This window comes from Hyla sarda, chromosome 4 (assembly GCF_029499605.1).
Source record: "Hyla sarda isolate aHylSar1 chromosome 4, aHylSar1.hap1, whole genome shotgun sequence".
Taxonomy (NCBI): Eukaryota; Metazoa; Chordata; class Amphibia; order Anura; family Hylidae; genus Hyla; species Hyla sarda.
The window spans coordinates 8,180,827-8,252,915 of record NC_079192.1 but is presented as its reverse complement, the minus strand read 5'-3'; the positions used below and the strand labels follow the sequence as shown (position 1 = coordinate 8,252,915).

The 72,089-nt window shown below is 42.7% G+C and overlaps 3 protein-coding genes across 3 annotated transcripts; all 3 read right to left on the bottom strand.

Moving 5' to 3' along the window:
- Window positions 1–5,735: 5,735 nt before the first annotated feature.
- Window positions 5,736–11,157, bottom strand: LOC130367208 (olfactory receptor 11A1-like). The gene is made up of 2 exons (XM_056569611.1): window positions 11,068–11,157; window positions 5,736–6,653 (listed from the first exon to the last, which is right to left on the bottom strand). Exons 1-2 carry the CDS (start codon window positions 11,155–11,157, stop codon window positions 5,736–5,738), a joined length of 1,008 nt encoding a protein of 335 aa, XP_056425586.1.
- A 35,720-nt stretch (window positions 11,158–46,877) lies between these two features.
- LOC130367207 (olfactory receptor 11A1-like) lies at window positions 46,878–47,816 on the bottom strand. Its single transcript, XM_056569610.1, has one exon. The coding sequence runs from the start codon at window positions 47,814–47,816 to the stop codon at window positions 46,878–46,880; it is 939 nt and encodes a 312-aa protein (XP_056425585.1).
- Window positions 47,817–66,288: 18,472 nt separating this feature from the next.
- Window positions 66,289–67,227, bottom strand: LOC130367206 (olfactory receptor 11A1-like). Its single transcript, XM_056569609.1, has one exon. The coding sequence runs from the start codon at window positions 67,225–67,227 to the stop codon at window positions 66,289–66,291; it is 939 nt and encodes a 312-aa protein (XP_056425584.1).
- Window positions 67,228–72,089: the final 4,862 nt, after the last annotated feature.

Here is a 72,089-nt window from a genome sequence, read left to right as displayed (position 1 = left end):
ATATTTGGTATCGCCGCGTGCGTAAATGTCCGAACTATTAAAATAAAATGTTAATGATCCCGTACGGTGAACGGCGTGAACGAAAAAAAAAAAAAGTCCCAAATTCCTACTTTTTTTTAATACATTTTATTAAAAAAAAAATTATAAAAAATGTATTAAAAGTTTTTTATATGCAAATGTGGTATCAAAAAAAAAGTACAGATCATGGCGCAAAAAATGAGCCCCCATACCGCCACTTATACGGAAAAATAAAAAAGTTAGAGGTCATCAAAATAAAGGGATTATAAACGTACTAATTTGGTTTAAAAGTTTGTGATTTTTTTAAGCGCAACAATAATATAAAAGTATATAATAATGGGTATCATTTTAATCGTATTGACCCTCAGAATAAAGAACACATGTCATTTTTACCATAAATTGTACGGCGTGAAAACAAAACCTTCCAAAATTAGCAAAATTGCGTTTTTCGTTTTAATTTCCCCACAAAAATAGTGTTTTTTGGTTGCGCCATACATTTTATGATATAATGAGTGATGTCATTACAAAGGACAACTGGTTGCGCAAAAAACAAGCCCTCATTCTAGTCTGTGGATGAAAATATAAAAGAGTTATGATTTTTAGAAGGCGAGGAGGAAAAAATGAAAACGTAAAAATTAAATTGTCTGAGTCCTTAAGGCCAAAATGGGCTGAGTCCTTAAGGAGTTAAATACATTTTTTCCATCACTACTGCCTCCTTTTTTTTATTTTTTTGGTACCCAACAAATTTTGGGTACCAAAAAAAAACAAAAAAACACCAAAGGTGCCAAAATACAATTTCCACACAAATGAAAACACGCCAGAAAAAAACGCCAGACGCAGGAAATTGTACTGGCGTTTTTCAGGCGTTTTTTCTTTTCAAACCAAAAAATGCAGGACAAAAAAACAAGTAGAAACTTAGCCTTAGCTTGCACCTTCCCCAAAATATCTGAGATGACATTTATGTGATACAAGACATCTTGTAGGCTGGGTCTGGGTTATAGGGCCCCAAGGTTTGATTTGCTCTGTCTATTTAAAGATCAGCATCTTACGGATTACGGAAAAAAAATCTTTAGTGTAGGACTGAGATCAGCTGGAGTAATAGTTTCTGATAGACCATCTATGTGCACTTTTTTTTGGTTGTTCTTGTGGTCATTTGACAAATGGCATATTGATTTGATGTGTATGTTGAGCCACTATAGCAGCTTGGGTAATTTGTTGCATAGAGACAGTCTGAACTATTCATTCTCCCAGATAGATTTTTTTTTTTATTAAAGTGGTACTCCGCACCTAGACATCTTATCCCCTATCCAAAGGATAGGGATAAGATGTCTGATCACGGGGGTCCTGCCACTGGGGACCCCCATGATCTTCCTGCTGCACCCAGCATTTGTTTGGAGCATTTGGTGCAGCGCCGGAGGCTTGTGACATCACGGCCATGCCCCACTCGGGACTTCAAGGCCACGCCCCATCAATGCAAGTCTATGGGAGGGGGCATGACGGATGTCATGCCCCCTCCCATAGACTTGCATTGAGGGGCGTGGTCATGACATCACGAGCAGGGCATGACCGTGACTTCACAAGCCTCCACCCTGCATCGCCAATCATCCAGTATGAAGTTTGCTCCGTGCACCAGATGTCTGGGGTGCCACAGCCGATATCGCCCCCCCCCCCCCCACTGCAATCAGGCATCTTATCCCCTATCCTTTGGATCGAGGATAAGATGTCTAGGGGCGGAGTACCCCTTTAAGTAACATATGATGAGAAAATATTTATCTTGATTTATATGGGACCTCTGATCGGTGGATATACCTTTCCATGTCTTTCATAGTGGGAATGTCTACATGTTGTTTTACATCTCTACAGCCATTCCAGCGGATCCTCAGGTTTGTTGGCCTGGAAGACGATGTTGATGTGATGTTTATGATAAGCCATGAATTGACTGAAGAGGAGAAGGACCTCTGCTCACAGTACAGATGATCTCACATCTATGTCAGACAGAAATGTCTGTATGCCAATGCTTTTTGATGTCACTGGAGTACAAGTTAGAGTTTTTGAGATTTTCTTTGTCCTTTCCAGCTCCCAATAAAGGAATTTATGGTTAAATATGGCAGCAAATATAAGGCAGGGTCTATCTTTCAGTGGAGGGGTCCTTCAAGCTGGTTCCACTGAATTTCATAATTAGGACACATCTCAGTTTTTATTATACAGTCAGCCATGAGAGACAAAAAAAATAGATAACAAAAAATAGATAAAAAAATAAATTAATAACCTTGATGCTGTCACGTTCTGCGCTCCGGACAGACACTCTGGCCGTGAGTGTTTTCTTTCTCCCTCCTCCTCCTCTTCCGGTGGAGCCGGGATTTGCATTGCAGGGCCCACGTGCAAATCCCAGCACGTCACTTAACTCCGCTCTTCACTGTCCCTTCTGTGCTCCCTCAGCACCGGCGCCCGTGCCCCTGCCTCCACGCGCCGGTGCTGCCTGCCTATTGACCTCTTGCTACGCACCTGACCTCGTTTCACTGCTGCCTGCCCTGACCTCCTACTATCCTGACTACGTCCTGTCTAATCCCTCCTGTGCCTTGCTTCACCTCAGCCGCCTGTGAAGTTGAGTCGTGCCAGGGGTAGCAAACTGGGTGCTGCCTATCGCAGCAAGACCATCCCGCTTTGCGGCGGGCTCTGGTAAAAACCTGCGGCACCTTAGATTTTGCTCCCTGGTACAGCCCACGTAATCTGCGACACAGGTCCAGCGGATCTACTACCTCCATAAGTGCCCTGCCTACTTCTGTGAGTCTTGACAGATACCTGCACAGATGCTCTAGTGGGTGTAGTCCCTGTCTTGATGTTAGTGACAAATGGGTATACTAGGGCCATAGAAAGTTGTTGGGACATTTCATATTTATATATTATAGAGTTGTCAGGGATAGCACCCTTGATGATAAAGGAGCTCTAAGGGGGGACTTTAGTTACAATATCATACTGCTGGCTGATGGGGTTCTTCACAACCTCTCAGATCTGCTCTTTTTCTAAGCAATGGGGTATGTTCCTGCTTAATCAGGGGTGGCTGCAGTGGTGGCAGGCAAAGGAGAAGCAGGGTCCCAAAACTATGAGTTTGCAGGTGTCCCCTTGTTAAAGGGGTTATCCAAGAATAAAAAAACAGAGATCATTTATTTCAAAGACCACTCCCCGTCTGTCTCCAGGTTGGGGGTGGTTCTGTAGCTCAGTTCCAATGAAGTGAATGGAGCCAAGTTGTAATACCACACCCAAAGTGAAGACAGACAGGGAGCCATCTTTGAAAGAAAATAGGTTTGTTTTTTGATTCCTGGATAACCCCTTTAAGATTGTGGGCAGCAACAAAACATAACTGCTTACTGACCTCTCAGCTGTAATGGCCGCCAAATCCCATCATCCCATCAAAATAGACTATTTCCTCTGCATCCCTGAATCTGCAGCCAGCTGGTCTATAGTGTAGATATAAAAGGAAATCTGGTACATTCAGGAGCACTGATGTTATGCTTCTCAAATAAGAGTATGCTTCTGGATGAGCCTACAAAAGCTCCGGTCCGTGTCTTTGGTTAAGATCAGGGTCAGATTGCCCACCTGACACTCCTGGCAAATGTCATATGGTCCGGTGTTCCTAGTGGGACACTCTTCTCTGGCTCCTCCTAATATTCCGCTTCAGGACTACCAGAGAACAGATGTAGTACCAGGTGAGCCCCTGAGCTGAGGGGTTTATGTGAACATTTTGCCATCTTCACACTCTTTGAGCAAAGCCTTGGCAAAACCACAAAGGATTTGTATACAACTATTTTAATTCTGACATAGTTCTACATAAATATTCACAAAATTGCTGTGTTTTTGCAAATTGTGGCAGAAATTGCTGAAAGCATACACTAAACAGCTCAACTGCAGAACCTTTGGACTTAACAGTTTCATGTTAAAGGACTTGCAGTATACCAGAGAGGAGGAAGGGAGCTGTCTTTTAAAGCTGTTCTTTTAATCAACCGGTGCCAGAAAGTTAAACAGATTTGTAAATGACTTCTATTAAAAAAATCTCAATCCTTCCACTACTTATCAGCTGCTGTATGCTCCACAGGAAGTTATTTTCTTTTGAATTTCTTTGCTGTCTGAACACAGTGCTCTCTGCTGACACCTCTCTCCATGTCAGGAGCTGTCCAGAGCAGGACCAAATCCTCATAGCAAACCTATCCTGCTCTGAACAGCTCCTAAAATGGACAGAGGTGTCATCAGAGAGCACTGTGGTCAGACAGCAAAGAAATTCAAAAAGGAAAGAACTTCCTGCGGAGCATATAGCAGCTGATAAGTACTGGAAGGATTAAGAATTTTTAACAGAAGTCATTTACAAATCTGTTTAGCTTTCTGGCACCAGTTGATTAAACAAAAAATGTTTTACAGTGAAGTACCCCTTTAAGGAATAGAGAAGAATAGGAGTTCATTAGTGAGAATTAGGAGAAAAGTCTGTGGGTTAGGGAGCAATATGCGGACCAGTTTGTGAGGAGGGGGGTTTAAAGGGACCAGTCAATGAAAGAAGAGAAGTGGGAGTGGGCATGGGGACATGATTTTGAAGGGGGATGAAAAAGACCAGTCAGTTAGAAAGAGGATGTACTGTGACCAGTCTATTAACCCCTTAAGGATCAAGCCCATTTTGACCTCAACCCCTCAACGACAATGGACGTAAATGTTAGGCATATTTAACGCACCATGACGTAGATTTACGCGTCGCCATGATCAGCAGCCAGGGACCCGCCGGTAAAGGCGGACATCTGTGGTCGCGCGGATGTCTGCCATTAACCCCTTAGATGCCGTGATCAATACAGATCACCGCATCTGCGGTGCGGTACTTTGAATGGATGATCGGATCGCCCGCATCGCTGCCGCAGGGATCCGATCATCCAGCATGGCGGCCGAAGGTCCCCTCACCTGGCTCTGTGTATTTTATTTTAGTTCTTTTTACACTTTAAGGGGGGTAAAATGGAAAAAATGACATTTTACATTTTCATTGGGGGATGGGATTTTTTCAAAATTTTTAAAACTTTTTTTTAACTTTCATTTTTACACTTTAATAGTCCCCATAGGGGACTATCTATAGCAATACTTTGATTGCTAATACTCATCAGTGCTAAGCATAGGGCATAGCACTGATCAGTATTATCAGTTATCTTCTGCTCTGGTCTGCTCGATCTCAGACCAGAGCAGAAGACCCCGGGAGACGGCCAGTGCCAGGTGAGGGGACCTCCGGCCGTCATGCTGGATGATCGCATCCGTGCGGCAGTGCTGCGGGTGATCCAATCATCCATTTAAAATACTGCACTGCCGCAGATGCCGTGATCTGTATTGATCACGGCATCTGAGGGGTTAATGGGGGACAGCCGCACGATTGCGGATGTCCGCCATTACCCGTGGGTCCCTGGCTGCTGAAAGCAGTCGGGACCTGCCGTGCATGACACAAGCACCGGTCTGGTGCTCCCGGTCATGACGGAGCGTAAATGTACGTCATGGTGCGTTAAGTACCACGGCACCATGACGAACATTTACGTCCATTGTCGTTAAGGGGTTGAAGAGAGACAGGGAAAACCATGGAGAGCAGTCTGTGAGATGGGGAAAATCAGTTCTATCCTATAGTCAATTATCCAGTTCTTTTGTTTAATACCAAAAATAATTTTATTTGTTACAATGTTAGTAAAATAATGATTTAGCATTTAACAACACAGTAAGACTTTAAGGGCCATTCTGATCTCCCGATTCCTCAGAGTGTAGATGATGGGATTGAAGAACGGGGTCACCACAGTGTTAATGAGGGATAGCATCTTATTTAAGCTGAATGAATTTCCTCTCGCTGGAGATAAGTACAATATGATGAGTGTCCCATAAAATGCACAAACAACAGCCAGATGGGAGCTACAAGTGGAGAAGGCCTTTTCCTTACCAGCCTTCGAGGACATATGAAAAATGGAGTAAAATATCAGACTATAAGTGATGACAATAAAAAGCATCTGGAGAAGGCCAACAAATAAAGTTATAATAGAGATTTCAATGTTCACTAAAGTTTGGTCAGTACAAGAAAGTTCTAAAAGAGGAATCATGTCACAAAAGAAATGGTCGATGACATTTGGCCCACAGAAATCTAGTTGGAGGACAATGAGAGGCAGCAGAAACCCCATCATCCATGAGTATGTGAGAAGACCATTGAGAAGTTTAGCGTTCATGATGGACATGTACCTCAATGGTCTACAAATGGCCAAATATCGGTCATAAGACATCACAGTGAGGAGACAACATTCCAAATTAGTGGCGACTCCATAGAGATATAACTGGGCAATGCACTCAAGAAAGGGCACACTTATATTACCCAATAAAATGACCTGTAGGGTTTTGGGAGCAACCGATGAGCTGATGAAGATATCTGAGAGCGAGAGGTGACTGAGGAACACGTACATAGGAGATTTCATTTTTTGGCTGGAGTTTAATATTAGGGAGAAGATTGACAGATTTGCAGCCACAGTAGATGCGTAAAGTAAAGCAACGAGGATGAAAAATGGAACACGGAAATGGCCAAGATTTTGAAAACCAAGTAAGAAAAATTCCTCAATCCTGGTCTGGTTCTTCTTTAGAATTTCCTGTGAATGAAAAAGAAGATTAAAGGGGTACTCTGCTGCTCAGCGTTTGGAACAAACTGTTCCGAACGCTGGAGCCGGCGCCGGGAGCTCGTGGCGTCATAGCCCTGCCCCCTCATGATGTCACGCTTCGCCCCCTCAATGCAAGTCTATGGGAGGGGGCGTGTCAGCCGCCGCTTCGTGCGGTGGGCTTCCGGGGCCCCGTACAGGAGATTGCGGGGTGCCCAAGCAGTCGGACCCCCCCGTGATCTGAAACATTTCCCCAATCCTTAGGATACAGGATGAGTTTGTCAGGACTGGACTACTCCTTTAATAATATATCTCCAATGGAAGAAAATATAGTAATAGAGCAAGAAACAGTCAAGTAGGATTGTGATTTGTAGCCCATGTGCAAAAGCTCTGAAGAGCTTAGATATAGAGAGTACTGCTATCTGATCCTATCATCACCATAGTGGACTGCATACTACCCGACCATCATCATCTCACTCTGTATCTCAACCTCAGTGCAAGCTACATAGGTCATATCATAGATTGGGAGCTATGGCTGCTTTTATCTATAGTAAGTACATGAAACGGGAAAGGAGGAGGCATACCACAGTAGAAGGACACCTTGTAGCTATTGTGGGATGCTTTCACCATTGACTAATGCCACTTTAGTAATTATGTCTTCCCTACCTGGCTTCCATGCACTGAGATGGCTACAATCTCCTTAGATTCTATCAGTACAGCTGCTCTTTAAAGGGGCACTCCGGTGGAAAACATTTTTTTTTTAATTAAATTAAATTAACTGGTGCCACAAAATTAAACAGATTTTAAATGCTCCAGAAGAAATTTCATTTCTTTCTGGAGTTCTTTCCAGGCTGACCACAGTGCTCTCTGCTGACACCTCTGTCCATGTCAGGAACTGTCCAGAGCAGGATAGAGTTTCTATGGGGATTTGCTTGTACTCTGGACAGTTCCTGACATGGACTTATTAGCTGCTGAATGCTACAGAGGAAATTCCTTTATTTTTTAAACACTGATGACATCACGAACACAGTGCTCTCTGCTGACATATCTGTCCATTTTAGCAACCATGCATAGCAAATGTATGCTAAGGGCAGCATGGTGGCTTAGTGGTTAGAACTGCTGCCTTGCAGTGCTGGGGCCTTGGGTTCAAATCCCACTAATGACCACAATAAAGAAAGCATTATTATTATTATTATAATAACGTCAGCAGAGAGAACTGTGCTCGTGATGTCATTAGAGAGCATTCCAAAAAGAAAATAATTTCCTCTGTAGTATTCAGCAGCTAATAAGTACAGGAAGGATTACGATTTTTTTATAGAAGTAATTTACAAATATGTTTAACTTTCTGCCACCAGTTGATTTAAAAGAAAAAAGATTTTCACCGGAGTACCCCTTTAAGTGCAAAAACGGAAATACCCCTGGTCCTTAAGGGGTTAAAGCTTGCACACAAAACATAATAGGCTCTCATCCACCCCAAAATGAATCATGGGGGCTGAGGTTATAGGAGGGATGAATTTTAATAGAATTTCACGGGGCCTTCATATGTTCCAGCCCGGGGCAATTGCCCATTCTGCCCTCATTAGAATTCTTCTCCGGGTATAAGCTCAGAATATACCCAGGAATAACCAAGTGCTGGAGACAGGAATGGAAATAGGAAATAAATCAGAAGTTTTAAATACATTCATTCACACCTCAACTAGTCTACAATGTTTGTACTTACCATAGTTTGGTTTTCCATTGTAAAAAAAAAAAAAAAACATACAAAAAAAAACCAAAACAAAACACAATGAGAAATGATACAGACAAGTGAATATATGTAACAAAATGAAGAAAAAAATAATTACAAAAAAACAAAATGAGAAATTATACAGACAAGGGAAGATTAATACAGCAGATTATTCCATATTAATGGAGCAGAATATTCCGCCACTGAAGAGAACACATTCTTATTTCCTCCCTGGACAGATACATCAAGAACTTTCCCTCACGTTCTCAGATCTTTGGAAGATATAGATATAACCGTATATAAGAAAGACATAATACATTCTCATCAGGTTGTGTTTCCCCTTATATACTCTGCTTGAAAGGTGAAGAAATCCCTAATGGCGGCTAAATGAATCCCAGCAGACGAGTATTCTAAGGAAAACAAAGAAAGAAAGAAATGATATGGTAACTTAACCCCAAGGTTACTGGACAATATATTCATCATGTTTTATTGTTTTGATCAGTTCTAAGTGGTTTTAAAGAATTACTCCGGTGGAAAACTATTTTTTTTTTCAAATCAACTGGTGCCAGAAAGTTAAACAGATTTGTAAATTACTTCTATTTCAAAATCTTAATCCTTCCAGTACTTATCAGCTTCTATATGCGCCAGAGGAAATTGTGTAGTTCTTACCAGTCTGACCACAATGCTCTCTGCTGCCACCTCTGTCCATGTCAGGAACTTTCCAGAGTACAAGCAATTCCCCATAGCAAATATATACTGCTCTGGACAGTTCCTGACATGGAAAGTTCCTGATTGGAAGGATTAAGATTTTTATATAGAAGTAATTTACAAATTTGTTTAAAGAGGTACTCCGGTGAAAACCTTTTTTTATTTTAAATCAACTGGTGGCAGAAAGTTAAACATATTTGTAAATGACTTCTATTAAAAAATCTTAATCCTTCCTGTACTTATTAGCTGCTGAATACTACAGAGGAAATTCTTTTCTTTTTGTAATGCTCTGATGACATCACGAGCACAGTTCTCTCTGCTGACGTTATTATAATAATAATAATGCTTTATTTATTGTTGTCCTTAGTGGGATGTGAACCCAGGGCCCCAGCGCTGCAAGGCAGCAGTTCTAACCACTAAGCCACCATGCTGCCCTTAGCATACATCTGCTATGCATGGTTGCTAAAATGGACAGAGATGTCAGCAGAGAGCACTGTGCTTGTGATGTCATTAGTGTTCCAAAAAAAAAAGGAATTTCCTCTGTAATATTCAGCAGCTAATAAGTACAGGAAGGATTAAGATATTTTACAAATATGTTTAACTTTCTGCCACCAGTTGATTTAAAAGAAAATTTTTTTTCACCGGAGTACCCCTTTAAGTGCAAAAATGGAAATACCCTTGGTCCTTAAGGGGTTAAAGCTTACACACAAAACAGGCTCTCATCCACCCCAAAATTCAGCAGCTAATAAGTATTGGAAGGATTAAGATTTTTTAATAGAAGTAATTTACAAATATGTTTAACTTTCTGCCACCAGTTGATTTAAAAGAAAAAAGGTTTTCACCGGAGTACCCCTTTAACTTTCTGGCACCAGTTGATTGGAAAAACATTTCCACCAGAGTATCCCTTTAAATCTCCTATCTTAACATTTTTTTCTGACTACATTCCTGCCTTTGCTGTTGGATGCTACTTCTGTCCTTACTCTTGGCTATTCATGTGTTCCTAGGCTTTTCCACGGCCTATGTCCATGCCTTTATGTCAATTTAATATAATGTTCCCCTTAACAAAGCAAATACCTTGTATGTTTTTAACTGTTTAGGTGCTTTTATGTAATCCCTTAACCCCTTAAGGACTCAGCCCATTTGGGCCTTAAGGACGCAGACAATTTTATTTTTAAGTTTTCAATTTTTCCTCCTCGCCTTCAAAAAATCATAACTCTTTTTCATCCACAGACTAGTATGAGGGCTTGTTTTTTGCGCGACCAGTTGTCCGTTGTAATGCCATCACTCACTGTACAATAAAATGTATGGCGCAACCAAAAAAATACCATTTGTGTGGTGAAATTTAAAAGAAAACCGCAATTTTGCTAATTTTGGAAGGTTTCGTTTTCACGCCGTACAATTTACGGTAAAAATTACGTGTGTTCTTTATTCTTTGGGTCAATATGATTAAAATGATACCCATGATAACAAACTTTTCTATTACTGTTGCGCTTAAAAAAACATCACAAACTTTTTAACCAAATTAGTACGTTTAAATCCCCCTATTTTGAAGACCCATAACTTTTTCATTTTTCCGTATAAGCGGCGGTATGGGGGCTAATTTTTTGCACTGTGATCTGTACTTTTTATTGATACCATATTTGCTTATATAAAACTTTTAATACATTTTTTATATTTGCTTATTTTTCATATTTGCTTATATAAAACTTTTAATACATTTTTTATTAATTTTTTGGGGAATAAAAGGTTATAAAAAAGCAGCTATTTTTTTGCAAAAAGATTCAGTGCTCCTGTCAACTTTTTCTCAGGTTACCTATCCTCATGGGAGCGAGAACTCAATGTGGTGTTAACCACACGAAGAACGTGATTATATACTGAAACACTCGCAAGGGTTCTCTAGGTGTATCAGGCTTAGGGAGATGCATTTCAAGCTCTTGTCGAGATGGTATAGAACTCCAGAATTTCTACACATACATGGATTGTCTGACTCAAAGATGTGCTGGAGATGTAGCTCTCATGTCGGTACCCATGCACACATTTGGTGGACCTGTCCGTCTTTGTCATCGTATTGGCCTGTACTTCAATCTAAGTTAAACTCTATACTATCGGCCTCCCTTACTCTCACACCAGACATGGTACTCCTCCACAAGCCGACACACGATTTTCAGCCCCATAAACATAAATTGTTAGCGCATCTCTTGTCGGCTGCTAAATCACTCATTCCGGTGAAATGGCTTAGCACCAACCCACCAACCATCTCAGAATGGGAGACTAAGGTCCACCAGATGTGCCGCTTTGAGGAGCTGTCTAGTAGAGCCGATCGCACACATGAAAAATATTTGGATGTTTGGGGTCCGTGGTTGGATTACTGTAACCAGGGAAGCGCCCTGCCGACATCCCACTGAGCCTCGTGATAACCATTTAATCCCTTTTGAGTTCTGATACCTGGATTTTAGCTCCTAGGTTTGGCGGACCCCGGCGGGGTGCATCTTCTGATGTTCCCCCTGCTGCTGGGGGAGATATAGTGTTGCCACAGGGCAGATGATTATTTACTTCTGGCATACCGGTGTCCTCCCCTTCCCCCTCACTTACCCCCCTTACTGGCTCCAGAAAATTAAACAGATATGTAAATTGCTTCTATTAAAAAATCTTAATCCTTTCAGTACTTATGAGCTTCTTTTCTGTCTAAGTGCTCTCTGATGACACATGTCTCGGGAACCGCCCAGTTTACAAGAGGTTTGCTATGGGGATTTTCTTCTAAACTGGGCGGTTCCCAAGACACCTGTCATCAGAGAGCACTTAGACAGAAAAGAACAACCTTAACTTCAGAAGCTCATAAGTACTGAAAGGATTAAGATTTTTTAATAGAAGTAATTTACAAATCTGTTTAACTTTCTGGAGCCAGTTGATATATATAAAAACAGTTTTTTCCTGGAATACCCCTTTAAGGACGAAGCCCATTTTGGCCTTAAGGGCAAGGCAAAACCAAACAAAAACTTACTAGGGTGAAATAAAAATAAAAAGACAGGCATTTTGTAAGTGTTGGGGGCTTCAGTTTCTACACAGTGCACTTTTCCATAAAAATGACAGCTTATCTTTATTCTGTAGGTCCATTCGGTTACAAGGATACCCAATTTATGCAGGTTTTATTTTACTTTACTACTTTAAAGAAATCCTAACCACATGCACCAAAATTAATGACAGACATTTATTAAGCGATTTAGTAAAAATAGTTTTTACTAAAAATGTCGCACAAATGTCGCACCTGCGACTACGCGATGTTTTGTGCGACATTTTGACTGGAAAGCGAGAAAAGCAAGTTTTCCAAAACTTAACTATGTAGTAATAATTTTAAAATGGACTACGGGTAGTCAGGTATTTATTAACTGCGACAGTCGCAACTGCGCAAAAAACAAGGTTAAAAATTGACCAAATTTACTCCAGCTCAAACATGGAGCAGAAAAAGCTACTACCAAAGTAAAAAAGAAAAAATTGCTTACGTGAAAGAAAATTATCAACAGGCTTAAAGCAGTTGATAAGTTGATAGATAAGTCACACATAAGCAAAAAAAAGTAAAGAAAAAATTACTAAAAAAAGGAATACATAAGCAAACAATGATAAATGTCCCCCAATATGTTTCAAATTGTCATCTTCTGACCACTATATTTTTTTATTTTTCTGCATACTGGGCTATATGTGGTTCATTTTTTGCACCGTGGTCTGTAGTTTTTATCGGTACCATTTTTGATTTGATCAGACTATTTGATTGCTTTTTCTTCATTTTTTTATGGTATAGGAAGTGACCAAAAATGCACAATTATTTTTTACATGTATTTTTTACATGTACGCCATCGACCGTGCAGTTTAACAAAATTTTAAGAGTTCGGACATTAACACACGCGGTTGTACCACATATGATTTTTTTTTTTTATTACATTATTTTATTTACAAAAATTGGAAAACTTTTATTAGGGGAGGGGGTAATTCCCATTTATTAACTTATTTTTTTACACCTTTTCTGCCCGGGAGCGTGCTTTAAACACCAGTAATGGGAACAGGGCATACAGGTACCCCCTTGGCCTTAAATTGGCACTGTCACCAAACTTTTTTTTTTATATGTTGTAGTACTTATGTACTACAACATATCTCTAATATACATTCATAATTTTTTTTAAAATTAAAATAGTTTAATTTACATTTGAAAACCGGCCACTAGGGGTCTCCCTCCTAGTGGCCGGCTGCAGCCTGGCGTAACATCACACTTGAATTCGGACTAATGCCGGCTGGGCAATCGGTCCTAATTCAATCTGCCTGCGCTCGCTCCCTGCCTGTCAATCAGACAGGTGGGAGCGAGTGCTTTGAACAAAGAGGATGCGCGCAGGCTCCCTGGACTCGCATGCCGGCCCCGGCTCCCGGTGTCAGGTAAAATGTCATGCGCCGCTGCTGCTAAGCAGTGCTGTGCTAGGATTGCCATGCACTTTATTCTTTTTCGGGCAGGCAGAGGGGGGGAGCGGGTTGCATGGTGGGGTTCGAGGGAGCGGGATGTGCTGCAGCTGCGGCCATCACAGATACTGTTTTCACCACAGTGTGCCTCCAGTTTTCTCCCCACTACAACTCCCAGCACGCCCTGACAGTCAATATATGTCAGGGCAAGCTGGGAGTTGTAGTGGTGAAACAGCTGGAGGTACACTGTATAGGTTAACTAAGGGTGGAAGTCGCCCCCCCCCAAGCAGGCATCAGTGACGTTGCGCCTGCTGGGGAAGTCTGCCTGGTAAGTGAGCACCCTACCAGGCAGTCAAAAAGGCATTTTTAGTGTAGTAAGAAAAAATTTAAAGGCAGTGAGGGGGTTAGGGATAGATGGGCAATAGGAAGGGACAGAAAAAAAAAAGGATGGTGGGAGCTACTCTTTAACCCCTTAAGGACCAAGGGCGTACAGGTACGCCCTTGGTCCTGCTCTCCTGATATAACGCGTCATATTACGGCGGGCCTGGCGTCATAGTGAAGCCGGGAACCGCCTCTAATAGCGCGCAGCGCCGATCGCGGTGCCGCGCGCTATTAACCCTTTAGCCGCGCGCTCAGAACTGAGCCGCGCGGCTAAAAGTGAAAGTTGCCGGCTATCTCAGTCGGGCTGTTCGGGATAGCCGCGGCTAATCGCGGCATCCCGAACAGCTGACAGGACAGCGGGAGGGCCCCTTCCTGCCTCCTCGCTGTCCGATCGCCGAATGACTTCTCAGTGCCTGAGATCATGCGGCAGAATCGTTGATCACTGGTTTCTTATGAGAAACCAGTGATCAATGATGAAGATCAGTGTGTGCAGTGTTATAGGTCCCTATGGGATAACAATGATCAGTATAAGAGATCAGTGTGTGCAGTGTTATAGGTGCCTATGGGACCTATAACACTGCAAAAAAAAAGGGGAAAAAAAGTGAATAAAGATCATTTAACTCCTTCCCTATTAAAAGTTTGAATCACCCCCCTTTTCCAATAAAAAAAAACACAGTGTAAATAAAAATAAAAATAAACATATATGGTATCACCGCGTGCGGAAACGTCCGAATTTTAAAAGTATGTCATTAATTAAACCGCTCAGTCAATGGCGTGCGTGCAAAAAAATTCCAAAGTCCAAAATAGTGAATTTGGTCACTTTTTATATCATTTAAAAATTAATAAAAAGCGATCAATAAGTCCTATCAATGCAAAAATGGTACCGTTAAAAACTTCAGATCACGTTATACCCTCATACCGCCCCATACACGGAAAAATAAAAAAGTTATAGGGGTCAGAAGATGACAATTTTAAACGTATTAATTTTCCTGCATGTAGTTATGATTTTTTCCAGAAGTCCGACAAAATCAAACCTATATAAGGAGGGTATCATTTTAATCGAATGGACCTACAGAATAATGATAAGGTGTCATTTTTACCGAAAAATGTACTACGTAGAAACGGAAGCCCCCAAAATTTACAAAACAATGTTTTTTTTTTCAATTTTGTCGCACAATGATTTTTTTTCCCATTTCACCGTAGATTTTTGGTCAAAATGACTGACGTGATTACAAAGTAGATGTTACGCCGAGCGCTCCGGGTCCCCGCTCCTCCCCGGAGCGCTCGCTACACTCTCCTCACTGCAGCGCTCCGGTCAGATCCACTGACCCGGGGCGCTGCGATACCGCCTCCAGCCGGGATGCGATTCGCGATGCGGGTAGCGCCCGCTCGCGATGCGCACCCCGGCTCCCGTACCTGACTCGCTCTCCGTCGGTCCTGTCCCGGCGCGCGCGGCCCCGCTCCCTAGGGCGCGCGCGCGCCGGGTCTTTGCGATTTAAAGGGCCACTGCGCCGCTGATTGGCGCAGTGGTTCCAATTAGTGTGATCACCTGTGCACTTCCCTATATCACCTCACTTCCCCTGCACTTCCTTGCCGGATCTTGTTGCCATCGTGCCAGTGAAAGCGTTTCCTTGTGTGTTCCTAGCCTGTGTTCCAGACCTCCTGCCGTTGCCCCTGACTACGATCCTTGCTGCCTGCCCCGACCTTCTGCTACGTCCGACCTTGCTTCTGTCTACTCCCTTGTACCGCGCCTATCTTCAGCAGCCAGAGAGGTTGAGCCGTTGCTAGTGGATACGACCTGGTCACTACCGCCGCAGCAAGACCATCCCGCTTTGCGGCGGGCTCTGGTGAAAACCAGTAGTGACTTAGAACCGATCCACTAGCACGGTCCACGCCAATCCCTCTCTGGCACAGAGGATCCACTACCTGCCAGCCGGCATCGTGACAGTAGATCCGGCCATGGATCCCGCTGAAGTTCCTCTGCCAGTTGTCGCTGACCTCACCACGGTGGTCGCCCAGCAGTCACAACAGATAGCGCAACAAGGCCAACAGCTGTCACAACTGACCGTTATGCTACAGCAGTTACTACCACAGCTTCAGCAATCATCTCCTCCGCCAGCTCCTGCACCTCCTCCGCAGCGAGTGGCCGCTTCTGGTCTACGACTATCCTTGCCGGATAAATTTGATGGGGACTCTAAGTTTTGCCGTGGCTTTCTTTCCCAATGTTCCCTGCACTTGGAGATGATGTCGGACCAGTTTCCCACTGAAAGGTCTAAGGTGGCTTTCGTAGTCAGCCTTCTGTCTGGAAAAGCCCTGTCTTGGGCCACACCGCTCTGGGACCGCAATGACCCCGTCACTGCCTCTGTACACTCCTTCTTCTCGGAAATTCGAAGTGTCTTTGAGGAACCTGCCCGAGCCTCTTCTGCTGAGACTGCCCTGTTGAACCTGGTCCAGGGTAATTCTTCCGTTGGCGAGTATGCCGTACAATTCCGTACTCTTGCTTCAGAATTATCCTGGAATAATGAGGCCCTCTGCGCGACCTTTAAAAAAGGCCTATCCAGCAACATTAAAGATGTTCTGGCCGCACGAGAAATCCCTGCTAATCTACATGAACTCATTCACCTAGCCACTCGCATTGACATGCGTTTTTCCGAAAGGCGTCAGGAGCTCCGCCAGGATATGGACTCTGTTCGCACGAGGCGTTTCTTCTCCCCGGCTCCTCTCTCCTCTGGTCCCCTGCAATCTGTTCCTGTGCCTCCCGCCGTGGAGGCTATGCAGGTCGACCGGTCTCGCCTGACACCTCAAGAGAGGACACGACGCCGCATGGAGAATCTCTGCCTGTACTGTGCTAGTACCGAACACTTCCTGAAGGATTGTCCTATCCGTCCTCCCCGCCTGGAAAGACGTACGCTGACTCCGCACAAAGGTGAGACAGTCCTTGATGTCTACTCTGCTTCTCCACGTCTTACTGTGCCTGTGCGGATATCTGCCTCTGCCTTCTCCTTCTCTACTATGGCCTTCTTGGACTCCGGATCTGCAGGAAATTTTATTTTGGCCTCTCTCGTCAACAGGTTCAACATCCCGGTGACCAGTCTCGCCAGACCCCTCTACATCAATTGTGTAAACAATGAAAGATTGGACTGTACCATACGTTTCCGCACGGAGCCCCTTCTAATGTGCATCGGATCTCATCACGAGAGGATTGAACTTTTGGTCCTCCCCAATTGCACTTCTGAAATTCTCCTTGGACTTCCCTGGCTTCAACTTCATTCCCCAACCCTGGATTGGTCCACTGGGGAGATCAAGAGTTGGGGGCCCTCTTGTTCCAAGGACTGCCTAAAACCGGTTCCCAGTAACCCTTGCCGTGACTCTGTGGTTCCTCCTGTAACCGGTCTCCCTAAGGCCTATATGGACTTTGCGGATGTTTTTTGCAAAAAACAAGCTGAGACTCTACCTCCTCACAGGCCTTATGATTGTCCTATCGACCTCCTCCCGGGCACTACTCCACCCCGGGGCAGAATTTATCCTCTGTCCGCCCCAGAGACTCTTGCCATGTCTGAATACGTCCAGGAAAATTTAAAAAAGGGCTTTATCCGTAAATCCTCCTCTCCTGCCGGAGCCGGATTTTTCTTTGTGTCCAAAAAAGATGGCTCTCTACGTCTTGCATTGACTACCGCGGTCTTAATAAAATCACGGTTAAGAACCGCTACCCCCTACCCCTCATCTCTGAACTCTTTGATCGCCTCCAAGGTGCCCACATCTTTACCAAACTGGACTTAAGAGGTGCTTACAATCTCATCCGCATCAGAGAGGGGGATGAATGGAAAACGGCATTTAACACCAGAGATGGACACTTTGAGTATCTGGTCATGCCCTTTGGCCTGTGCAACGCCCCTGCCGTCTTCCAAGACTTTGTTAATGAAATTTTTCGTGATCTCTTATACTCCTGTGTTGTTGTATATCTGGACGATATCCTGATTTTTTCTGCCAATCTAGAAGAACACCGCCAGCATGTCCGTATGGTTCTTCAGAGACTTCGTGACAATCAACTCTATGCCAAAATAGAGAAATGTCTGTTTGAATGCCAATCTCTTCCTTTCCTAGGATACTTGGTCTCTGGCCAGGGACTACAAATGGATCCAGACAAACTCTCTGCCGTCTTAGATTGGCCACGCCCCTCCGGACTCCGTGCTATCCAACGTTTTTTGGGGTTCGCCAATTATTACAGGCAATTTATTCAACATTTTTCTACCGTTGTGGCTCCTATCGTGGCTCTAACCAAAAAAAATGCCGATCCCAAGTCTTGGCCTCCTCAAGCGGAAGACGCCTTTAAACGGCTCAAGTCTGCCTTTTCTTCGGCTCCCGTGCTCTCCAGGCCTGACCCATCTAAACCCTTCCTATTGGAGGTTGATGCCTCCTCAGTGGGAGCTGGAGCTGTCCTTCTACAAAAAAATTCTTCCGGGCATGCTGTTACTTGTGGTTTTTTTTCTAGGACCTTCTCTCCGGCGGAGAGGAACTACTCCATCGGGGATCGAGAGCTTCTAGCCATTAAATTAGCACTTGAGTAATGGAGGCATCTGCTGGAGGGATCAAGATTTCCAGTTATTATTTACACCGATCACAAGAACCTCTCCTACCTCCAGTCTGCCCAACGGCTGAATCCTCGCCAGGCCAGGTGGTCTCTGTTCTTTGCCCGATTTAATTTTGAAATTCACTTTCGGCCTGCCGATAAGAACATTAGGGCCGATGCTCTCTCTCGTTCCTCGGATGCTTCTGAAGTTGAACTCTCTCCGCAACACATCATTCCTCCTGACTGCCTGATTTCCACTTCTCCAGCCTCCATCAGGCAAACTCCTCCAGGAAAGACCTTTGTTTCTCCACGCCAACGCCTCGGAATCCTCAAATGGGGTCACTCCTCCCATCTCGCAGGTCATGCGGGCATCAAGAAATCTGTGCAACTCATCTCTCGCTTCTATTGGTGGCCGACTCTAGAGACGAATGTTGTGGACTTTGTGCGAGCCTGCACTATCTGTGCCCGGGATAAGACTCCTCGCCAGAAGCCCGCTGGTTTTCTTCATCCTCTGCCTGTCCCCAAACAGCCTTGGTCTCTGATTGGTATGGATTTTATTACTGACTTACCCCCTTCCCGTGGCAACACTGTTATTTGGGTGGTCGTTGATCGATTCTCCAAAATGGCACATTTCATCCCTCTTCCTGGTCTTCCTTCAGCGCCTCAGTTGGCTAAACAATTTTTTGTACACATTTTTCGTCTTCACGGGTTGCCTACGCAGATCGTCTCGGATAGAGGCGTCCAATTCGTGTCTAAATTCTGGAGGGCTCTCTGTAAACAACTCAAGATTAAATTAAATTTTTCTTCTGCATATCATCCTCAATCCAATGGACAAGTAGAAAGAATTAACCAGGTCTTGGGTGATTATTTACGACATTTTGTTTCCTCCCGCCAGGATGACTGGGCAGATCTTCTACCATGGGCCGAATTCTCGTATAACTTCAGAGTCTCTGAATCTTCCTCCAAATCCCCATTTTTCGTGGTGTACGGCCGTCACCCTCTTCCCCCCCTCCCTACCCCCTTGCCCTCTGGTCTGCCCGCTGTGGATGAAATTTCTCGTGATCTTTCCATCATATGGAGAGAGACCCAAAATTCTCTCTTACAGGCTTCTTCACGCATGAAGAGGTTCGCGGATAAGAAAAGAAGAGCTCCTCCCATTTTTTCCCCTGGAGACAAGGTATGGCTCTCCGCTAAATATGTCCGCTTCCGTGTCCCTAGCTACAAGTTGGGACCACGCTATCTTGGTCCTTTCAAAATTTTGTGCCAGATTAATCCTGTCTCTTACAAACTTCTTCTTCCTCCTTCTCTTCGTATTCCTAATGCCTTTCACGTTTCTCTTCTTAAACCACTTATCATCAACCGTTTCTCTCCCAAATCTGTTCCTCCCACTCCTGTTTCCGGCTCCTCGGACGTCTTCTCCGTCAAAGAGATTCTGGCATCCAAAAAGGTCAGAGGGAAAACCTTTTTTTTAGTGGATTGGGAGGGTTGTGGTCCAGAAGAGAGATCCTGGGAACCTGAGGACAATATCCTAGACAAAAGTCTGCTCCTCAGGTTCTCAGGCTCTAAGAAGAGGGGGAGACCCAAGGGGGGGGGTACTGTTACGCCGAGCGCTCCGGGTCCCCGCTCCTCCCCGGAGCGCTCGCTACACTCTCCTCACTGCAGCGCTCCGGTCAGATCCACTGACCCGGGGCGCTGCGATACCGCCTCCAGCCGGGATGCGATTCGCGATGCGGGTAGCGCCCGCTCGCGATGCGCACCCCGGCTCCCGTACCTGACTCGCTCTCCGTCGGTCCTGTCCCGGCGCGCGCGGCCCCGCTCCCTAGGGCGCGCGCGCGCCGGGTCTTTGCGATTTAAAGGGCCACTGCGCCGCTGATTGGCGCAGTGGTTCCAATTAGTGTGATCACCTGTGCACTTCCCTATATCACCTCACTTCCCCTGCACTTCCTTGCCGGATCTTGTTGCCATCGTGCCAGTGAAAGCGTTTCCTTGTGTGTTCCTAGCCTGTGTTCCAGACCTCCTGCCGTTGCCCCTGACTACGATCCTTGCTGCCTGCCCCGACCTTCTGCTACGTCCGACCTTGCTTCTGTCTACTCCCTTGTACCGCGCCTATCTTCAGCAGCCAGAGAGGTTGAGCCGTTGCTAGTGGATACGACCTGGTCACTACCGCCGCAGCAAGACCATCCCGCTTTGCGGCGGGCTCTGGTGAAAACCAGTTGTGACTTAGAACCGATCCACTAGCACGGTCCACGCCAATCCCTCTCTGGCACAGAGGATCCACTACCTGCCAGCCGGCATCGTGACAGTAGAATTGGTGGCGCAAACAATAAGCAATCATATGTATTTTTAGGTGCAAAATTGAAAGAGTTATGATTTTTTAAAGGCAAGGAGCAAAAAACGATAATGCAAAAACGGAAAAACCCCTGGTCCTTAACCCCTTAAGGACGCAGGACGTAAATGTACGTCCTGGTGAGGTGGTACTTAACGCACCAGGACGTACATTTACGTCCTAAGCATAACCGCGGGCATCGGAGCGATGCCCGTGTCATGCGCGGCTGATCCCGGCTGCTGATCGCAGCCAGGGACCGGCCGGCAATGGCCGACGCCCGCGATCTCGCGGGCGTCCGCCATTAACCCCTCAGGTGCCAGGATCAATACAGATCCCGGCATCTGCGGGAGTTCGCGATTTAAATGAACGATCGGATCGCCCGCAGCGCTGCTGCGGGGATCCGATCATTCATAACGCCGCACGGAGGTCCCCTCTCCTTCCTCCGTGCGGCTCCCGGCGTCTCCTGCTCTGGTCTGTGATCGAGCAGACCAGAGCAGGAGATGACCGATAATACTGATCTGTTCTATGTCCTATACATAGAACAGATCAGTATTAGCAATCATGGTATTGCTATGAATAGTCCCCTATGGGGACTATTCAAGTGTAAAAAAAAATGTAAAAAAATGTAAAAGTAAAAGTAAAAAAAAAGTGAAAAATCCCCTCCCCCAATAAAAAAGTAAAACGTCCGTTTTTTCCTATTTTACCCCCAAAAAGCGTAAAAAACATTTTTTATAGACATATTTGGTATCGCCGCGTGCGTAAATGTCCGAACTATTAAAATAAAATGTTAATGATCCCGTACGGTGAACGGCGTGAACGAAAAAAAAATAAAAAAGTCAAAAATTCCTACTTTTTTAATACATTTTATTAAAAAAAAAATTATAAAAAGTGTATTAAAAGTTTTTTATATGCAAATGTGGTATCAAAAAAAAGTACAGATCATGGCGCAAAAAATTAGCCCCCATACCGCCACTTATACGGAAAAATAAAAAAGTTAGAGGTCATCAAAATAAAGGGATTATAAACGCACTAATTTGGTTAAAAAGTTTGTGATTTTTTTTAAGCGCAACAATAATATAAAAGTATATAATAATGGATACCATTTTAATCGTATTGACCCTAAGAATAAATAACACATGTCATATTTACCATAAATTGTACGGCGTGAAAACAAAACCTTCCAAAATTAGCAAAATTGCGTTTTTCGTTTTAATTTCCCCACAAAAATAGTGTTTTTTGGTTGCGCCATACATTTTATGAGATAATGAGTGATGTCATTACAAAGGAAAACTGGTCACGCAAAAAATAAGCCCTCATACTAGTCTGTGGATGAAAATATAAAAGAGTTATGATTTTTAGAAGGCGAGGAGGAAAAAATGAAAACGTAAAAATTAAATTGTCTGAGTCCTTAAGGCCAAAATGGGCTGAGTCCTTAAGGGGTTAAGGGGTAAAGTACCAGGACAAATGGGCGTGCCAATACGTCCTTTGTCCTTAACAGGTAAAAAAATTAATTGTCTACAAAATAATTCATTTTAAATCAAACAAATAATTTTCCTGGCATTCAATTAAATTAAAATGTACCTAAAGTACTGTATGCCACAACAAGCACCATTACTAAACAACTGGGTTTTTGCTAGACTCTGTGTAGTGAAAATAAAAATGTCAGTCCCTGTGATAGCAATGCTCAGCTTATGGGCTTATAAAAGCTTTGCTTTTTTTGAAATTTGAATAGTAGAGATAAGTTTGTTTTGCCGGGCTCGCAGAATTTTTGGAAAATGTTCGGTTCACGGGGTACAGCTTATCCACTAACTGGCAATAAAATAAGTCTCAAACCAATTTTATGTTTTGAGTTTTTTATGGTTTTTAACCCCTTGGGAACTGAGCTCATTATATCCCTAAGGATGGGAGAATTTTTTGCAATTCTAACCAATATCACTTTAAGCATTAATAACTCTGGGATGCTTTTACTTTTGATTCTGATTCCAAGGTTGTTTTTTTCATGACATATTCTAATTTATGTTAGTGGTAAATTTTCAGCATTATTTGCATCATTTCTTGGTGAAAAATTCCAAAATTTGATGAAAATTTTGAAAATTTAGCATTTTTCTAACTTTGAAACTCTCTGCTTGTAAGGAAAATGGACATTCCAAATAAATTATATCTTGATTCACATAATCAATATGTCTACTTTATGTTGGCAAAGTTGACGTGTTTTTACTTTTTGAAGACATTTGAGGGCTTCAAAGTATAGCACCAATTTTCCAAATTTTCATGAAAAACTAAAAATATGATTTGTTCAGGGACCAGTTAAGTTTGAAGTGGATTTGAGGGGCCTTTCTGTAAGAAACCCCCCATTATGGACCCCATTATGAAAAGTGCACCCCTCAAAGTATTCAAAATGACATTCAGAAACGTTGTCAACCATTTAGGTTTTTCACAGGAATAGCAGCAAAGTGGAGGAAAAAAAATCAAAATCTCATTTTTTTTACACTTGCATGTTGGGGGGCATGTCGCATTTAGGAAGCCCCCATGGTGCCAGAAAAGCAAAAAAACAACATTGCATACTATTTTGAAAACTACACCACTCAAGGAATGTAATAAAGGGTATAGTGAGTCTTAACACCTGACGGGTGATTGACAACTTTGCGTTGAAGTTGGACGTGAAAATGGAAACTTTTATTTTTAACGCAAAAAATATGGTGTTACCCTAAATTTTTCTTTTTCACAAGGGGTAGTAGGAGAAAATGGACACCAAAATTTAAAGCCCAATTTCTCCCAATTAAGAAAACACCACATGTTAAGTGCTCTACTGGTGCACTACAATGCTCAGAAGACAAGGAGCAAAATTTGGCTTTTTGAGCTAAGCGGCATTGTTTAACTTTCACTTTAGACGTGGCGTTCATCTTTGAAGGGTTCTAAAGGGTTAATAGCGCACCGTACCGCAATCAGTCATGCGCTATTAGCCACGGGTCCCGGCCGTTGTTAGAGGCCGGGCCCGACCCGCTATGGCCCCACGTTATATAAAGGGAAAGGACTCAGGAGGTACCGGTACGTATCGGTACGTCCTTGGTCCTTAACAGGTTAACTGGAATTATATGAGAAAAAGCCCCCCAATGTTTGGAGCCCAATTTGTCCCGAGTAAGGAAATACCACATATGTAGATGTAACGTGCTATGTGGGTGCACAACTGGGCTAATGAGTGAGAGAGCACCGAGGACCTTTGAGGCCTAAAATAAAATAAAAAACTGGCAAGTGACCTGAATTTTGAAATGACACCCCTCAAGGAACGTAACAAGGGGTACAGAGATTATTTACACCTCATAGGTTTTTGGATCAGTGGTCTGTAAAACCAAAAAGTGTGTCATTTTTCACTAAAATGCTGATGTTACCAAAAATTTAGCTAATTTACAAGGGTTAATTGGAAAAAAATCCCCCAAATTTTTTAACCCAATTTCTCCTGAGTAAAAAAAATACCCCATTTGTGGACGTAACATGTTGTGCAGGAACATAACATGGCTAAAGACTCATAGAGTAATGTTCACATTTGAGGCCTATGGCATATCAGTAGCTGACAGTTCCATACATTCCGAGGAAAATAAAAGAAAGGAACACCCACATGTGACACCATTACATAAAGTACCCCACCCCCCCGTGAGGAATGTGTATAGGGGTAAAGTGGACATTTGGAATGGTCGGGTGTTTCTTAAATTTATTTTCCAAGTATGGATGAAATGTATTTTTGGAAAAATGAAAATTGCAATTTTCCAACTGATATGCTATCTGTGTACTGAGTACTGAGTATGATGACCCAGAGCATAGACAATAGTAAAATGTGTGCCCGCCACAAACCCTATGCTCTGCTTCATCATTATGGGAATGTTTTTCTTTTGGGTGGCCATCTCTAAACGGTTACCTGAAAATGTGCACACCGCTCAGGGGAGGAGAGAGCAATGTGCATTTGAGGCCTGATAGTTACATACATTCAGAGGAGAATTAAAAAAAGAAACAGCCACATGTGACCATATTTTGAATGGACAGGCGTTTTCTAGATTTATTTTCCAGGAATGGATGAAGGGAAGTTTTTTGAAAAATGAAAATTGCTATTTTCATAATAATTTGCAAATTGGGTCCCCAGAATGATGCCCCAGAGTATAGCCAAAAGTAAAAATGATGCCCGCCCCAAAGCCTTTACTCTGATTCATCATTCTGGGAATGTGATATGTGTGGCCATCCCTCTTATGTTACCCCAAATGTGCAACCCGCTCAGTTGTGGAGGAAGCACTGCGCATTTGAGGCAACCTAAAAAACCCCAATGCAAATGATTCTGACACATGACCCAATACCACCAGAGGTCTTATCAGGGGTATTATGTTATTATTATTATTATTATTATATTTGTTATGTTATATTATTGTTTTTTTTTTTGGAGGGTGGGTTAAAATTTGGAGGACAATGTACTCTGAACAGGTACATTGGGGTTCAATCAAGGGGAATTAAAATGGGGAAAGATGATTTAAAAATGTAGTGTTCCATGGAAGTGTGATACTCCCTGAAGCAGTTTTTAATGCAGAGGCCCGGATGATCGGGGCAAGTGTCACACTGAGTGTCGGTGTCCTTCCGAATCCCCCTCCTGTGACAAAATCGACATTTTTTCTTGGATTGCCCCTTCTTTCCTGTGTGGGGGATCTCCTCCTGGAACTTGAGAAATCTCCCTAAGTTGCCAGCGCTCCGGTATAGTACAAATGTTTTGTACATGGTAACCTGGACCATGTAGATTGCAACCTTTTTGTACCATGCCCGGGTTTTCCACATGGCATTATGTGGCTTGAGAACTTGATCAGAAAGATCAACTTGATCAGAAAGATCAACCCCCCCATATACTGATTGTAGTGAAGAATACAATCGGGCTTGAGGACCGCCGGTGCCGCGGTACCTTGCACAGAGACAGGGGTGCTGCCATTCCCATGAATTGTAGTGAGCATAAGGACATCCCTTTTGTCCTTAAACCTGACCAGCAACAGGTTTTCATGGGAAAAGGCACGGGACTCACCCCTGGGGATTGGTGCCTTGAAGGGATAGGTCGGGAGACCGCTCTGATTTTTCCGCACAGTCCCACAAGCGTACATAGATCTGGTGGCAAGGGATACTAGAATAAAAGTTATCCACGTAATGGTGGTAACCCTTATGTAGTAGTGGGTGCAAAAGGTCTCACACGATCTTCCTGCTGACACCCAGAATGGGGGGACGTTCTGGGGGTTCAATACGGGAATCTCGACCAAAGGTACTCTCACAGAGTTTATACATCTTTGCGCCATATTTCGCCCGCTTGGATGGGATGTATTGGTGGAACATGAGTCTCCCCTTAAAACTGATTAGAGACTCATCAATTGAGATCTCCCTTTGGGGAACGTAGGCCTCCAAAAACTTGCCACCAAAGTGATCTATGACCAGCCGTATCTTGTACAGGCGGCCATAGGCACAATCACCTTGGGGAGGACATGCTGCTTTGTCATTGAAATACAAACATTTCCTTATGGCCTCAAAACGTTCCCGTGCCATGGCCATACTGTATAGCGGGGTCTGGTAGATGATGTCCCCACTCCAGTACTGCCTGACACTGGGTTTTTTGACCAGGCCTATATGCAGCATGAGGCCCCAAAAGGTCCTCATTTCGGCTGCATCGACTGGAGACCAGCCATTGGCCTAGCCAAAATCGAGCCCAGGTGAGAGGTGACAAACTGTTGGGCGTGCAGGTTTGTCTGTGTCACCATCATGTTGACAAAGCAATCACTGAAATATTGACTAAAAAAGTCTATTTTCGTGAACCCGGCAATGTCAATTTGGATTCCTGGGTTGCCAACAAGCCCAAGAATCACGGGGTCAAAGTTCTCTGGGGTAGTCCAGACAGGTTCTCCGGTAGAGGGTACCAGTGGACTTGCCTGGTGGGCTGCCATAGTGGTACTGACGACAGGATCGCTAGTACTAGTATTGAGAACAGGGTCAGTTGCATGGGGGGTTGTGGTCTTGCACAGCACCACCTTGGGGGCTCATCATCAGAACTTGATGATGAGGAGAATGAGGAAGAGACCAGTAAAGTGGCGTCTTCCTCGCCCTCACTGAAACTTTTCTGGTAAACTTGGGGAATAAAGCCTTGTGGGGGTGTAGGGTAGTTGGGGTGTTGCTGTTCAGTATTATAAAGGGCGCTGTTAACCCTTGTCACTCATAACGCCAGGGTGAGGGTTAAAACTTTGTATGGATGCTGGGACTATCGCCACCCTTCCCAAGAGCGATAGGGGAGTGTGAAATAAATGGATTGTCCACAGCAGTGCTGAACTTAAAACTTGCGGAATCTTTACTGAAGATTTTCTGTATTTGAAATAACGGTAACAGTCCAGATAACAGAGTCTATTTAAACAGCACAGCAGTGATTGACAGATGCTTAGGACGGGAAAGTTCTCTTTAGCTTTAGAGGATTGTATTTGCATAGATCCGCCGGATTTAGGGGTTTTATTAGGTCCGGAGATCTTGCGGAGATAGCGGGGAATTGTATGAACTATCCGTCTCTAGCGCAGGCTTAGGCCGCAAGGCTTAGGCTTAGTAATTGTCTTGTAAGCTGCGGAGGTCCTACCTTGTCCAGAATCAGCAACCCAAGGGAGCGATCAAGATGGTGCAGCTCCCTTATATGGGCAGGAGCTGGCCGTTTTGGATTGGTCCAATCAGCTGTCACTCACCGTTACAATGGATTGTGGGTGATCACATGTCCAAAACCACCAAAGGTCCTTTAGCAAAAGCCATAGAGTTCTGCAACCCAATCACATGACCCGCAGGTCCTGCGACGCAAACAAGGTAAGAATAGTAAATATACATCTTTGCACTTATATTTACATTAATTACAGCTAACTGAGGGGTGACGAGGGTGTTAACTAAGGAAGAGGACCCCCACTGTTCCTAGGGACTTAGAGGACCTCACCACAAGGTAAAGTATGCAATACGGTACCATGACACCACAAACCCCCTTACTTAAAACAAGTCGACCCCGACGCCTGTCCCCTAAGGCAGAGGGACTAGGACAGGATTGCTAACTAAAATACACATCCTGAAAAAAATCTGAGTAAACATTAGACACCTTTAAATCCTCTTGATACTCTGACTAGCACTTTGACTAGACAATTCTGAGGCTATCTAGGCATTATGAAGCTTACTATACATTTTGAAGCTTGCTAGAAATTGATGAAGCTATCTAACCTTTAGTTTTTAGCTCCTTGGACATTTTTATAGCTCCCTATACATAGGCTAACTAGACATTAGTACAGCTCTCTATACCTTTAGTTTCAAGCTGACTAAAACATTTTTGAAATCTCACCACATTTATTTTTGTTTTGCCACGATGAGTCACCTGTTAGTACACAAAAAGGATATATTGGCTTGCCTGAGGCTCTCTACCAATAAGGTTAGCTACTAGGGTCTATTGGCTACAGGTTACTTACCCCTAGAACATAACAGTGTAACCTACCTAGGTTACCTTTAGAAATACTTGTTTAATTTTAAGCTTGCAAGAGCATCTACCACAGGTAAAGCATCTCACACACGTAATAAAAGAAAAGAAAAATATTAGTGTACCTAACAGTGGCAAGAATTGGATATCAATAGGCTACAATTCCTAAGTGTTTCTTGAATGTGAGATGTATTTTTGTTTTTGTGTATGTACTGAAGAAGACTGAGGTAGTACATTTAAGTGAGCTACTTGAGGTACTATGTGTGCAAGTACTGCTAAAAAGTTAGTCTTGGTATCTTAAGGGTAGGTTACCCTGTTATTTTTGTTGAGACAGGTGCTAGCGATTGGCGACTGGAATGCCACTCTCGGAGGAGCTGGGAGAGTCACCTATTTAGCAACTACTAAAACACCTTTTTAGTATTTTTATATATTTGTATGTACATGTATACAAAAATTATTTACGTTTTTTGTTTCTTTTGTGTACACGTTCATCTAGCGGACATTTTCCGTGTACAACCTTACTTACTTTTTATGTACACAGACACAAGGCTATCTTTTCTGTGTACAAGGACCATATACATTTTTATCATACAAGCTGACATATTTATTTACACTCCAACATGGTTCAGGCGCATACACCTGATAAGTGCAATTTTTAGCAAGAAAGTCACATAAATATAGAGGTATATACACAAACTGACGTGTAAGGATCTGCAGTCCACCTACACTAGGAGTCTATATTTCACGGCTGCCACAAATCAACCGGGAACAAAACTTACGAATCTCCTACTGGCTAGGAGTCTCCTGACCTGATGGTCAGGCACAAAGCTTAATGGTTACGTTGCTGAACTTGGAACTAATACTGTCTTAGCATAGTCCTGCTAGGCACAGTTTCTTGAACTTAGTTACTGAAAAACAAAAGTAGTTAGACCAGAAAAGCAATAGTCATTACTTTACAGTCCTTCAGAAAATATTCCTCCAAACTCTTCTTGTGCCTCTTGTAGTTCCTCTATACCTTCCAACATAACGTAACGTTAACGTAACTCTCCCACACCACATTGGTGAGAGTAGAATGGGTAACAGTAGGATTCAAAGTGACCAGAGGTTTACTGGTGGGGATCAAGGTTGGTGCATCAGGTCTTAGCCTCATCTCCATATCAGGAGCACTCACCGTTACAATGGATTGTGGGTGATCACATGTCCAAAACCACCAAAGGTCCTTTAGCAAAAACCATAGAGATTTGCAACCCGGTCACATGACCCGCAGGTCCTGCAACACAAACAAGGAAAGAATAGTAAATATACATCTTTACACTTATATTTACATTAATTATAACTAACTGAGGGGTGACGAGGGGTTAAATAAGGAAGAGGACCCCCAATGTTCCTAGGGACTCTGACTTTGGGGACCTCACCAAAAGGTAACGTATGCAATATGGTACCGGGACACCACACTTTCAGAGTCGGAGGCAAAAAAGGCATATGCCTCCTCTGCTGAAAACCCCCTGCGAGCCATAGACTAACACTTTTGGGAAGTGGGGAGTGTATGTGTGTGTGAGTTTTTTACTTTGTGTATGTGTGTGGGGAGGTTCTACTTTATACCAAAACTAACAAAGAAAAGAAAAAAAAAAAAGGAAAAGAAAAAAAAGGGTGTGCTTCCAATGCAAAAAAAACCTGGGCCAAAGAGCTTATACCTAATAAGTTGTGTGCGCCACTGATTAGGGCTCAGTGGCGGCAGGGGACGCAGAAGACACCAAAAAAGGGGGGGGGGGAATAAAAAAGCACCTGCCTGAACCCTAAAAAAAACACTGATCAGTTATATATTACTGTCAGCAGTCAGGGCAGGCGCACACAGGGGTACGGTCCGTGCACACAGCACGACCTGCTGCTGGTGGCACGGACTGCAAATGCCTAAAAAAGGTGCTAGAAAAAAAAAAGAAAAAAAACTCAGTGGGGTGGGTGATTCGCTAACAGTGGCCGGACGCTCTTTAGCAAAATTAGCAAATAAGGGGAAAAAACTTACACCCCCCAAAAAAATACATGGGGGTAAGCCGTAGTGCCCCAGTAAGGGCTGAGGAATGGGAAAAAAAAAACGCCCGCAGGCGGAGGACTCTGAAAAAAAAGAAAAAAATTAACTTTTTTTTTTTAACTTATAGGAAGCTGTCCTTGCCCAACAACGCTATTCGTCACAGGACAAGGGTACAGGGGGCTAGAGAGGAGCTACAGGGGGGGGGGCTCCTAGGGCACAGTATGAGGGGGGGTTAATTTTTTTTTAACTTTTAGCTACTTATAAGAGCTGTCCCTGCCTAACACCACTATCCTTCACAGGACAAGGGGACAGGGGGCTACAGGGGGCTGCAAGGGGGCTTCTATGGCACAGTATGGGGGGATTTTAGAAGATCACCTTACAGTCTATGCTCTGCTCACCAACTACAAGCTTTTAGTGGGCAGATCAGGACTTTGAGGGGATTTGGGGGCATCTGCAGGGCAAGGGGAGGGTGCTCCCCTCCACCGGTGGTACCGACCATCCAATCAAAGGGCTGTGGGAGTATCATCACTGATTCCTCTAACAGCTAACCTTGAGGCCAACTAGGTCATGTGTGCTATGCCACACATGACCCTTTACATCCGGGTCACCGGGTCTATGGAGACCCTGAATGCAACACTGGAAACACTGCAAATCGCCAGTGAATTATTTCAGCAGGCATCCCGTTCCGATCACCACCCGGCGAGCGGCGGGGATTGGAATCACTGCAAATCAATGGTCTCAATTGATTGGTGATTTGCAGCGATCGCCGATATGGGGTGGTCTCATGACCCCCTGGGCGATGTCACGGGATGCCTGCTGAATGATTTCAGCAGGCATCCCTTTCCGATCACCACCCGGCGAGCTGCGGTGATCAGAAATGCGGAGGGCGTCCTTAAGTGATAAGACGCGAGGGCATATCCATACTCCCTCCGTCCCCAATAAGTTAAGACTAAGTTATGGCAATATGCGGTAAGCCATGACAACTTAAAGCTTTTTTTTTTTTTTTAAACACATGGCGCTAGCAGATTTTGTATGGGGTAGCGGAAAATACAATGGTTTATTCTAAGCGAACCAAAAATTATCCCTTTTAGGGAATAGCAACAGGTTTTGAGTCTGGCAAGTAAAGATGCCATGAATTTTTTCAAGTTTTCCAAAAATTCCCTCTCTTGGGAGTAGCAACAAGATTTGTGTCCCAAATGCTGCTGCTCCTTTCTCTGGCAAGGGTAGTGTGGGCAGAAGCAGCGGTGCATTGCAAAGAGTGGACCGAAGTTCAGCAGGTGTTTGTTGTTGGAAAGCCATAGCAAACGGCTATGCAACTTGTCCCTAAAAAAATCCAATTTGACCTCTTTATCAGAAGGTGGATAAACATTTACTTGTCTGGGTTTATACCAAGGGTCTTAGAGAGTGTTATGCAGTACTGATCTTTCTCCCTCATGTACATTATGCTTGTCAGGGTCAGCAGCCATTGTTGGACTAGTGATAGCTGTAGCCAGCAAACAGTAGTGATGAGCGGCATTGGCCATATTCGAATTTGCGTTATTTCGCGAATATATAGACGAATATTCGTCCTATATTCTCAAATTTCGCACATTCGCGTATTCGAGGAAGAAAACAGTGAGGGGGTGGGCAACTTTACTATTGGTTGCTAGGGATGTTGTTGATAACCTCTGACAAGTGTATTTGCATCATTCTAATTGGCCCACAAGTGAAAAGGAGAAATATGCGAATATGCGGAAAAAAGTGAATATTCGTAATTTCGAATATATAGTGAATATATTCGCAATATTCGTGAATTCACGATATTTGCGATATTTGCGAATTCACAATTTTCAGGGGAGGCAAGACAGCTGGTACAGAAGGGGAGGGTTTCCACAAACGACCAGCAACGGTTTGTCAGGTCCCAAACGTGATGACGTCAGACAGGTGAGTTTATAGTCCCGGCACCCATGTTATCTAGGTAACACTACACAAACTTAACATTAAAGGGGTACTCCGCTGCTCAGCGTTTTGAACAAACTGTTCTGAATGCTGGAGCCGGTGCCAGGAGCTCGTGACGTCATAGCTTTGCCCCTTCATGATGTCACACCCTGCCCCCTCAATGCAAGTCTATGGGATGGGGCGTGACAGCTTGCATTGAGGGGGCGGGGCATGACATCATGAGGGAGTGGGGCTATGACGTCACAAGCTCCCGGCGCCGGCTCCAGCGTTCAGAACAGTTTGTTCCAAACCCTGTGCAGCGGAGTACCCCTTTAATGGACTTTGCAGAATGAGCATGAGTCGCACTGAAAGTTACATACTGGTCTAGTATCTGACAACCAGTGTGCACTGGGTTTGTCATTCTGGGACCTGCGTTTTTTGAAATAATCCCTGATTGTCCAATTTTTTTTGTAGGTAATCTCAGGGGGATTACTGGTAAAACCCTGTATATAAGATAAACCAATTTTTCATTATAGTGCTTTTGATTATATTATTCACTGTGGTGTTTTTAAATGAAAAGACTACTCTGTCATTTGATTAATTTTTGGGGTGAGTTTAAAATAGCGTATTACATGGGATGGCATCGACTTTATGTCTGGCAGTTTTTATTACTTTCCAAAAATCTTTTTTCAAGTTCATCAGCTAAATGTTAAGTTTGTATAGTGTCCCCTAGGTGCTGGGACTATAAACTCTATAAAAAAGAAAAAAATGGAGACCGGCAGGAGGCGTCTAGTGTGATACTGCAAGGAAAGGAGGCTAGGTGAAACAAAGTGTTAATGAACATACAGAGCCCGTAGGTAGTGGATGCTCACCTTAGGCGAGCAAAAAACTTGCATATCAACCCACAACAGGGGTTATGAACTGGAGACAGCTGCTGAGCCCAGGGTGCAGGAGAGGTGCGGCCCATCCTGGTGAGATATAAGCAAATAGGTAACCTCCAATGTGTCGATGGGATTCAAAGGCGCTGGACACACAAATGCAGGGATCTCAAGTTTATTCACCCATGATGCACTGCGTTTCACAGAAAGACTGCTTCATCAGAGATGCCTGATGAAGCAGTCTTTCAGTGAAACGCGTTGCATCAAGGGTGAATAAACTTGAGATCCCTACATTTGTGTGTCCAGAGCCTTTGAATCCTGTCGACACATTGGAGGTTACCTATTTGCTTATATCTATTTAGACATGGAGCGGCTGCAGGCACCTTATTTCACTACCTCTTTCTATTGTTACACTTGGCGGAGTGTAACTCTGTGTGGTAAGCACCACTTCTACTACCCTAACTCCGTTTAACAACGGTATCACACTACGGAGCACTGTCTGTTTCTTTATTTCAGTTCGTCCTGATTAAAGGCGTAGAAAGTAGAAGCAGAAAATACCCTTTAGAGATGGTGCTGGTGTTGTCAAGTGTAGATGGAAAATGATCAAGCAAGCGGATGAGGTTACAATCAAAGCTGGACCAATTTATTAGCGAAGAGATAAATACAAACAGGATAACGTGTTTCGGGGGACAGCGTCCCCTTAATTTAGATCAGTGGTGCAACATAGTGGGACAAACATGGTTTAAATATGCTTAGAATTGGTGCCCAAAATAAAGGGGAGGGGCCACAGTGGCATATAGTAAATTGCAGAGTGCAGGCAATAGGTATCAAAATAAACAAACCTGTACATATTATGTAATTTCGACATGGTAAAATGGTCCTGTGTGATGGTGGTACTAAAACAAGAGGCAGGTGTGTAGAAATTAGAATGAAATCACTGCGTGCACCGAAGACTACACTGTGTAGCGGAAGTGCTGGTCTTCAAGGACATGTCGCTACGGCAGTATCGTGTGTGTCACAGGATTAGGACACGTTGCAGGAAGCGTCTGTGCCGCTGACAGAGGGAGGGACAAGCGGAGAGGGGCGGTAAGCCACATAGGAGCTGTCTGAGATTTCAGCTGTGAAAGGGCGGTGAGCTCCATCACAGGTGCCTCTGCTGTGCGCATGTGTAGATGATAAATGTGCGCGTGGGAGCTGTCAAAGCCATCAGCGATCAGTGGGTGGTGAGCCTATTCAGTAATATCGGTGCCATGAGCATATAAACTCACCTGTCTGATGTCATCACGTTTGAGGGTCCAACGAAGCGCGTAAAGCACGATACGGCCCGTTGCCCGTCGTTTGTGAACCCCCCCCCCTTTATGTACCAGCTGTTCTGCCTCCCCTGATGTTTGTGTATCTCCATGGTCAAATAAAGTTTAACGTTCCTGCATTTTCTTATGAGACTATGGTATTCAGTTTAGTTTACATTAAAATCTTCAGCATAAGATCTGCATCTTCTGCAGCATCAAATGTGCACAGGATACTGTACATGTGAATTAGCCCTTAAAGGGAAGAAGTTCCCCGCAGAGGTCAGTCACAGCTTTTCTCCCACTGGGGATCTTGTGAGCAAAGCTGCTGTTCCTATGCAGTCCCCATCATGTCCATACATTATTAACTAATAACTATAATAATACATTAAATGAATCACTTGTTATGGGTAGGATATCAACTAGTAAAGTGAAAAACAAACCGGAAATAGACATGGACTAGAATAATCATTAATATATTTTTAATTATTATTATTATTATTATTATTATTAGTATTATTATTATTATAATTGTTAATTATTATATTTATTATTATTATTAGTAGTAGTAGTAGTAGTAGTAGTAGTAGTAGTAGTAGTAGTATATTTATTATTAACATTATTAATATTATTAGTAGTAATATATTTTTATTATATTATTATTATTATTATTTTATTAATTTTTTATGCATATTATATATGCCTTAACATATTAGTCTCTTTATATTAAGAGTCTTTAGTATTGTATGTGTCATGCTTTTTTTTTGTGCATTATTTGAACACTTCAATATTGTCTTTGCCTTTACTGATCTTGAAAAATCTAAGTTATTCTCATAGAAAACTACGTAGCTGCATGTGTACAGTAATAGAAGAAGCTGAGAGGGAATTCTCAGCGGAGGACGGATAATAGATTCTGTGACTTTCTATGTGTAATTCAGTCTCCGCGTCTCACATTCCTCCTGGGGGCTGAACAGCTTCGGCTTATAGAGAAATAATGAACATGACGCCGGGGAATCCCAGAAGGTTCATTACACAACAAAAAACAAAGTCATTAGAAAGAAATTCATATCCAATGTAAAAGTGTAATAGAGGGAAATATTTACATCAGGTTAAAACTAATGATGTATCGTTCACAACCAGAATAACAATCCCATCAGGTCGCCTTGGCCGATTTCCCAGAGATCTCTAATGACCTTTTTTTCTTTCTTCAAATTAAGTTTCCTGTTAAAGAACTGATGAAGTCATTACTTTATTAAACCATAAACCAAAAAACCATAGGGGATAGTAAATCAGTGCGGAGATACTGAACGGTTGTGTGTGTGATTAACTAGTGACTGGCTGAGCCATGTCTAACATGATAATGTAAATGAAGAAATCAGTAATAATAATAATTCTTATAATTATAGGAATAATAATATATTAATATGAAATAATAATAACAAATACAACTAATATTGTTATCATTATTTCATATTAAATATTATTCCTATAATAAGAATTATTATTATTATTATTATTATTATTAGTAGTAGTAGTAGTAGTAGTATTAATATATATAAAAAAATAATAATAATAAAATCACTATTATTATTATTATTATTTTAATATTTAAAATGAAATAATAATAATAATAATAATAATAATAATAATAATAAGTAGTAGTAGTAGTAGTAGTAGTAGTATTAATATATAAAAAAAAATAATAATAATATCACTATTATTATTATTATTATTATTATTATTATTGGGATAATATTTAAAATGAAATAACAATAATAATAATAATAATAATAATAATTAGTAGTAGTAGTAGTAGTAGAGATGAGCATACTTTTGAAAAGTTTGACTGACTGGGTTCGCCAAACTTTTCCAAAATTGTCTGGTTCGGTTTGACACGAATCAGCAATAAGCTGTAAAGCCCTGTATAATACTGCTAGGAATGAATTCAAGTAGTTTTAAAGTGTTTTTAAGGCTAAGTTATGACGATTAACAGTAACTCATAGTAACTGACAGCTTTTTTAATGTGCTTGTAGATTTATTTAGGCTTTTTCACACATAAATGAAGCCGCATAAGTATCCCTGGTTGTCAGCAGATGCCTGCCAGTGTTAAAAAGCACACAGTGGTATTGAAAGACACAATGGCTTTTTCCAAGCATTTAAAAAAATTATCACTTTTTTGGGAGTAGCAACAGGTTTTGAGTAAAGTGTAGAAGATGGCACAGATTTTTCCAGGCGTTCCAAATATTAACCATTTGTTGGGAGTAGCAACAGAATTGGTGTTCCAAAATAGTGAAGAAGAAATAGCTTTTGTATAAAAAGCAGAAATTATGGGATGTGTATGTGTAGGCCTAGCTGGAAGTAGGATAATGGTGGATTGGTGTTACCACAGTAGACAGCGTACAGCAGGAGGAGACAGACTGGTAATAGTGTAGTAGCCCGCATACAGTAGGAGGCTCAAAATAGATTTTATAAACATTTTGCAATGCAGATGGTCCAGGCCTGGCTGGAGGTAGCATCAGCAATGGTAAGGCTGGACTAGAGTGATTAGTAGCAGCCAGCGAGTAGCATCCAGCGGACAGCAGGAGTTATAAAAATTTAGGTTTTTCAAATATTGCCAGATGGTCCAGGCCTAACTGGACATAGCAGCAGCAAGGGTGTGGCCAGACTAGAGGGACCTATAGTGGCCAGGAGACAGCAGGAGGTTTGAAATTTATGATTATCAAATATGCCTGGAGGTAGCAGCAGCAGCAAGGATGAGGGTGGACTAGTGGGACTTGCGGCATCCAGCAAACAGCAAAAGTTGCTAGCCAGGTGGCCCAGGTCTGGCTGGAAGTAGTCACATTTTGAACTGCATACACTGTGCTACACACCAACAACTACATGGAGTGACCATCCCTTTGCTACACGTGACTGTGCACAGCAGGGACTAGTGGTAACTGTAGCCAGAAGGCAGCAGGAGGAGGCAAACTGGTAGTAACTGTAGTAACCTATGTACAGCAGGAGGTTTAAAAAATTGATTTGATTAAAATGTTGCCAGACAGGTAGCCCAGGCCTGGCTGGAAGTAGTCAAATTTTGCACAGTATACACAATGATTCCCACCGACAACTGCATGGAGTGGACCACCCCATGCACCACATAATTGTGCACAATGAGGACAAGTAGTATCTGTTGCCACCAGACAGTTGGCATTGGTGAACTAGTGATACTTAGCTAGTCCTTGTGATAGCAACAGAAGAATACAGCAGCACACTGCTAGCACAATTATACATATAAAACATGAACTGCTATACAGCTGTAGGGCAAAAATGAAAAAAAAATGAAAAAGTGAGGTACTTAGCTCACAATTTGGCGGCCAAATAGTTTGGACCATCCCACCACGATAAGGTGGCCTCATTGGGACGGACCTCTAGTAGGTGTATATAAGGTGCTTGGACGTCTCAGACCTTGCAATGCCTGTTGAACTGATTACACAGAGGCATATTCACAGTGTAGGGTCCGTCGCATTGAGGTCACCTTATCGTGGTGGGATGGTCCAAACTATTTGGCCGCCAAATCGTGAGCTAAGTACCTCACTTTTTCATTTTTGCACTATAGCTGTAGAGCAGTTCATGTTTTATCTGTATCATTGTGCTAGCACTGTGCTGCTGTATTCTTCTGTTGCTGTATATTTAGCCTAGCAGCATGCACCTGTACGCCAGGTCCATATAGTAGTTTGGTGCCAGTAGTGCTGGCTAACTTATCCTTGTTTGTTTTAGTCCTTGTGATACCTCTCCATGTGCTGATGTAGAGACCTAATTCCTTTTTTCTCAGAAGATTTGGCACTGTATAGTATAGTAACTATTCACCTGACCTATACGAATTCATGTTACAGATTCATTGGTTTCCATTACTTTAGCATTTTCAGAAAAAGTATGTTTTGTGTATGCATCACTTTTTCTTACAAATGAAGGCAACTGCATTGTCAGCTTGGTAGCTGGAAAAAGAATCTATAAAGTTGGGAAAACACTGAAAAGGCTTCCGTCACACTAAGAGCCCATTATGGGTTGACTTGAATATTAGAGCATGATGATGCCAGACCCTTGCTAGATCTTCTGTGACCCCCACCCCCCCCCCCTTCCCAGGAAAATACACAGACTCAATAATGTGGTGCAAAGGCCACAGTGGACCCAAATTTATTAAATAATAAAGTGCATAACATATAAACATATTCAATAAATAATCAGCTAAACCAATATATACATTTAAACAAGTCAATAACAATCCTCGGATGTACAGCAGTAGAGGAACTTGGGGGCTACTTTAATCAGTGCGGTCTCTTACTTTACCCTAAGTGGTCCGGCACCTCACCCAAGGTCACCTCCTTCAGAGACTAAGCCTTTCCTTTAAAAACATACCCACAGGGATTCAAGGAGGAGCCAAGGAGTGTTTTTGATCTCTTAAAACATTTATAAGACTTCCTTTCTCTTAAAATGCCTTCAAGTCTCCCTCTGGCTCCTGTCATCTCTGAACTACATTACACCCCAGGACAAAAGAATAAAACAAAATGGCAACTTTCTTCCCTGCCCCTTCCCAACTAGTTTCTCCTACTGACTTGCTGCCCACTTAAGCCCTATTGTTCCCACCCCTTTTAGGTTATAAACTTGAGTAGAAAGTAGAAGCACTTTTTATTTTAGTGTGTTGTCAATGTCACATCCGGGGTCAGGCTATTTGTAACAATCAAATCACAGACCTGAGCTTGCCCCTGTCCATTGAACTTACCTATTGGATGATCCACCATAAACAGTGGCCCCCAACTGGACTACAGTCCCTACTCTGGACCAAGTCCAAAGGGGGCGCGAGAGAAATCAGACAGGCCAGGTCAGCAATACACAAAAAATTTACAAAAACAACAGACGAGTACCCAGGGAGAAAATATGAATCATAATCAAGCAAGCAAGGGCCAAACCAGGAGGGTAGCGTAGTACAAATTCAGCAGGCAAGAGAATAGTCAACATACAGGGAATAGACATAAATGCTAGTGAAGGGATTAACCTCCATCACAGGCACAGGCTAAAGTCACAAAACAATGTAAATATTCTTCCACAAGGAGGGTCCTCATTGGCTAAGCTGACCACATCACACAGTGATAATTGTTTATGCAACATGCAGGGCAGTGGCCAGGATGACAAGGAATAATGGCAGCTGCCTGAGAGAGAGCTGGAGGTGGCGCTGGAACCGGGCAGGGTAAGTTCAGCAAGGCCACATTCCATGGCCCATACCTGTTTATTTTTTTCTTGACAGAGCTGGGTGGGGTTTGTAGTTCTTATTGGTATCATTATCAGGAAGATACAATTTTTTTGATCATTATGTTTTTTGGAAGGCTGATTAACAAAATATTGCCATTTTTACATATTACTTTTTATTTGTATTTTTACAGCCTTCACCATTCTGATAAGGCTGGATTCCCACTACGTTTTGTCCCATACGGGAGCGCATACGGCAGGGGAGAGCTAAAATCGTGCGCTTCTGCATGCCTTTCTATGCGCTCCCGTATGTAATTCATTTCAATGAGCCGGCCGGAGTGAAACGTTCGGTCCGGTCGGCTCATTTTTGCGCCGTATGCGCTTTTACAACCGGACCTCAAACCGTGGTTGACCACAGTTTTAGGTCGGGGCAAAAAGCGCATACGGCGCAAAAATGAGCCGACCGGACCGAACGTTTCACTCCGGCCGGCTCATTGAAATTAATTACATTCGGGAGCGCATATGAAGGCATACGGGAGCGCAAGGTTTTAGCTCCCGCCTGCCGTATGCGCTCCCGAATGTGGAAAACGTCATGTGAACCCAGCCTCAGTAACAATATATTTTTATAGTTTGGGTTGTTACTGATTTATTGATACCAAATATGCATAGGGTTTTTAAATAATTTTATGTTTTATATTAAAATTTATTTTAACCCCTTAAGGACTCAGCCCATTTTGGCCTTAAGGACTCAATTAAATTTTTACGTTTTCATTTTTTCCTCCTCTCCTTCTAAAAATCAGAGCTCTTTTATATTTTCATCCACAGACTAGTATGAGGACTTGTTTTTTGCGCGACCAGTTGTCCTTTGTAATGACATAACTCATTATATCATAAAATGTATGGCGCAACCAAAAAACAATATTTTTGTGGGGAAATTAAAAAGAAAAACACAATTTTGCTAATTTTGGAAGGTTTCGTTTTCACGCCGTACAATTTACGGTAAAAATTACGTCTGTTCTTTATCCTGAGGGTCAATACGATTAAAATGATACCCATTAATACATATTTTTATATTATTGTTGTGCTTAAAAAAAAAATCACAAAATTTTTAACCAAATTAGTACGTTTATAATCCCTCTATTTTGATGACCTCTAACTTTTTTATTTTTCCGTATAAGCGGCGGTATGAGGGCTCATTTTTTGCGTCATGATCTGTACTTTTTTTTATACCACATTTGCATATAAAAAACTTTTAATACATTTTTTATAATTTTTTTAATAAAATGTATTAAAAAAGTAGCAATTTTGGACTTTTTTTTTTTACGTTCACGCCGTTCACCGTACGGGATCATTAACATTTTATTTTAATAGTTTGGACATTTACGCATGCAACGATACCAAATATGTCTATTTATTTTTTTTTTTTTACACTTTTTGGGGGTAAAATAGGAAAAAACGGACATTTAACTTTTTTATTGGGGGAGGGGATTTTTCACTTTTTTTTTACTTTTACATTTTTTTTTATTTTTTTTTTACACTTGAATAGTCCCCATAGGGGACTATTCATAGCAATACCATGATTGCTAATACTGATCTGTTCTATGTATAGGACATAGAACAGATCAGTGTTATCGGTCATCTTCTGCTCTGGTCTGCTCGATCTCAGACCAGAGCAGGAGACGCCGGGAGCCGGACAGAGGCAGGTGAGGGGACCTCCGTGCGGCGTTCTGAATGATCGGATCCCTGCAGCAGTGCTGCGGGCGATCCGATCATTCATTGAAATGGCTTACTGCCGCAGATGCCGGGATCTGTATTGATCCCGGCATCTGAGGGGTTAATATGCGCCGTGCAGCGCATAGCAACGACGCAGGGGACGCACGCCGGAGGCCTGAAGCAGAGCGGACCCGACCCCGGCAACAGGTAATTATGCCACCGGGGATGGGGGGAGACAACGGGGCAGCGGCGCCGGCAATGGGTGCCGCTGCCCCTTCTCTCCCCCTGGCTGTTGGCGCCGCTTCTCTCCCCCTGGCTATTGGCGCCGGTAATGGGGCACCAATAGTCAGGGGGACAGAACGGGCAGCGGCGCCGATAGCCAGGGGGAGAGATGGGCCGGCAGCAGGGCTCTAGACCCAAGGAAAGGCAGGGGAGAGAAGCCGGCAGCGACGGCCTCTCTCCCCCTGCCTTTCCTGGGGGTGTATCGGCGTATAACACACACATAGACTTTAGGCTAAAAATTTTAGCCTTAAAAGTGCGTGTTATACGCCGATAAATACGGTACATGTGTAATATGTTTTGGCAGCATGTGTGTGTGTTTCTTCCCTGTTTGTTGGGCAGGAAGTTATGTAGTTCAGGGTTTTCTTTTACTGTTGTCCACAGTTCTGAGTCTGTTGTGGACAAGATGTCACAGCTTTATTTTCTCTGTCTGCATGAGAGGAATAAGCCACGCCCCCTCATCTCATCCAGCTGAATACACAGCTCCTCACCTCCCCCGCTCTGTATTCTAAGGACGCAGGTCTGCACAGGAGAAAGACCTCACAGAGAAGATAAGTGTTATGTGAAGGGGAGGATGAGAAGGTGCACGGGCCGGGGATGTATGGACTGCAGGGGAAGAAATCTCATACTGGGAATCATCTCTATGGGGGAGATTTATCAAAACCTGGGCAGAGGAAAACTTGCCCAGTTACACATAGCAGCCAATCAGATCGCTTCTTTCATTTTTCACAGGCCTTCATAAAAATTAAAGAAGCATGCTGATTGGTTTCTATGGGCAACTGGGCAAGTTTTCCTCTGAAGGGGGAGGGGGGGGGACTCCTGAATAACACATGCTGGGAGTTGTAGTCCCTGTTGTGTGTGTATGCTAGTGTTTACAAACCAGTGTGCCTCCAGGTGTTGCAAAACTACAACTCCCAGCATGCCCTGACAGACTTTGGGCATGCTGGGAGTTGTAGATTTGCAACAGCTGGAGGTACACTGGTTGGGAAACACTGTTCTAGCCTATTCAGCATACACATCATGTTACACCAGTGTGCCTCCAGCTGTTGCAAAACTACAACTCCTAGCATGCCCAAAGGCTGTCAGGGCAAGCTGGGAGTTGTAGTTTTGCAACACCTGAAGGCACACTGGTTGGGAAACACTGGTATATGCCCTACAGAAGTGTGGTGAACTACAACCCCCAGGAGACTACAGAGGCAGCATGCTGGTGTTATACCACAGACTGAAGACTCCTGAATGATACATGCTGGGAGTTGTAGTCCCTTTTGTGTGTGTATGCCAGTGCATCCCAACCAAGTCTGGTTATATAAGGGTGCTGTGTATAAGGGGGCTGACCCGGGAAAATAGCAGGGTGGGTAAAGGGCGGAACAAACAAACAAAAAAAAGTAGCCGCCCCAAACCAGCAAGGCATGTGGCATGCTGGGTTTTTAGTTTTCAGCACAGCAAGAAACAGGAAATAGAAGCAAAGATAGGAAAACCAAGTGGGGGATAAAAAGAAAACAAAGAACGGAAAGAACAACAAGAATAGAAATGAAACAAAGCAAATAGGGTAAGTCACAAACGGAAAAACACATTTACCACCGGAGTACCCCTTTAAGTGCCAGGCTGTCATTCTGACAGCTCACTGGAGACCCAGGCTGGGTGGCTAGGCTGCTGCCATAAAAAAGCTGCATTGGCTCAGCTACACACCCAGTGGGTTTTGGACCCTTGAGGCGCCACCAGGGAATTAGGACAGAACAATATTTTTATGATTTTTTTTAAACTATTTTTGATAAAATCAGATTGTTTGTCTATGTTTTTGCAATATGTGAAATGAAGAAATAACTTAATTGAAATGCAGTCCTTTATGCATAATTGGTGGGTTATAAAGGTAGTAACATAGGGCTCTTCATCACTGTCTAACCAACTAGATGTTTCCATAATTATAAGAAAGGGCATCTATGAGACTAAGTAGCAGCCGGGATCAGCATTATCTCCGATCCCCATCACTAATGATAAATGTCAGCTGCTGCAGTTAGCAGCCAACACTCGCCGTTTATGGAGCTTGATCAGTTTCCAAGACCGCTTCTTATTTCCTGACCCAATGCTTTGACTTCTGTGTATGTATCTTAGATGTTGTGAAGGGGTTAAGAGACAATGACATACCCCATGGACAGGTGGAAAGAGTAAGGATGTAAATAGACTCCTTTTACCTTTTCTCTAAATAACTAAAAATCAAGGACAACTAAATAGACAAAAGGCAAACTTTTGGCAATCCAGGTCCGAACCAAGAGCTGATCTCACCTTATTAACCCCCTCATAACCACAGTAGGTTTCAGGGTCACAAGACACAAGTTACTTCACATACTCCTCCTAGTACTCATCTATCTGCAGGAATAAGGAAACTAGAAAGGGATTTGAGATGTGTTTGATGGCCATAAGGGTCAATTTGGTAAGCCGAGAAGAACAGGAATATGCCTTTATCATAACAGAAGCTGACTATTCGTGTTTTTGCTTAATAAATAATGAGATTCCTGACTGGTTTGGTGCTCACAAAAATGTTAAACAAGGAAAGAGATCATTGGTGCATTTCCCCGGGATGTCTTCAGTTCCTAGAGCAATAATTGGTCAGTCATCTGCTCAACGTGTTTTTGGATTCATTGAATGCTTTTCTGCCTCCAGTGATAAAATACATTTTCGGATCCAGCAGGGGCTTAAAGGGGTATTCCAGTGTAAAACATTATTTTTTTTTTAATCAACTGGTGCCAGAAAGTTAAACAGATTTGTAAATGACTTCTATTAAAACAATCTTTACCCTTCCAGTACTTTTTTGCAGCTGTATGCTACAGAAGAAATTGTTTTCTTTTTTTAATTTCTTTTTTGTCTTGTCCACAGTGCTCTCTGCAAACACCTGATTCCCGTATCAGGAACTGTCCAGAGCAGGAGAAAATCCCCATAGCAAACCTATGCTACCTCTGGACAGTTCCTGACACGGACAGAGGTGTCATCAGAGAGCACTGTGGACAAGACAAAAAATAAATCAAAAAAGAAAACAATTATCTCTGTAGCATACAGCTACTAATAAGTACTGAAAGAGTGAATATTTTTTTAATAGAAGTAATTCACAAATCTGTTTAACTTTTTGGTAGCAGTTGATTAAAAAAACAAAAACATTGTATCGGAGTACCCCTTTAATCTTTTTTCTATGACGGAAATATGTTAACGCAACATGGCAGATATTTACTTAATGCACTGTTAACTCTTTAAAGATAGTGAGGGATGGCTTCCACAAGCAGCCAGGGCTCACCTCTAATTCTAGGCAGTGATGATTGTGTTGATGCCCAGCATTTACCGTTTAGATCTCATTATCAAAGTTGATTATCAGATCTAAAAGCCCAAATTTCTGGTGTCAGTGGGTTCAGGAAGGAAAATCAGGACCAACATGGGGTAATCCCGTGTTCCTGATCAGCTGGGATGAGGGCCAGAGGGTCTCCATCTGCCTCCATGCCATCCAATTGGTGATCCAATTTATACAGGCAGTAATAAAAAAAATAATGATAAAAGTGAATAAGCCACTCCAACCCCCCTCCCCCACAAATAAAAGTTAAAATCACTTATGTTTTCCAATTTTTCCAAGAAAATAATGTAAATAAAAATAAACATAAACATATGTGGTATCGCCACATGCGAAAATGTCCAAACTATTAAAATGATCAATTAGTTAAACCACATAGTGAATGGTGTACACATAAAGCAATACCACATTTCACAACTGCTGATCTTAGGTTTGATGAAATATCAGGAAAAAAAGAGTAAAAAGTAATCAAAAAGTCCCATCAAAACAAAATATTACTAAGAAAACTACAGATAACAGTGAGAAAAATGAACCTTTATATAGCCCCGTATACATAAAAATAACATTTAAAGGGGTCAGAAGGGGGAATATTTTAAGCATACTCATTTTTTTACATAAAGTTATAATATTTAAAGTATAAGAAATAAATAAATTAAAATTAATAAATTAAGTAAATTTGTAATTGTATTGACCTACAGAATAAATTGAATGTGTCAATTTAACTGTAAAGTACACTACGTAGAAATCAAAGCCCCCAAAAAATTTGATAAATTGTGAGGTTTTTTGAAATTTTCACCCCACAAATAATTGCCCCATTAAGGCCAAGACAAGGACTTTTTTTTTCCTTTTTTTTTTACTCCTCCCTGTCCCTTCACACAAAACTCACCATGCACTAACAATGGCAGGAGGCCACTTCTTCAGCCCTGAGGGGCACAGATCTCATCAGAGGGGGGTCCCTGGCTCCTTCTTTCAGCTCTGCCCGCCGACTGAACTCGGTGGGCTAGCAGAGCTAAGAGACGGCTGCCATTGGTCGGACGTGACTCGTATGACCGGAATCACCACAGATCGCCGGTGTGAATTCACCTGCGATCTGTGGCGATCGCTCACATGGGGGGGTCTCAGGACATTGTCACGGGACACCTGCTGAATGATTTCAGCAGCCATCCTGGTCCTTACGAGAGGCGGGGACCAGAATTTCCACGGGCATGCAGGTCCATGGTCCTTAAGGGGTTAAAGGGGTACTCCACAGAAAAACATCTTATCTCCTATCCAAAGGATAGGGGATAAGATGTCTGTTGATGGGGGTCCAGCTGTCATGCCTACTCCCATAGACATGAATGGAGGGGGCATGGCGGCTATATTCACCAGTCATCTGGCACGAAGCGGAGTTTTCTCCGTACACAGATGACTGGGGTGCTGCACTGGAGATTGCGGGGGTCCCACCGCTGGATAAGGGATAAGATGTTTTTCAGTGGAGTACCCCTTTAAGCAAAAATACATTTTACTTATCTCACTCGCTCCCCCGCCGCCTCTGTTATTGTAGCTCCAGTTGACCCCCTTATTGTACTTCCTGGTGCTGTGATTAATACCTCACATTTCCACCAATTATTGGGTTAGGCTGGACATTGCTGTGACCAGTGATTGGCTTAGCGGCAATGTTTTGGGACCTCACCAAACTTAACTTCCTGATGCTGGAGTCACATTGCCACTCAAGCCAGTGATGGGCTGAGCAACATTGTGACTTATTGCAATAATGGAGGCTGAGGGGGAGCAAGGGAGGTAAGTACAGACATTTATTTTTTAACAGGCAGCCGAGGAATTCATGTCATATGGTCGAGTAGTGTTCTCCACGACTGTACTTTTAAATTAAATGGTTGAATGCACTATATTCTCTGTCCTGAACAATATTTTTAGATTTGTTTTACTTCATTCTTTTGTATTTTAAAACATAGAAGGACTTTAAGAGCTATTTGGATCTCCCGATTCCTCAGAGTGTAGATGATGGGATTGAAGAACGGGGTCACCACAGTGTTAATGAGGGATAGCATCTTATTTAAGCTGAAGGAATATCCTCTGGATGGAGATAAGTACAATATGATGAGTGTCCCATAATATGTACAGACAACAGCCAGGTGTGAGCTACATGTGGAGAAGGCCTTTTCCTTACCAGCCTTTGAGGACATATGAAAAATGGAGTAAAATATGAGAATATAAGAGATGACGATAAACAGGAACTGAAGAAGACCAACAAATAAGGCTACAATAGACACTTCAATTTTTACCAATGTTCTGTCAGAGCAAGAAAGTTCTAGAAGAGGAGCAACATCACAAAAGAAATGGTCAATGACATTCGGTCCACAAAAGTCTTGATATAGAATAAGTGTGTGGGTGATGAGAGGCTGAAGGAACCCCACCATCCATGAGTATGTGATAAGACCATGGAGAAGTTTAGTGTTCATTATAGACATGTACCTCAATGGTCTACAAATGGCCAAATATCGGTCATAAGACATCACAGTGAGAAGACAACATTCTGTAATAGTGGAGACTCCAAAGAAATATAACTGAGTAATGCATCCAAGGGCCGGCACACTGGTATTACCCAATAAAATCACCTTTAAGGCGTGAGGAGCCACGTTTGTGCTGATCAGTATATCCGAGAGAGAGAGATGACTAAGGAAAATGTACATAGGAGATTTCATTTTATGGCTGGAACTAAAGGATATTAAGGAGAAGATCGACAGATTTGCCACCACAGTCGCTATATAGAGGAAAGTGATGAGAATGAAGAACGGAAGACGGAAAAAGCCGAGATCTGAAAATCCCAGTAATATAAACTCCATAACCATGGTCTGGTTTTTTTTTAGAACGTCCTGGGGATATGAAAAAAGGCCAATAATACAACAAAATATATTATAAAATATTACAAATCCACAAATGATTTTGATAAAAATGTCAAGTCAACTATCCTTTTATTTATTCAGCTTCTCTATTTATAAGGTTGACCAGATCTTTTGGTGAGAAGATAGGACCTTCTATATACATACATATATATATATATATATATATATATATATATATATATATATATCTTAAGGTTCTTAGACAATAAATAAAAAATAATAATAAATAAAAACTCAAAGATCAATTGGGTCATTTATAGGGTAAAGAATAAGTGAATGTGAAGAATATGTGAATCACCAGGGATGTTGCCAACCAAAACCAAGGTGTAAGATCTGCTTTACAGTATTCATACCAAAAAAGTGATGGATTTCACTGCAGAAGACCTAACGGTCATTTCGAGCAAAGTTACAGTACTTCGATTCTGCATTAACCTCGCGGCTCGGCGGTTGCGGACTTTAGCCTGCATAAATTAATTCAGCTTTCAGGTGCTCCAGAGGGCTGAAAAAAAGGTGGACTGTATCAACCTTTTCCAGCCCACTGGAGCACCTGAAAGCTGAACTAATTTATGCAGGCTAAAGTCAGCAACTGCCGAGCTGCGAGGTTTGCGCAGAATGAAAGTACTGTAACATCGCTCATCTCTAGTCATTTCACTTGGAATAGTCCTCTACGAGACATTTGGCACCAATTGCTTTAGCTATTCCAATAGTCAGATTAAATGGGCTCATATCACTGGGGGATGCTGCCAACCAAAACCGTGAGATGTAAATGGTTTTCAGCAGTAATACCAAAAAGTAATGGTCTTTACTGCAGAAGATTTGTAGGTCATTGTTCCTGGAATAGTCTTTGATGGGTCATTCGGCACTTATTACTTTAGCTATGTCAATAGTCAGATGAGGGGAAAAAAAGGAAGCGAAAATTAGAGGAAGAATGAAAAAGTGGCAAATGACGGCATAGAAAGGGACAGTACCGGTCAAGGCCACTGGCAAAGCGGAGTTGGTCTGAGAGAGTTGTGTAGTATCTAAAAACCTAAAAAAAAGTGTCTACAGATAGAGAAATGTATGCTCAAGGCTCACAAAAGAAGCGCACTGCACACTCACAGAACAACCAGGGGGCTGGGAGGTCAATACAGTCATTGTACTTACCAAGTTTTGGTATCCCATTGTAATGTTTTATACCGCAATAGATGTAACAAAAAAACAACTGATAAATTACTTATGTAGAAAAGTGGAGAATAATACATGTAACAAGACACAAAAAAAAAAAAACTAATAAAAAAAATGTAAATACATTCCCTATTATATTTAACGTTGTTTTCTTTAGAGGATGATAGCTATAAAGGATATATTAACCCCTCACATGTAATGCAGCATGTTGCATTTCAGGTCTTGCTTTATACTCTTTGCTTCAGTAGTAAAAGAATCCCTGGTGGCAGCTAATAATCCCAGCAGGTAAATGTCTAAACGTGACATAAAAAGGAAAAAAATATGAAATGTTATCTTAACGCATATGATTACAGAATATACTATATATGTTTTATATAATATAATCAGATCTGGGTATTTTTAACATTCCTTTCTAAATAATAATTTTATTTTTTTCAAACATTTTTTATTGAAATATAATTAGAAAATATTTTATTTTAAAATATATCACAAAATACAGAAAAGAAATCAAACAGACAAAGTTATACACATGTGAGATAGGGAAACAGGGCTCGGCTTCCAGCTGACTGTCAATCAAGCATGGACAAGGACTGAAGGAGGAGCGGGGCTCTTCAGTGGCTAGGGAAAACCTCTCTGACTCTTTGTACCAGAGAAGAATAGCTTTATTTTATGCAATGGAAGCTCCGATAGATAAAAGAAAGGCCCCATGTGTCTCCTTGTCCTGAAAGCTTCTAACAGCATCAGCAGGATGGAATGTGAATTGAAGCTGACAGATTTTCTTTCCTCTCTTACTCTGCAGAACATAAGTTTTTTGTACTATGCTCAGCTTCCGTTATCAGCTAGCGGTCATGTCTCGACCAGCAACCCATCTGCCGTTAACACGGTCATCTACTTCATCACAAGTGACATCTGACACCCCCGGTCAACAGTCGGTGGGTCCCTCAGACACAACCCTCAGTTGGCATGGCCTGGAAGCAGTCCCTGTCCTCCCATTGCCTCTGTCCAATGCTGTTCCCTCGCCTACAGAAGTATCTTATGCTGTGGGTTCAGCTCCACTATTCACTGAGGACAATCTAATAGAGGACAGTCAGCAGCTACTGCTCAGCCAAGAAGTGGAGACATCCGCTGCTTCTTCCGCTAGGTGGGCAAGTAGTGATGTGGGAGGCGGTGTTGCCAGGGTCCAGGGTCCTGAAGCAGACACTGTTGGGGAACCTGAGGAGGACACTTGTTGATGATGATGAAGCCGATCGCAATTGGGAGCCGGGTGCAGAAGGGGCTTCATCATCATCAGGAGAAGAGAGTTTCAGGTTGCCCTTGATGCTGCAGCTGAGCCAGCAAGGCGGTATCATTGTTGGCAGGCAGCATGGTGGCAGAAGTGGAAATACTGGAGCCAAATGTTCACAGGGGAGACCACCTGCTTCGCGGCAGCCTACCTTCCCGAGAGGTAGTGGAACAGCGGTTCCTGGAGACGGCACCAGTAGCAGTCAATTAGTGCAGACTGTTGATGGGAAAATCAGCTACTCGGTGGGAGTGGCAGTATTTCATCAGGCATCCGGAGGAGGTTCACGTAGCCACATGCAAGATATGTCGGCAGAAGGTGAAGCGTGGCCAGGGTCCCAATGTCAGCACCATGGCCCTGCATCAACACATGCTTCGCCACCATAAAGCGGCCTTAGGAGAACCGTGGCTCCGATGTAGTGGTCCAATCTGCTGCATCACCCAGTGGCCATCCACTCCCTCCTTCATCCAACTAAGGCTCCACCACCTCAGCCGAAGGAAGCTGTGTGTCATACCCTCCTTCTTTCGCTCCAGATGCTCCTGCTCCTCCTACTTTTAGTCAGCCATTCCACCAACATTCCATCGGCGAAGCCATGTCCAAGAGACAACAGTATGCACCCACTCATACAACAGAGCAGAAGTTGAATGTGCTCCTGTCTAAGTTGTTGGTGCTGCAGTCCCTCCCTTTTCAAGAGAATTGATGGCTTGTGCCGAGCCGAGGTGGAGAGTCCCAAGCCGTCATTTCTTTGCAAAGAAGGCAGTACCAGCCCTGCACAATTTTGTGGAAGACAAGGGGGACCAGTCCTCTGAGACTGTCAGTGTGTACCAAGGTGCATGGCAGCGCCGATGTCTGGAGCTGTAACTACGGTCAGGGACAATACATGTCCTTTACGGCTCACTGGGTGAATGTGGTTCCTGCACAGCCACAACCCCAACTTGGACAAGTCAGGCCGCTTCCTCCTCTACACTCTCAGCCAGTTGGTCCTGTGACAGTATGGGACTCCCCCTCCTCATCGTCCACTGTGTCTTCAGCCTCCACTGCCCCGACAAATCTCAGTGGCTCTTCAGCATGCCATGTGTGTAGGGCACGGCGGTGTCACTCTGTTCTTCACATGATTTGCCTTGGCGAAAAGAATCACACAGGGGAGGAACTGCTAAAAGGTATTTGTAAAAATATTGGAGCATGGCTTACTTCACAAAATCTGGAAATGGGAACCATGGTGACTGACAAAGAGAAGAACATCTTGCGCTGCAAATGGGAAAGCTGAGCCATGTGCCCTGCATGGCACACGTGTTCAATCTGGTTGTGAAGCAGTTCCTGAAGTGTTCCCGCCCATTTGCAAGACATCCTAATAATGGGAAGGAAACTTTGCATGCACTTCAGCCACTTGCACACCGCAAAGCACACCCTCATTGAGCTGCAGGGTCAGAACGGTATCCCACAACATAGTCTGATTTGTGACGTTGCCAAACGTTGCAATTCCACCCGCCATATGTCAGACGGACTATACGAATAAAGAAAAGCCATCACCGATTTCTTGATGATCCAACTGGATAGAGGGACTCCCCTGTGTAACTTCAATGTGAACCAGTGGCAGCTCATACGTGACACCCGTCGTTTGCTCAGGCCCCTTGAGGAAGCCACATTATTAGTGAGTTGCCAAGATTACGGGATGAACAACGTCATTCCACTGCTTCATTTATCACAACAAGTGTTGGAAACGATGGCTGGTTCGGACACTGGAGACGTTGCACCTACATCTCACGGCCACATGAGCCCTGTGGGGGCTGAACTGGAGGAGGAGGAGGAGGAGTGGGAGGGGCACAGTGGAGCACAGTTTAGGTTTTGCCAAGTGGGCATATTTTCTAGTAATCTGACAGGAGAGGAGCAGGACTTGTGGGCAGCCAAACTTGATTTGTGGCCACAACTAGCAGAGTTTTCCCTGGAAAAGCTGTCCTGCCCGGCCAGTAGTGTGCCATCAGACCGGGTGTTGAGTGTGGCGGTGGCCATGGTAACCCCAAGGAGAACTCATTTGTACACAAAAAATATGGAGAGACTGACCTTTGTGAAGATAAATCAGGCATGGATCAGCCAGGATTTCCAACCACCAATGCCTGATGCATCAGAGTAGATTGACCATGGTGCTACACCAACACTTCACAAATATGGATAGTGCCAAACAGATTTAAGGCGCTGCTCCCCAGTTCCAAACATTCCTCCGCATCAGACCTTTTTTCACCGACCTTCGTCACCGTGTACTGGTATTGCCACCCACTGCACCACTCTGTCACCGGATCACTTTCAGGACTCCTAATGCTGCCTGTGCTGCCGCCTCCAAGCTTTCTTATTCACCACTATATGGTCTCTTCTCATGTTTCAGCCAACTCCAGGCTGTGCCATTCAGCCACTATATGGTCTCCTCATGCTTCAGCCACCTCCAGGCTGTGCCATTCATCCAATAAATGGTTCACGGATGCTGCAGCCAGCTCCAGTCTGTGTCATTCATCAACTACAAGGTTTAGTGATGCTGCTGAGCCTAGGACATTACCTATGTATGTTTATGGTAGCACAAGGTACAATACATCTTCAATTGAGATTTCAAAATTAATATTTTCTTCTTAGAGATTGTGAGGCCCTATTATCTCCTCATCTGCCGCCAACTCCAGTCTGTGCCATTCCAATATTATATGGTCTCCTCATACTGATGCCACCTCCAGGCTTTCTCATTCTGCCACTATATGGTCTCCTCATGCTGATGCCACCTCCAGGCTGTCTCATTCAGCCACTATATGGTCTCTTCTCATGCTTCAGCCAACTCAAGGCTGTGCCATTCAGACACTATATTGTCTCCTCCTTCTGATGCCACCTCCAGGCTCTGTCATTGTGCTGCCATGTGACGGGACTCCTTGCTAGATTTGGTCCTTTGTACCCACACTCCGGGGCCCGGGACACTAAAACTTGGGAGTTAAAAGTTCAATTTCAAAACCCTCAATTTAAATTTAAAAATCTTAAATTTCAATTAAAAAATCATAAATTTCAATGATCTCCTCATGCTTCAGCCAACTCCAGGCTGTGTCATTCAGACACTATATGGTCTCCTCATGCTTCAGCCAACTCCAGGCTGTGCCATTCAGACACTATATGGTCTCCTCATGCTTCAGCCACCTCCAGGCTGTCATTCAGCCAATATATGGTCTCAGTATATTGACTGTGTATTGTAGGAAACATGTGGCTATCCTTGAGTTACTCTCCCAGCATTATTGCCATGGTGATACCAGACCAATAATAAAAGGAATATTGCCAAGGACTAGCAGAAACAGGGAACCATGCATACTGACCACCGGCTGTTGGAATTGACTGACTATCCCAGGTGGTAGATTTACCATTTTGAAGTTCCTCAGTTGCAGAAGGTTTTAAGTCGTTCCTTCTTTGTTGTGGTTCTTCAGTTGCAGAATTAAGTTGTATCATGTTTTCCTGTACCTCGATGAGCTAATGTCACTGGAACACACAATACTCATATTGTCATCTAATGAAGGATCCTTTTCTTCAGAGAACATCTATCATTTTGCTATTTTGAATGTCAGGTGGTATTCTGTCAATTTCTGACTATAAAGGAATTTTGGAATCTGGGACACAGGTAAAACTAAGTATTTTTAAGCATCTGTAGCACATTTTTCAGCCCTCATAAGTGCATACCACTTACCTACATATAAGCAGTGTACTATTTTATACCTGTTAATCTGTCAAGGGTCTAGATACTGTGAAAGGACAGCCAATAGTACACACCTGCTGCTGTTCTTGACAAATACTGTTTTAAGCGAAGTGAAGCGTATTCTACTCCCCTCATATACACAATAAGTATGTCAGGCAGAGAAGTGAAATTTCAATTTCAAAATACTTAATTTCAATTTTAACTCCTTAACGATGAAGGACGTATATTTATGTCCTTCGCCGGCTCCCGCAATATGCCGCGTCATATTGGGTCGGTCCCATCGGCCATCAACGGCCGAGACTCGCGGCTAATACAGGACATCATCGATCTCGGTGATGCCCTGTATTAACCCTTCAGACGCAGCGATTAAAGCTGACCGCCGCGTCTGAAGCGAAAGTGAAACTATACCAGCTGCTCAGTCGGCTGTTCGGGCCCGCCGCGGCATCCCAAACAGCTTACAGGACAACAGGAGGGACCCTACCTGCCTCCACCGTGTCCGATTGACGAATGACTGCTCCGTGCCTGAGATCCAGGCAGTAGCATTCAAGCTCCGATAACATTGATCACAGGCGTGTTAATAGACGCCAGTGATCTGTGTAAATATCAGTGTACGTAATGTTATAGGTCCCTATGGGAGCTACAACATTGCAAAAAAAAAGTACAAAAAAGTGTTAATAAAGATCAGTTAACCCCTTCCCTAATAAAAGTTTGAATCACCCCCCTTTTCCCATAAAAAAAAAGTAAAACAGTGTAAATAAAAATAAAAATAATCATATTTCTCATTGTCACGTGTGTTAATGTCCGAAAATATAAAAATATACCGTTATTTAAACTGCACGGTCTATGGCATACATGTTAAAAAATTCCAAAGTCCATAAAAGCGTATTTTTGGTCACTTTTTATACCATTAAAAAATGAATAAAAAGTGATCAAAAAGTCTGATCATAACAAAAATAGTACCAATAAAAACTTCAGATCACGGTGCAAAAAAATGAGCCCTCATACAGCCCTGTACATGGAAAAATAAAAAAGTTATAGGGGTCAGAAGATGACATTTTTAAACGTATCCATTTTCCTGCATGTAGTTATGATTTTTTCCAGAAGTATGACAAAATGAAACCTATATAAGTAGGGTACCATTTTAACTGTATGGACCTATCGAATCATTTTAAGGTGTCATTTTTAACGAAATATGTACTGCATAGAAAAGGAAGCACCCAAAAGATACAAAATTGCATTATTTCTTCGATTCTGTCGAACCATGATTTTTCTTTCCGTTTCTCCGTGGATTTTTGGGTAAAATGACTCATGTCACTGCAAAGTAGAATTGGTGACGCAAAAAATAAGCTATAATATGGATTATTAGGTGGAAAATTGAAAGGGTAATGATTTTTAAAAGGTAAGGAGTAAAAAATGAAAATGCAAAAACTGAAAAACCCTGCATCCTTAAGTGGTTAAAATCATAAATTTCAATGGTCTCCTCATGCTGCTGCCAAATCCTGGCTTTGCCATTCACACACTTTATGGTCTCCTCATGCTTCAGCAAACTCCAGTCCGGGTCATTCAGACAATATATGGTTTACTGATGCTGCTGCTGCGCCTGGTTCTGGGCCTAATTTTTTTTTTTTTATGGTAGCACTAGCTACCCTAAATCTTCCATTTAAATTTCTAAATTCGTCTTTTTTTCTTAGGGATTGTGAAGCCCTGGTGTCTACTCCTGCTGCTGCCGACTCCAGGCTGTGCCATTCAGACTCTATATGGCCTCCTCATGCTTCAGCCAACTCCAGGTTGTGTCATTCAGCCAATATATCGTTTACTGATGCTGCTGGGCCTGGGTCTGGGCATAAAATATTTTTTATGGTAGCATTAGCTACCATAAATCTTCAATTTAAATGTCAAAATTCATCTTTCAATCTTAGCGATTGTTAAGCCCTAGTGTCTACTCATGCTACTGCCAGCTCCAGGCTGTGCCATTCTGACACCATGTGGTCTTCTCATGCTGCCAACACCTCCACGCTGTGTCATTCAGCCACTATATGGTCTCCTCATACTGATGCCACCTCCAGGCTCTGTCATTGTGCCGCACTGCGGCAGTAATTCTAAAAGTGATGCTGGTAATCTGCATGTCACACTGAATAACAGTATTATTTCACTACCTCCGCACACTCCATATGCGTGTTGGAACACAGCAAAGTGTTCTACACTCCTATGGAAGCTCTCTTTAGGCCAGAAATAGCCATTTTTAATGTAGATTTGCCGCAAATAAATTCGGATTGAACCAAATTTTTAGCAAAAATTTGGCGAATCGGCCAAATCAAATTTTTCCAAAGTTCGCTCATCTCTAGTAGAGACCCCCAAAACTCAGTTACAGATGGAGGCACTGTTGAGATCAACTGCTGTACAGCCAGTAAGGATATATTAAAGGGGTACTCCTCTGCTCATCATTTGGAAAACTGTTCCGAAAGCTGAAGCTGGGAGCTTGTGACATCATAGCCCCACCCCTCATGATGTCACGTTCTGCCCCCTCAATGCATGTCCATAGGAGGGGCGGCCATCACGCCTTGCATTGCATCAAGACTTGCATTGAGGGGGCGGCGTTCGGAACAGTTTGTTCCAAATGCTGAGCAGCGGGGTACCCCTTTAATTCCCTAGGCCGCTCTATATTGGCAACAGAGTTGGCCCAATATAGATGGGTACCTTTAAAGACTGCTGTCATCATATGCCAAGTACTGCCCTACTGTGAGATGAGTTAAGTAGTCTTTTGTAAATCCGACTGGAAATAAATATGGCGACTGTCGGATATTCTGCAGCATTCAGATGGTTTAAATTACATGTTAATATATTGACCTACAGATTTGAGAAGCAAAGAGATGCCTAAAAACATTGATTTGTATGGAGACACAGATGAGGAATGTTCCTTAAAGATTTCACCACAACAACCGACCATTACACAGAAAATTATTTTTCAGTTCCTGGATCCCCAAACTAACTGTCTGCTCTCCCAGAGAACAAGGGAAAACTACCTCAAACACTGTGCAGGAGAGGGATTGGAAAAGCTACTGTGCAAGATTACCTACAGGTTTTACAGGATGCTTGTGGAAAATCAGAACATTTTGGATGATCTGTTGGTTAAAGAGGTACTCCGCTGCTCAGCGTTTGGAACAAACTGTTCCAAATGCTGGAACCGGTGCCGGGAGCTAGTGACGTCATAGCACCACCTATTCATGGTGTCACTCCCCACCCCCTCAATGCAAGTCTATTGGAGGGGGTGTGGCAGCTATCACACCCCCTCCCATAGGATTGCATTGAGGGACCAGTCCTGGTCGCAAGCCCTTTTTATAGATTTCAGACTCATGCTGGAGTCCAAAATCTCAGACTGCAACCGGGACACATACAAACTCAGTGCTGCTCCCTGCCTGTCAATCAGACAGGCAGGAGCCAGCACTGTGCTCATAGCACAGCAGGGCATACTCCTGACTCTGGCTTACTGCATACTTTCATTCATTTTACTATCTGAGCTCCAATCTTTCTTCTCTCTGCACATGCAGTTATAAACATAGAGAAGATTCAGGGCTGCCAGCTGCTGTGTTCATAGTCTCTATGCTGGGCCATGCCCCCCCCCCCCCTTCCTCCCTCACACTAGGATGGCTGAATAAGCAGCCAAGAAGACAATAAATCAGGCAGAAAAAGGGGCTTTTGAATGAAAAGAAACACAGGGATAGTGTCAGTGAGAGTCAGGGACAGATGGGGGGGGGGATTAGGGAGAGTTAAGGTACTCTAAGATAAATTAACATCTTTTGTTAATCACAATTTTTATTAACATTTTTGGTGAGAAAATAACAATGCAAAAACAAAGGTCATTGTAATACAAAAGATCCCTGTGATAAGCAGAAAATCACATTAGGTTGTATAAAGAGAACAGTAACAAAACAAACTCCAATTCTAAAAAGAATTACGAAAATAGGGGTACAGGGCAGGAAGAAGTCAGACAGACCAGGACAGCAACACATTGCAAATGTACAAAAACAGCAGACAAGGAATAACCAGTAAAAAGTCAGAAAGCCAAAAGCTAGAGGGCAGCACAGTACTTAGAATATTTAGAAAATAATTTATTCAGAATCAGAATAAAGCAGGCAAAAGTAAAACCAGGACGGTAGCACAGTACAAAATCAGCAGACATTTAGAAGGCCCCCGGCTGCCATGGAAACTCATCAACTGGTACAAGATCAGTAACCCAGGAGACAGAGCATATATATCCCTTACATGCCACAAAAGGTTACTACCATCCTGACAATCAGCTCAGAGGTTGTCATGCTGACAGCTGTGTTCTTATGATCCCAACACGGGAAACCGATCAATTATTATGGGGACAGGCAGGGCGATCTGTCACAAAGACTGGGATCGCCGAACAATGTGTTGTCTTCCGGGCGCTCGAGTTCGGCACATCGTGGATCGAGTTGACAGGTTGCTGGGTGGGGCTGGAGAGGACCCAGCAGTCATGGTACATATTGGCACCAATGACAAAGTAAGAGGTAGGTGAAGTGTCCTAAAAAAATGATTTCAGGGACTTAGGCCGCAAGCTTAAAGCTAGGACCTCCAAGGTAATATTTTCTGAAATATTACCTGTACCACGAGCCGCACCAGAGAGGCAGCGGGAGATCAGGGAGGTAAACAAGTGGCTCAGAAGCTGGTGTAGGAAGGAGGGGTTTGGGTTCATGGAGAACTGGGCTGACTTCGCTGTCGGTTACTGGCTCTACCGTAGGGACGGGCTGCACCTCAATGGGGAGGGTGCACTGTGCTCGGGGAGAAGATGGCTAGAAGGGTGGAGGAGTGTTTAAACTAGGGACTGGGGGGGAGGGAATCTATAACACAGAGGGGGAAGACAGTGTAGATAGAGAGGGGGGACTTAGTAATGTACCTGGGGGTGGAGCGGCGGGGGGGGGGAGGGATTAGAATAGTTAATAGAGATAGGCTTCATAGGAAGAAAAATCATACACCATTGAATTGCATGATGACTAATGCCAGAAGTCTGACCAATAAAACTGATGAACTGGAGTGGTTGATGTCTGAGGAGAATCATGACATAGTGGGTATAACAGAGACTTGGTTGGACGATAGCTATGACTTGGCGGTCAACATACAGGGATATAGTCTATTCAGGAAGGATCGGACAAAACGGAAAGGGGGAGGAGTTTGTCTGTATGTGAAATCAAGTCTGAAGTCCGCACTGCGGGGGGGATATATGAGAGGGAAACGATAATGTGGAGTTATTATGGGTAGAAATATATGGAGATAAAAATTTAAAAAAATTCTGATAGGGGTTTACTATAAACCACCAAACATAATGGAAGAGGCAGAAGATCAATTACTGAGGCAAATAAACAAGGCAGCAAATCAGAATGAGGTGATAATAATGGGGGACTTTAACTATCCTGATATAAACTGGAGACTGAGACCTGTGAAACTCATAAAGGAAACAGGTGTCTGACTATAACTAAAGACAATTACCTGTCCCAAATGGTGCAGAGCCCGACCAGAGGGGGCGCCCTACTAGACTTAATATTAACCAACAGACCTGACAGTAACTAATGTGCAGGTAAAAGGACACCTAGGAAATAGTGATCATAATATAATACATTATAACATGTCCTTCAATAAGGGAATCTCTCGAGGGGCCACAAAAACAATGAACTTTAGGAAGGCAAAGTTCAACAAACTCAGAGAAGCCCTTAACAATATAAAATTGGATAATGTCCTCAAAAATATGAATACTGACACTGAATGGGAGGCTTTTAAAGATATCTTAAATCATCACTGTAATAAATATATACCTTATGGGAATAAAAGGGTCAGAAATAAAAGAAAACCAATATGGATGAATAAAAACATTAAAGGGGCAATAAAGGACAAAAATAAAGCATTTAAAATACTAAAACAGGACAGCAGTGAAGAAGCATTACAAAGCTATAGAGAAAAATGTAAAATATGTAAAAAACTGATAAAAGCCATAAAAATAGAGATAGAAAGACTCATTTCCAAAGAGAGTAAAACTAACCCCAAAATGTTCTTTAACTATATAAATAGCAAAAAGGTAAAAAATGAAAGTGTGGGCCCCTTAAAAAATGATGAGGAAAAAATTATAAACGGGGATCAGGAAAAAGCAAATATAATAAACAAATTCTTCCCCACTGGGTTCACCGAGGAAAATTACATGCCAGGTGAAATACAGTGTGATAAGGCAAACTCCCCTTTACAGGTCACCTGTCTAACCCGGGAAGAAGTACAGTGCCGTCTACAAAAAATCAAAATAGACAAATCACAAGGTCCAGATGGCATTCACCCCCGAGTTCTAAAAGAATTAAGTAATGTTATAGACAGACCCCTATTTTTAATATTCCAGGACTCTATAGTAACAGGGACTGTTCCCCAGGACTGGCGCATAGCAAATGTGGTGCCAATATTTAAAAAGGGAACAGAAGGTGACCCCGGGAATTACAGGCCTGTTAGTTTAACCTCCATTGTATGTAAATTGTTTGAGGGTTTTCTAAGAGATGCTATTTTGGAATATCTTAATAAAAAATGACCCCATATCAGCATGCAGAAATGTAGAAAAATGCTGCGGTGGCGCTTCCAAGGAATTAACCCAAAGTCGTGGGTATTGGTATAAAGTAATTTATTTTTACAGCATAAAGAAATAAAAAAAATAAAAATAATAAAGCAAGATGCTTTTCAGGAGTCACAGCTCCCTTTTTGAATTGCAGGTGGTTGCTATATTGCCTGCAATTGAAAAAAGGAGCTGTGACTCCCGAAACGCGTCTTGCTTTATTATTATTTTTTTTTATTTCTTTATGCTGTAAAAATAAATTACTTTATACCAATACCCACGACTTTGGGTTAATTCCTTGGAAGCGCCACCGCAGCATTTTTCTATATTTCTGCATTCTACATACGGACCCACCCCTGGGCTCCATCCTCACGCTGCAGGCCTGCATACCAAGCTACCAACACCGGTAAGGGACACGCTACCCTCCAGCCGGGTACCTACCTACACCAGCTAGAGACCTACACCGCACCCGGCGCTACCTCCGCTTTTTTCGCTATATACTGTCCATATCAGCATGGCTTTATCGGTCCTGTCAAACTAACCTGATCAGCTTTTATGAGGAGGTGAGCTCCAGACTGGACCAGGGGGAATCGCTGGATGTCGTATATCTGGATTTTTCCAAAGCATTTGATACGGTTCCACATAAAAGGTTGGTGCATAAAAGGAGAAGGATGGGGCTGGGGGAGAATGTGTGTAAGTGGGTAAGTAATTGGCTCAGTGATAGGAAACAGAGGGTGGTTATTAATGGTACCTATTCTGATTGGGTGACTGTTACTAGTGGGGACCACAGGGGTCCGTCTTGGGTCCTGTTCTGTTTAATATATTTATTAATGACCTTTAAACAACAACAAAAAAAGTGGTCTCAAATGGCTGGAGGTGCTCACCCCCAAATGCAGTTGTGCATTTATACTGGGGGAGCGGATCCTGCCCTTGTAGTCCGTTGCTAGGGGCGATCCCCAGCATAAAAATGCAGCAGACTACAAGTGCCACAATAGAATCATACACCAGATAGACAGCGTGTCTAAGCACACATACAATGGGAGGCGGGAGGCAGACTGCAAGCCCCACCTAAGTTGGCTAATATAGGTGCATGGCCTCACAGGTGCTACCTTAATGCTGCCTGGTAGATATTCAAGGTGCATTACATATGGAGTTTACACACCTCCAAGTATAACATTTAAACAACAACAAAAAACGTGGTCTCAAATGGCTGGAGGTGCTCAACCCCAAATGCAGTTGTGCATTTATACTGGAGGAGCAGATCCTGCCCTTGTAGTTCAATGTTAGGGGCAATCCCCAGCATAAAAATGCATACAATGGAGGATGCCTGCAGCGGACTACAAGTGCCACAATATAATCCTACACCAGATAGACGGTGTGGATGTGTAACAATTAGAATAATACAATACAGGAATTTAGGTGCACTACTGTGGTAGATGTATACAATGACATTGGCTATCCCTCAACACTGATGTTATTAATGACCTTGTAGAGAGGTTGAATAGTAAAGTAGCAATCTTTGCAGATGATACTAAACTCTGTAAAGCGGTAAACACATTAGAGGACAGTGCACTGTTACAAATTGGTTTGGGCTGGGAAGTGGAAAATGAGGTTCAACACTGATAAATGTAAGGTAATGCACATGGGGAGGAAAAATCCGGGCTGGGATTATATATTAAATGGGAGATCACTTGGGACGACTGACATGGAAAAGGACTTAGGAGTCTTTGTTAACAGTAAATTTAGCTGTAGTGACCAGTGTCGGGCAGCTGCTGCCAAGGCAAATAAAATCATGGGGGGCATCAATAGGGACATAGATGCCCACGACAAGGAAATAATTGTACCGCTGTACACATCACTTGTCAGACCACACATAGAATACTGTGTACAGTACTGGTCAGACCACACATGGAATACTGTGTACAGTACTGGTCAGACCACACATGGAATACTGTGTACAGTACTGGGCGCCAGTGTACAAGAAAGATATAGTGGAGCTGGAGAGGGTTCAAAGATGGGCAACCAGAGTAATACGGGGAATGGGAGAACTACAATACCCAGAAAGATTATCAGAATTAGGATTATTTTGTTTAGAAAAAAGAAGGCCTAGGGGAGACTTAATAACTATATAAAAATGTATCAGGGGACAGTACAGAGATCTCTCCCATGATCTATTTATACCCAGGACTGTATTTATAACAAGGGGCATCCTCTACGTCTAGAGGAAAGAAGGTTTCTACACCAGCACAGACGGGGGTTCTTTACTGTAAGAGCAGTGAGACTGTGGAATTCTCTGCCTGAGGAGGTGGTCATGGTGAACTCTGTAAAAGAATATAAAAGGGGTCTGGATGCATTCTTGGAGAGTAATAACATTGCTGGTTATGTATACTAGATTTATAGGGACAGAACGTTGATCCAGGGATTTATTCTGATGCCATATTTGGAGTCGGGAAGGAATTTTTACCTCGAATATGAGGGTTTTTTGCCTTCCTCTGGATCAACTCAGAAGGGACTCATTAGGGATATAGGTTGAACTTGATGGATTCTGGTCTTTTTTCAACCTCATGAACTATGCTACTATGGGTGACACGGCTTCTGCCATAAAAAGGCTGCATTGACTCAACTCCACTTGTATTATCCCAGTGGGTTTTAGACCCTTTATACTCCAGTTTTTCTATGTTGTTGAAATATGTGAAATAAATAAATTAATGTTTAATAATACAGAGGTGAAGTTCTTTATGCATCATATATAGGCTGCATACACAAAAAAATAAAAAAAAAATAAAGTAAATGGGCCAAATAGTACCATAAGTATAATAAACTTTAATGTTACACAAATACAAAAAATGACATACATCTAAAATCATATAAAATACATATGGATAAAAAACAACTCCATGATACAGAGACAAAGACAAGGGGGAACTGGAAAGACTCAAAATGCTTCAGCAGTGCAAAAAAGTATAGAAATTAAGTAAGCCAAACCACCTAAAACAGCCATCAATACCATACAAAAAGTAAATAGGGTAACAAAAAAGCACCCAAATAAATGGCTAAGGGAGTATGCATGCAAAGTTATAATAAATGTATGTAGAAGTGGCACAAGGAGAAAGTATAGTAGCAGAAGCAAGGAGTTAAATATATAATTACCAAGTGGACATAGGAAATCCAGGCCCCCGTCACCCGACGTTTCACCACTCAAGCCTTCTTCCAGGGCATTTATAGGCTATAAAGGTAGTAACAGAGGACTCCTTATCACTGTCTAACCAACTATATTCTTCCATCTCTATTCAATGGGTCATTTATAAGGATAATTAGCTGGGATCAGCATTATTGTCGGTCCCGGTAACTAAATCACTCTATTACTGTATCGTAAAAGCATAAATAGGGGGCATTCCACTTACCACCAGATTCAGGTATCCACCATAAATCATAACACCTCTTGTGCAAAATATTGTGAAAAAGTGATTAAAAAGAGAACATTACAGTTTTGTGCCCTTTTTGCCGACGCGTTTCCCCCCATACTTTCGGGGTTTCTCAAGGAACATACGGGTAACTCGTTCTAATGATATGTGTCAAAAGATGAGGTTGGCTTATGGATAACGCCGATATACCTGCATAACAACAGAGCATGCTAAGTTTGCAAATAGGAACTACAGTCAACTATCACAAAGTACCTGGAACATGAAAAACAATTTTAACATACCTCATTCCCTCATGCACCGCATACAGGTCAGGTGTGCGCCCCGATTGGTATGTATTACCACACGCCTGCAGCAATGATATGGCTGCGTGTGTATTTTATACCTCGCGGCCGACGAGGACTTCCGGTGACGCGATGATCACTTCCGGTTCACCGCGTCATCCCTAAGTAGCAACTCCGGCGTATTTTTACAAAGAAAATGGCTGTTAATATTCGTATTACTAGGAGACCTTCACTTAATGACCATGCTGTGCTATTATTAAGTTTAATACATAAATCATGGTAGATGCCGTGCGCAGCTACGTTACAATACACGTGACGTGTATCGTTGCCGTCCAATAAACGCCATGCATGACATGTCTCCAGTCACATGATGTAAACAATGACATGTGGATAATGTTATGATATAGGCAGTGATACACAAAAAGGAGTGCACCATTAGCAAGGTAACTAATTAATCACCTCATGTAGGTGTGCATTTTAGGTACCTAATGTTGACCCCCATGACAAATTGCTATCACTCATAACGTATCACTATGCACGTTTGTACCATACTAGGTTGGCAAGTGAATGGCGGAGTGGACCAGAGCATGTGTTAATAATGGAATAGAGTAGAATGGGGACATATTTCTTATGTTTCTAGAAAGATAGAACATATAATGACCAGATAGTGGAATAAATAAGGCCTACGGTATATTGGTTTACAGAAATAGTGAAAGCCTTGGTAAGTATCTTCGGTAGTTTTAGCCTAGGATATTGTGGTATAGTTATTTAAAGCTAAAGATGACTAGTAGTAGCCCCTTCGGTCTCCAATTAATAGTACATTGTGCTGTACCACAAATACAGGAACATAAACCTATTTTCAAAAATTGCCCTCTACTTGCTTGTAAAATATTCTTCCCACACTTCTTTAGTACTCAGAATGGATAAGGAGGGTCCGATAACTATCATTGAAAAAGAAGTAAAATAAAGACAGAAGTGCCCCCTATCAAGCTATTCCCACACCTCCTTTTGAGGGACCCACCTCCTTAAAAGGGTGGCCTCAACCACGGTGACGTTCTCTACTCTCGTTAAGTGTGGGCCCTCATTGAGATCTCTGAAGGTGACACATGAAGACCCTAAACTCTAGTCCAAACCACCATCCCCATGCCAACCTTAGTTCACAATATTGATACTAAAAATGAAAAATGTAAACAAAAAGTATAGCTAAACTATGTATAATTTGGATACTACGGGCAACCCATAGTAAGGGAAATGTCAATAAACAAAAACCATCCACATTCCCCATCTCACTAATCATCCTGACCAGAAAAAAACATTAGAGCTGTTATATAAAAAGTGAGAAATTTAGACTTTCATTCAGACCATATGGATTAACAGTTTTTAGTCTGTAGATCCATTGCATTTCTTTTCTGAGAATTTTGTTGTCAACATCACCCCTCCTATCATTTGTTCGGATAACCTCCGTCATGCACCTCCCAGACATGTCTCGCTACTGTAGTTTCACGACGGTTATGTATGTCCCCCAGATGTTCACCTATCCTCCGTCTCAGCTCTCGTGTGGTTTTACCCACATAGCTGAGAGGACAGGGGAACTTACACAGGTACACTACCTTATATGTTCTACAGCAAAGTCCCTAATCTTGTACTCAATTCCCGTGTGGTCACTGGTGAATTTTTTTGATCTGTCTATGTACGGACAAGCTATATAGTCTCCACTGCACCTGAAGGTACCAGTTGGGTTCCTGTTTAGCCATGATTCAGGAGGAGATGGGGACGGGTAGTGACTGTATACCAGTCGGTCTTGCAGAGATCTACCTTTCCAGAATGTGACTGATGGTGCTTCCTTCAAGTGCAGTGGAATACCCCTTTAAAAAATCTTATTAGAAATAATTTACAAATCTGTTTAACTTTCTTGCACCAGTTGATAAAAAAAAATTGTCCTTAACAATAATTTTAGATTTGTTTTACTTCATGCTTTTGTATTTTAAAACATAGAAGGACTTTAAGGGCCAATCTGATCTCCTGATTCCTCAGAGTGTAGATGATGGGGTTGAAGAATGGGGTCACCACAGTGTTAATGAGGGATAGCATCTTATTTAAGCTAAAGGAATATCCTCTGGATGGAGATAAGTACAATATGATGAGTGTCCCATAAAATGCACAAACAACAGCCAGATGTGAGCTACATGTGGAGAAGGCCTTTTCCTTACCAGCCTTTGAGGACATATGAAAAATGGAGTAAAATATGAGAATATAAGAGATGACGATAAACAGGAACTGAAGAAGACCAACAAACAAGGCTGCAATAGACACTTCAATATCTACCAGGGTTCTGTCAGAGCAAGAAAGTTCTAGTAGAGGAGCAACATCACAAAAGAAATGGTCAATGACATTCGGTCCACAAAAGTCTTGATATAGAATAAGTGTATGGGTGATGAGAGGCTGAAGGAACCCCACCATCCATGAGTATGTGAGAAGACCGTGGAGAAGTTTAGTGTTCATTATAGACATGTACCTCAATGGTCTACAAATGGCCAAATATCGGTCATAAGACATCACAGTGAGGAGACAGCATTCTAAAATGGTGAAGGCACCCAAGAAATATAACTGAGTAATGCAGCCAAGGGCCGACATGCTCGTATTACCCAATAAAATCACCTTTAAGGCGTGAGGAGCAACTGTTGTACTGATAAGTATATCGGAGAGAGAGAGATGACTAAGGAAAATGTACATAGGAGATTTCATTTTATGGCTGGAACTCAAGGATATTAAGGAGAAGATCAACAGATTTGCAGCCACAGTCGCTATATAGAGGAAAGTGATGAGAATGAAGAACGGAAGACGGAAAAAGTTGAGATCTGAAAATCCCAGTAATATAAACTCCATAACCATTGTCTGGTTTCTTTTTAGAACGTCCTGGGGATACGAAAAAAAAGGCCAATAATACAACAATATATAATATAAAATACAGTGGTCCCTCAATATACGATGAAAATCCGTTCCAAATGAACCATCGTTTGTTGAAACCATCGTATGTTGAGGGATTCGTGCAATGTAAAGAATAGGAAGTTGTGCTCACCTGTCCCCGCCACTCCAGATTCGTCAGCGCTGGTCACTGCTGCCCTGGATGTTGCGCTCCATTGCTGTTGCCACGTCCTAATGGTGTGTCCCGCGCTCCAGAACGTCTCTGCTGCCCACGTACGTCGCTCTCACAACGCCGTCATCACTACGCACGCCGCTCCTATTGGATGACGGGACGGCGTGTGCAGCGACGTGATGACGACGATGGAGAGAGCCGGCGATGGAGGGGATCCCAAAGAGGACGCTCCTGAGCCCCGAGGACAGGTAGGAGACCATCACCGGAGCACACGGGGCACCGTTAACAGCTATCCGGCGGTAGCTGAAGCAGTCAGCGCTGCCAAATAGCCGTTTATGCGATGGCCTCGACATACAAAAGCATTGTATGTTGATGCTGCCTTCATTATGTTGAAATTATCATTTGTCAGGGCCATCGTAGGTCGGGGGGTCACTGTATTATAAATCCATAAATGATTTAGAGAAAAAATGTTGAGTCAAATATCCTGTTATTAATTCAGTTTCTCTATTTATAAGGTTGACCAGAAAATCTGGTCAACCTTATAAATAGAGAAACTGAATTAATAACAGGATATTTGACTCAACACTTTTTATCTAAATCATTTATGGATTTGTAATAATAATAATAATAATAATAATAATAATATATACCGTATAAAGATCAATTGAGTCATTTATTTGGTAAAGAATAAGTGAATTACCAGGGATGTTGCCAACCAAAACCAAGGTGTAAGATCTGCTTTTCAGCAGTGATACAAAAAAGTGACGGACTTCACTGCAGAAGACTTGAGGGTCATTTCACTTGGAATAGTCTTCTACGAGCCATTTGGCGCTATTACTGAGGGACACTGCCACCAAATCAGCCAAATCATTGGGGGATGCTGCCAACCAAAACAGAACAATGTAAATGGTTTTCAGCAGTAATGCCAAAAGGTAATGGGCCGGCATTTATCATTGGTGGTGTAAGTGGAGCATTTTTTTACACCTCTTTTTGTGGATGTGTAGGAGCACAGCATTTATTAAATGGTCACAGAACATTTGCTAAATTTTGTGTAGGTCACATTTTTTGAAATTTCCCTCTTCACATAGACCAAAAAGCTAAGCTAAGTCTGGGCTTGTGTAGTTATAGAGACTTTTCAGTGGCTTTGTGCCTTTTTTGAGCCTTTTCACAAAAAGGCGCAGTTCATAAATCCCTTCCATATCATGTGTATTGGCAACTCCAAATTAGCAGAAATGTGTAAACCAAAAGGCCCAAAAAAGGAGCAAATAAACACTGTTGTGCCTTTTTTGCGCCTTTTGTAGAAACCAAAAACAGTCTAAAGACAATAATAAATGTTGGCCATGGTCTTTACTGCAGAAGACTTGGAGGTCATTGTTCCTGGAATAGTCTTTGATGGGTCATTTGGCACTTATTGCTTTAGCTATGTCAATAGTCAGATGAGGAAAAAAAAAGAAGCAAAAATTAGAGGAAGAATGAAAAAGTGACAAATGACGGCATAGAAAGGGACAGTACCAGTCAAGGCCACTGGCAAAGCGGAGATGGTCTGAGAGAGTTGTGTTGTATCTAAAAACCTAAAAAAAGAAAGTGTCTGCAGATAGAGATATATATATGCTCAAGGCTCACAAAAGAAGCACACTGCACACACACAGAACAACCAGGGGGCTGGGAGGTCAATACAGTCATTGTACTTACCACATTTTGGTATCCCATTGAAATGTTTTATACCGCAATAGATGTAACAAAAAAACAACTGATAAATTACTTATGTAGAAAAGTGGAGAATAATACATGTAACAAGATACAAAAAAAATATGTTTCCTATTATAAAAATATATGTTTCCTATTATATTTGATGTTGTTTTCTTAGAGGATGATAGATATAAAGGATATATTAACCCCTCACATATAATGCAGCATGTTGTGTTTCAGGTCTTGCTTTATACTCTCTGCTTCAGTAGTAAAATAATCCCTGGTGGCAGCTAATAATCCCAGCACGTAAATGATCTAAACATGATATAAAAAAGGAAAAAAATGAAATGTTATCTTAACGATATGATTACAGAATATGCTACATATATATGTTTTATATAATATAATCAGATCTGGATATTTTTAACACTCCTTTCTAAATAATACTTTTATTTATTTATTTTTTTCAAATATATATTTTTTAAATATAATTAGAAAATATTTTATTTTAAAAACTATATCACAAAATATAGATAAGAAATCAATCAGACAAAATTATACACGTGTGAGATTTGGGAAACAGGGCTCGGCTTCCAGCTGTCAATCAAGCATGGACAAGGACTGAAGGAGCGAGCAGACAGTCCAGCAGTTGGCTGTCCAGGGGCTAGGGAACACCTCTCTGACTCTTTGTATCAGAGAATAATAGCTTTATTTTATGTTATGGAAGCTCCAATAGATAAAAGAAAGGCCCCATGTGTCTCCTTGTCCTGAAAGCTTCTAACAGCGTCAGCAGGATGGAATGTGAATTGAAGCTGACAGATTTTCTTTCCTCTGTTACTCTGCAGAACATCATTTTTTTTTTAGTACACAAAAATAGAAAACACAGATTGCGAATCGGCACTGGAACATCTAACTGCCCTTGCTTGCCGGGTGGGGATAAATAGGACGCGCTGATTTATGAACCGGGAACTTGGGAGGTGCTCACGTGGAACAAAGTGACTCCAGTGAATATCAAACCATAAAGATGAATAAAGGAGCACTCACCTGGTCAAATGTCCCAGGCTGGCACCAACGTGCAGTCATTTCCTGGCAGGGAGGTGCTGGATGGTCCCGGTGGAGCTCAGACGGCAGAAAGGGACCGTATCACGCCACTTGGTGCTTCATCAGGCCGGTTTGTCCCGCGCAGCCTGACGAAGCTACAAGTGGCGTGATATGGTCTGTGGCCGGCGTTTGAGCTCCCCCAGACCATCCACTGCCTCCCTGCCAGGATATGACTACACGTTGGTGACAGCCTGCCGAACTAGGACGTTTGACCGGGTGAGTGCTCCGTTTTTCATCTTTATGGCTTGATACATTTTTTTTACTGTGCTCAGACACTCCTTCCTACCTCCTGGATCCTCTTTTTGTATTGTGATGGCAGATCCTTCCCTTCTATTGTCCAGACCAGATAATAGGAATGTGGTAAAGTGGAAGTTCTGAGAGGGAATCACAAGCTTGGAGGATTATTATCTATACACAGGAGTTTTTTTTTAATGATTCAAATTGATAACTTAGATTTTGCCTTATCTAGTATAAACAGTTATCATTTAACCCCTTAAAGAGTACCTATCATCAATTTTTTTTCCATATGTTATAGTTTATTAAATACTAGCTGAGTACCCAGCGTTGACCGGTTGTTCCTTCTTAATCCTTGTTGGGGAGGAAAATAAACAACGGAGGAAGCTTTTGACTTCATATCCCGTCCTCATATATTGTTGTCATATCCCGACCTCCTATCCCATCATCGTATCCCGTCCTCCTATTCGGTCCTCATATCTCGACCTCCTTTCGCGTCCTCCCATCTCAACCTCCTTTCCTGTCCTCCTTTCCCGTCCTCCTATCCCGTCCATCTATCCCGTCCTCCTATCCCGTCCTCCTTTCCCGTCCTCCTATTCCGTCCTCCTATCCCGTCCTCCTATCCCGTCCTCCTATCCCATCCTCCTATCCCGTCCTCCTATCCCGTCCTCCTTTCCTGTCCTCCTTTCCTGTCCTCACATCTCGACCTCCTTTTCCATCCTCCTATCCTGTCCTCCTATCCTGTCCTCCTATCCAGTCCATCTATCCCATCCTCCTATCCCGTCCTCCTATCCTGTCTTCCTATTCCGACCTCCTATCCCATCCTCCTATCTCGACCTCCTATCCTGACCTCCTATCCCGACCTCCTATCCTGACCTCCTATCCCGTCCTCCTATCCCGTCCTCCTATCTCGTCCTCCTATCTCGACCTCCTATCCCGCCCTCCTATCCCGGTCCTCCTATAGCATCCTCCTATCCTTTCCTCCTATCCCATCCTCCTATCCCGTCCTCCTATCCCGACCTCCTATGTCGACCTCCTATGTTGACCTCCTATCCCGACCCATAATATGTGTGCCAGTTATTGAAATATCTCCAGCCGTACGGAAGTTATGTGGGAACATACATTTCCCATTGATTTGCATGGGACTTTAAACAAAAACCCTGACCCTCACAAATGGGGGTAGTTAAGGGTTAAATTAACTATCCTATATTTTAAGTGGACATATAAGTAACATGGGACCAAGTATTATCGAAATATCTCCAGCCGTTTGGAAGTTATGCAGTAACATATATTTCCCATAGACTTGTATGGGACTTTAAACATAAACCCCGCCCCTGGCAAATGGGGGTGAGTAAGGGTTAAATCCCCTATCCTATGTTTGTTGTTGACATATAAGTAACATGTGTGCCAAGTTTCATGTTAATATCTTTAGATGTTTGGACGTGATGCTGGAACATACACACATACATACATACACACACATAGATTAAACAACTTTCTAACTGGATGTATTAAAACAAAGCTTTATTCTATGTCTATTTTCAACTTGAAAAAGTAGCCACTAGGGGTCTCCCTAGGAGTCCCTGGCCGAAAGCGTTTTCAGTGATTTCGGACTCACGACGGGCTGGCAGTG

Excerpts from the sequence above, each read along its gene's own strand:
- LOC130367206 (XM_056569609.1), bottom strand. The coding sequence starts at position 67,227 with ATGGTTATGGAGTTTATATTACTGGGATTTTCAGATCTCAACTTTTTC.
- LOC130367207 (XM_056569610.1), bottom strand. The coding sequence starts at position 47,816 with ATGGTTATGGAGTTTATATTACTGGGATTTTCAGATCTCGGCTTTTTC.
- LOC130367208 (XM_056569611.1), bottom strand. The coding sequence starts at position 11,157 with ATGACAAAGACGGACAGGTCCACCAAATGTGTGCATGGGTACCGACAT. Across the intron at positions 6,654-11,067 it reads CTTTGAGTCAGACAATCCAT|GAAATTCTAAAGAAGAACCA; the intron begins GTATGTGTAGAA and ends TTTCATTCACAG.